Below are 61,385 nucleotides of genomic sequence, written 5' to 3'. Positions count from 1 at the left end.
AAAACACACTTTCCTCCCGAAATCATGACTCTTTCTCCTGTTTTAGAGTGCCGCATTTTTACCCGTGTATCAAGTGTTCGTAATATGAGTCAAAATGGAATTTGATTTATTTGAATTTATTCAAGTTGCGGAAACGAAATCTTTACCCACCAATCGAAAATAAAGAGATTTATTTTATATACTCTTTGACAAATTATACTTCACTGCGGCCTTAATGGTCCGTAATATACATAAAAACCTCCCTAACTCGATGGTCCCTTCAATATAGAGTTATGGAGAGTTGACTGTTAACCGTTAAATTGATTGTAAATGTTTTTAAGGAAGTACATTTTTACCCACAATTCTTAGAATTGGTGTTTGTTCTTTGTTGTGTCTTGATTACCTATAATGCAGCTTGTTTTATTCCATTCGCATGGAATTTCTCCAAAAACTTTGCAACCAATACCAGCTTATGTTTAATTCCATAGTGAAATTCCGTCACGTTTGTACCTGTTTTGCAATATAGCCACGTGGCCCGGTCGATGAACTGTTCTGATTGACTTTCGTTCAACGAATTTTGAATCACAAGTAATTTCTGATTGTTTTTCTTGGGAAATGTGTTTCACCTGGGATGAATGTAGTAAGATTCCAATATAGTTCATATATGATTTTTTAAATGCTATTGGAATTTCAATCATATCTTATTTGATTCTGCTTTCACAGGAGCCACCCTCACCCGCTTCCAACACATGCGCACGAAATTTGCAAACCGAGGCTGTTGGTAGTGTCCAATACCAAATAAACAAAGCGACAACAGCAAAATCACGACTACCAACGGGTGTAGCGTGATATGCTACTCAACATGCAATAACTGCTGAGCTGTGTGTTGTAGCTGGACAAAAAAATTCGCCACACGGCGCAAAAAGTAAACAACACACCTACCACGAAGCATGTGATGATAGTCGAGGAGCCCCAATCGCTACCGTAGTCATCGCATCCACCACCAGTTGGTATCACGCCAGCGATCGGCTTAGACGTTCAGTTCCATTCATCCCCCCGAGTTCGCAACGCAACCATATGCCCCGAGTAGAGCGTGTGAGAAAACCAGATTTCGCTCCCCGAACAAGGAAAGTTTTGCCCGCGAATTTCGTTTCTACCGTCCAGCGGACCAGTTCTGGATTATTAAGGGTTGTGCACACCTACCTGTAGATCCGTCCCGTCCGTCGTCAGTTCTTGGAGGTCAGTAAGTCGCCAAGTATCGCTACCGTATTGTGTGACCTGTTCGACGACGACAAAAACGGGTCGAGTGTGTCGTGATATGCTAATTAGGTAGGTCGTCTACGCAGTTGATGAATGAACCTGCAGCAATCAATGTGGGAGTATTGCATTGGCTAGTGCTAAGTAGTGTCCGGATTGCACAGTTTTGTCCCGCCGACGGGACCGTAGAAGAGAAACGAAGAAGAAGTGCATCGACGACGACGACGACCGAAGTGCAGTTATTGTGTCTTTGTGTGCCTTCGAGTGCTCGTTTTTGCGAAGAAATTGTGTGTCGTGTTGGCTCCAGTTAACCTGCAATCCACGCAATCAGCTGCTATGCTGCAGTGATGCATGTGCTGTAATGATCGGTTTTATGTGAGAGTTGGAAAAGAAAAAAAAACAGAAATCTACGCAGCGACGACCCGATGCATGCAGCGGTCAGTGGATTTTTAGAGGCCAAACAGTCAATCAGCAGCAGTGTGAACTAACAGCGATTTCCAAATTGTGTAAGACGAATAGCTTCTTGCGTTTCTGTGAGCGACCTGAGCCGCCAATTTGGAGGTGTGTACCTACTCAAGCGAAGGGGCTTGAGATAACTCAGTCAATTGCGTCGCCAACGCACGGATATCAACTGAGCAGTTCTGTTGCTCAGCGTCGAGGGATTATCGGATAGCGCGAGAAAAAGGTAACTTTTGGAACTCGGTGCGTGAGGGTGATGACGACAACGGTAGATATCACTTAAGGTGATGTGATGGGATTTTTTATTATGTCGATACGAAACGAAACGAAAATATCGTATTTTTTTTTTTCAAACGAAACCAATTTTTGAGTGCTGGATTCCGCACCACTTGCTAAGAAGGAGATTGTCCACATCATGACGGCTTACAAACAGTCGGACTCAATCGATATCTAAGGGCGCAAGTCCTGATGGCATTCCCACCATAGAAGGGCAAGCCACCTCAAAAGTTTGTTCGAGAATTTAGTTCATAACTAGCTGAGCTACGGGTCTATTTAACGCCTTGGTAAATTTCAGATTAGATAAAGCATGAAGGTTTCTATTGTCCAATAATTTCAGCCTAGCCAGTTGCTCTAATGGGATACAGTAATGTCCCGATTTTGTCAGCCCCATGCTGCATTTAGGGTTGACAAAATCGGGAAAGAGCTAAAATCGGGATAAACAATGTTCGACTATGTTTAATTTCTATTTTAACTTGTGGAATTCGTTTCATGGTTTTGTTAATGTTTGTAGTGTTTTTTTTTAATTTACCTAAATTTTCTTTGTAACTTGAATAGTTAAACTTACACTTCCAGCTTTCAAAACGCACTGTTTTTTTTATTTCAAAACCATGGCATTCAGCCGAGTGTTATCTGATTTCAATGCGGTTTTCATCGATCAATCACAAAATTTCTACAGTATCAGAGATCATGAAAATGAGTCACGTTGGCACCATAGATATTGCTCTGCGAAATGGCACGATCGCATGTTCCTGGTCAAGCTTCGTGGCTTCAAAATACAAGTTTATAAGAATACTTTCGCTTGCACTCCAATGAACTTGTGCTTCAAAGCCATGAAAAGTTCTTGATTTCAATGCACAAAATTGGGATTTTCTGGACCAACACCATGTGTGTAATTTTAACACATCCTGAAAAAAAACATGTTGAGCTTTTTTCTACACCTCCTGCTGTTTTTTTTAATTGCTCGACACATAAGGATGTTTGAGATTATGAAGCTTCTTTATGTGTAACATTCTTAAAAAGAATAAATCATCCCAAGAGCCGTTTTATATAATATTTTAAAATTACACACCAGGTATAATTTTGTGTAACTTCATTAAATACATGGTTCTAAATTTTTTCGTCGTACCTGTGTCACGAAGATAATCATTTTATGAGCAACATATTATAGTGATAATTGAGAGAAACATAAATTATCATCTCATTGAATCAGAATACTATCCTGGTGAACTCGGAATTTTTTATCATAACCATAAACTGGCGTAAGAATTTTTAGACTAAATGAAAATTTTCATAAAAGTCACGTTATAATATATGCTGATTCCCATAAAGGATCTGGTATCAGCTGGATGTTCTACTTTCCAATAACGTCTATGAGAGGCTCAACAACTTCCACCTCTCACGAGCCACGTGGTTCAACGGGAAAATCAGCGACATCGACGAAGTACAAATGTTGGACCAAATCGTGAACTGGGCTTTATTGAAAGATTTATTGAATCTTCTGTTCGATGACGTTATTTTATTTCGTCATTTTAGGGAAATCGCTAAGAAAATGGAATGGGAAATAGTGCTGGAAAACATCGCATAAATCCTCCTCTTTTAATTAATTGTTCTTTTTTTCGGTTTCATTGATCATCATTAAATATAAGAATGAATTACTCCAATTATACGTTCTAAAAGTGTTTATATCTTATCACAATCATCACAGACTATCAAATAAGGATTATTTGATTTCTCCAATGAATCTCATTAGGATATTTTTATTTGGTCACTACACATTTGCATTTGCATCAATTAAACTGAAGCTTGAAGATCAAGACGCATTTCATGCCTAACAGCAGAGTGGTTTATTGTCTATACTTAGTCGCAAAGTTTTATCTAAATAAGGTATCGAATTGTCGTCGAAATAACATACATATTGTACACCATGAACATGTTAACATGATACCGTTCCGTGACGACTAATACGATACTAAGGAAATCTCACTATTTAAATGATCGTATAGACGAGGCCAAGGTCATAACTGACTTTGTTTATTACGTTCGTACTCATTTCCAATATAAATCTGATTAAAATAATATAATGCTTAGGTTGACAAAATAAGGTCAAAAAGGGTGCTAAAATCGGGGGTAGATAAAATCAGAGGTGGACAAAATCGGGTCATTACTGTATAAAGATTTCACATAGTTTGTTGAATAATAATTAGCCGTAGTGGGACGCCATCATCAAAATCTGTATACAGCATGTCGGACAAGACACACACATACACAACAACAAAACGCAACCTCTAAATCCCAGAAGAAGGTGAAATATACACCGAAACGTAGGAAAGTAGATGAAAAAGGCGTTTTAGCTGCTTATCTAGACTGAAAGAGCCGAAAACCGTTAAAATACTAATTCCTTAAGATAGAGTCCTTTTCTTCCAGAAATAACTCCAGAATTTCCCCAGGCATTTAAAAAAAATTCCCTCATTCGCAACATAAAATCCCCTATGAAAACGTCTATGGAATCCCTCCGGGTAATTGCTCCTCAATGTATTCTATCAAACGAATTGCGTAAAGCCACAATGCATAGGATCATGATTTCTATACTAACATTTGTTTCAGATATGCCTTCAAATATTTCCTTCTGAATTCTTAGGCATTACACTCGGAATTTCCGTAAGGATTGATTCAGGGAGATTTTTCATAATTTTCATCAAAGATTGTTCCATTAATCTCTTCCGACGACGACGGACGAGTTTTATATAGATTTTTGATGAAATTCAAACAAGAATATTATCAAAAGTTATTTGAGAAATATCTCTGAGAAAAAATCTATAAATTCTTTTACCAATTCGTACAAAAGTTTTTCATGACGTACCTTCTAGGATTCATTTTAATTGAAGTAAAAATTATTACAAAGATTATTATAGAATTATTTTTTTCGAATATCCCTTGAGCAACTTGTGGAATCCAAGAAGCAGTTTGTCGAGATATTTTATACTTTTAAGGTGCCATTTTTCAAAAAAAAAAAAAAATGTATAAGAATTTCAGAAGGTGTCATCTGAAATGAATACTTGGAGAAATCCCTATAAACTTCTCGGTAAGTTCTTTGCTAGATTTTCCATACAAAATCATGGAGTAGTTCCTTGTACTTTTCTAATTTTTATTTTGAACACCCATATCCTTTTTTTATTCTCTAAGTCTCTGGCTATTTTTGACAATCATAAAAATTTCAGGTGTTACGATACTTTAGAAAATCCAATTGCTACAACACTGATGTGTAGGATTCAGAAGAATGGCACAATTTCTGTGATAGGATGGGACGCCATGTTTGTTGAGAATGAAAAAATCGGATTGTTAATTCAGGACAAAGTTGTGAACTTCACTGCGTTTCAAGACTCTAAGCTGATGATTGATTCGTTTCTGGGTTCCCGAGGAAGAAAGAATAACTAGCAATAACTTATGCATACCATATTTTGATATCATACCACATTCATATTGTTCAGTTATCAATACCTTATTTTGGTATTCAAATGGTATTTGAAAAAAAAATGTTTAAAACAATTAAAAATACTTCATTTTGGTATTCGATAGCTATTGAGGACTGCTGGAGGTATTGAGCTATTATAAAAAAAAACTCTTATATGATAATCCATCAAGTATTATTAAGATATTACAATACCTGATCTGATTATCTGCTTGATATTTGTCGAATATGCAGAAGGTATTGTTTGAGGTATTTTACCTCTTATGCAGGGCTCATTCATACCTCATTCAGGTTGTAAGTATTGGAAATTATCAGGTATGAAATACCTCAATTTGGTATTCAGTAGTTATTTTCTTCTGCTCGGGAACCGATCCTGCAGAAGTACGTTTCAGTCACTGTCAAAAGTTGATTACGAACGCAATGAGAAAACCCTCTATTGGCAGCTGTTGCCGCTAGTAGTCAATACAGTTAACTCTCCCTTACTCGATATTCCGTATCTCGATATCGAGTTAGAGAACTGTAGTAAAAATTGGTTTTCATGGCTAACTCTATGGTCCCTTGGATTGCATTTGCACTGGTTTCGTTTTCTATAACTCGATGGTCCCTTGGATATCGAGTTATGGAGAGTTGACTGTAGTTACTTACATTTAGAATGTTCTTCTTTAGCTCTGACTGTTTCTTGAACTGAAGAGCTCATTATGATTATTTATTCTTCTTCAAATTAAGCTGTTCTTCGAAATTCAACTTGTAAATTCATTTCAATTGCATACTAACTGTACTGCCCATATTCGCATTATAGTCCCATGTATATAAGAAATCTCATAGAACACGGGACTGTTATGCTATTATAGGCCGGGTAGCTCCCTATTGTTTTAATTTTGGGCCAAACGGCATTCGGCCAAATAACCCTTTCCGCCAAATGGCGTTCGGCCAAATGACCCGGAACCCTAAGAAAAGCCTCTTAGTCGTCGACTAAGCAGGACGACAGGACTGTAGAATACTTCCATGAATTCTTCTTCCAGCAAAATCTTCTTATAATTCCAGAAAGAATCTTCTTGTGATTCCTCCAGAAATTCTTTCAAGAACTCACAGGGTTTCTTTCAGCGATTCCTTTAGGATTTGTCGAAATATTTATGGAGGAATTCTTAAATAAGTTATTTGTGAGATTCCTGTAGCAAGTCGCACAAAACAAGCTTCGGCAAGAATTTTATTCAAGGATTTCACTTGGATTTTTTCAACTATGCCTTCAAAAATTGCGACAGGGTTTCCTTTAGGAATTGTTAAGGCTGAAGCGGGAATTGCTGCAGGAATTCATTTAATGGAGGAATGTCTTGCAGGGCGCCTCCAGGAATTTATGGGATGCTTTCAATAAACATTTTAGGGGCCTCTGACAAAATGCTTGGGGTACGCTGGAAAGGCTCAGAAAAAATCCAAGAAATTTTCCAAACATTGCAGGTTTTCATGGGAACCTCTAAAAACCCCTTGGATACCACTTAAAACTTTCGGGAATATAATAAATAGTTTCATGGTTTAAGAAATCCCCCGGTAGGTCACTTTATTCGACCTAGTAACTAAAAAGTAACTATTTCTAACGAAAAGTTACTATAGTTTCTTTTTCAGAAAAATGGTCTCTAAAGTCACTATTTTAGTGATCTAATAATAATGAAATTTATGGCTGGGTTAGCTTTTCAAAGGTTTATGAACAAAACGTTGACAGACAAAACATCGAAAGGACAAAAGGTCGAAAGACTAAACGTCGAAAAGATAAACTGCCCATACTTGCTTAACAGTCTCACTTTTATAGGAAATAAATAAAAATATGTAATATGGGACTGTTTTGCGAGTGGGGCAGTAAAATGACGAAAACGATTTGCTTGATTTGAAATTTTTCCTACCTTTCAACGTTTTTTCTTTCGACCTTTCGTCCTTTTGAGTTTTGTCTATCAACCTTTTTGTCCTTAAACCCATAAAACCATCTATTTGATTCCTCAGGAAGTTTCAGTGGTTTTTAAGGAGCCTCTAGAGGTTCCCAGGACAAGCTAAAATACTTGGGGCTTTTCAGCTGGGAGTGTTCCCAGCGTACCCCAAGGGGTTTACATTTTATGCTTTCAACTTTTTGTTATTTGAACATCTGTCTTTCGAACATTGGTCTTTCGACCTTTTGTCATAGATTCCTTCGTGTGTTGCTTATCGCAGTTCAAACGCAAAATTGTATTCAGTGACCTAACACATAAATAAAATGCGTAGAAAATACGAAAAAGGAACTAGGTATATAAACCAACTCATAGAAAATTTCTCTCAACCACCAGTAAAGTGTCTATATTTGCAAAACTATGAGAATGATTCAATTTATTTTAATAAGGCCATAGGTTTTTAATTCAATTTCCAATCAAACATCGATATTTCGCAAAACTCAAGTCTATTACATCAAAACTTTTCGATGAAATTTTCCATTTGAACCAAATGAAACTTAATAAAGGGCTTTTGAGTGACTTGGTCACTTTATTCGACCTAGTAACTAAAAAGTTACTATTTCTAACGAAAAGTCACTATAGTTTCTTTTTCAGAAAAATGGTCTCTAAAGTCACTATTTTAGTGATCTAATAATAATGAAATTTATGACTGAGTTAGCTTTTCAAAACAACAAGAAATAGTCATTTGTTATAATAAAGATAAATATAGTGTGATTTGAAAATCAAAATGGCAAGAAAAATAGCGGCTCCTGGCTTACTTTCTGAAAGAATTCAGGTGAATATTAAGTAAATATTTCCAATTGAAAAAGCATTTTCTGGCTGAAATATTTCAATAAATTTTACGAAAATTAGGACCAATAGCTAACAGACCTGCTGAATAAATTACCAGTGAACTTCCTGCAGTAATCTGCTGCTATAGAAAATATCTTAAACCTCATCGAACCTTTTCCAGAAGATATGCCAGAGACGGTTAGGAACAACAACAACAAAAATTAAAAGAGTTTGTCAGAAACTCATGCAGGAATTCAAAGCCGAGTACGAATTTCAGATCATCAAATCTTTGCCAGTAAGTTCCTCATGAACAGGAATTTCGCTAAAAATTCTATCATGAGTTTGTTTTCCGGAAAACATGTATTTGATAACTAACGAGTTATTTCCGACTGAAATCAGAAATATAAATTATTTACCCATACCAAGCAAGTATTATTCTCGTAAAAAAAAGAAATGATATCTCTAAAGCATTTTTTTTTTGACAACTCATGACACTCAAGTTTTTTTTCCAGATAGATAACTGTTAAGAAATATTTAAAATTACTGCAGTAGTCTACACTCTAAATTCAACCAATGTGTAGATCGGTTAATAAACACATAAAACGTGTTTCCATTTCTCATCATTTTCATGACTAATGCTTGAATTTCTGATGTCACTTTTTGGACACTATTTTGATCATTTTGATCACTAAAGTCATTATTATTTTGCTGTCTGACCACTACCAACCCTGTTGATCTCGCCTCAAGGGATTCCGTGGAATTCCGCGGTATTTCACTTCGAACGATTTATAACGGAATTATCTGAAAAATTCCGAGATGAACCAGCCTCGTTAATAAAGATACGTAGGATAGATGTATCAAAAGTTGAGGTACTAAGAACGATTGAACTTCATTTAACCGCCTTAAGGCGCAAGAAAAAATGGCACAAAAGTCAGAACTGAAAATGCAGTTTTCTGCTTGTAAAACAATAAATTGATGAAAATAAAAACACACAGCCTTTATATATGGCAAATAAAAGAGCTATGTGTTTTTATTTTCTTCGATTGACAAATCGAAAAAGGAGAAAACTGCTTTTTCAGTTTCAACTTTTGCACCATTTTTACTTGGGCCTTAATTCAAGAAGCGCAATCATTGTACATGTTAATGTTGTAACAGGAAGTAACGACCATTGACTTTATGAGAAAAATGATTTCATCGCAGTAATCCATGGCAAGTCAGTGAAAAATAATACCTCCACTATTGGTACACTGTTCCTTTAGTTGCGGTAAATTTTTAAATTATGTTCCTATAGTTGCGGTATCCATGGGTTTCCTATGGGATCCTCCACTATAGGAACACTTTACCGCAACTATTGGTACAAGCAAGAACAGTTTTAGCAATTTTAGTAATACTTCATCAGTTTTAAACCAATTTGAACACTCTTTTCAACTATTCCGTGTATCAACAAGCTAATACGTCGATTAGCATTGTCCGTTCTGTGTCTAATGCAATAAAATCAGTGAAAACGGCACTACCGCAACTATAGGAACACCCACAACTAAGGGAACACTAACCCTAATAATAATTCGGAATGTCGCATACTCTTAATATCGCTTATTCCAAAAATTATGATACGTCTACGTAGTGCGACATCCAATTGCGTAGACGATTAGAAGGCAGTGGCCGTGATAACAGCTGAACAGAGGCAGGTCTGGCCTCTTCGACGCGCGTGCCTACTTATGTATTTGTATTCCGTATATGCGACATGTGATAGTGGTGCGATTTTGAAGGAGTTCAACTATCGTCCGCGGGTTGATCGGCTTGTTCTGGAGGGGCGAGAGGCGGTTGACCTTGAAACGAAAACTGAACCGTGAGCGTGGCGTTCGTTTTGGGCAATTTGGAATCTTTTGCGTCTCCATCGCTTAGGTATGGCGTAAGCTTTCTCGCTGAAAGATGGTTTCGTTCATGAATGAACGCGGCGGAAAGTGAAACGATCAATCAGTAGTTACTCATCGTGCACTTAAACTAGCATTGTTCGGGCAAGTAATTGCCTGAGAGAGCGCCGATTGCTAGGCAAAGGTTACAACAAACGAGTTAATCTAGATCACGCGGACGATCGAGTTGATGGTGATCGATGACTGCCTAGAGCGATCGATGCTTGTTTGATGTGTTATTGAAGCGTGGCCCGATTAGTAGAGCACTGGATTTTTAATTTCTACTGTTCGATAGAGGATGGGTGGAAAATTTATAAAACGGTTTGTAGACTGGATGGAATCATATGATCAGCGGGCTGCACTGTCTGATGGACATTTGATTGAAAATCTGATCAGGAAGAAACATAAAATCAGCAAATTGTAGAAAAAACAGCCCTTATTATTATCTAACCTTGTTGAATAAAAGCATGATTTCTCACATAACTTATAATCTTGCCCTAAAAGCCATTATTCACCAAGATTGGGGGATTGGCGTTTGCAGAATCGACATTCGGGAAACTCACATTAAATTTTGGGAAAAAGTAGCACAACCATGACAGATACTTCCTGTGGATTTTTTTCCAGCAATACTTCAGTCAACCATCACATTAAGATGAAACATGTCGGATATCAAACATGGCTGTCACAATAACCGGATTGTACCCGTACTTATGATTTCAAAAGCACTTATCTGCAGATATAACGAACATAGAAAGGCGATCTTCTTATTTTAAATTTTCTGTTAGGACTACAAAGCTAGAAAAGAAATTGCACAGTCATTCTTAGTTTCATTCACTAGATTTGTGCTTTCATGGTTTTAATACATTTTTTAATGTGGATTCCAAGCTGTTTCACCTTGAACATATTTGCTTAACACTTCAGGACGTACACCAGCAAATCGTACACATATTAAGGGTGAAATTCAATCAAACATAGCACTACAAATTCTTTGAATCATAAGACAAACCTTTCAATGTTTTTTCCAGTTTTAATGCTCGAGGAGCAGAATAGAAAAGTGTATAGAAGTAGTCGTTCAACCTGAATCTAATGATAACAATCCATTCAGTGAAGTATGGATCCATAAATAGCTCAACGACTATTATTAATCTTGCTTGTTGTCTGAACTCTTTCATAGTCCAATGAACAAGAATTATGCTGATCCACTATGTATAGTAAAAGCAGCTTTATCACCACATGAAGTGTGTCCGCTCGTGTACACTTTACCCACAAATACAGGGCAGAACTCTCGTAAAAACACTTGCCGATTGTTGATTACGATGGCAAAACAAACTCCGATGACGCACAAAGGCAACGAATCGAGCGGAGGCAGAGCTCTGTCAAAACAATATTGCGCTGAATAGCGCAGCGACTCCAACTTGGTTGGCATCTCATACCTACTATTATAAGTCCCGTCGTCGCCTTCATGTGCGGTGGTCACATGCCACACATGAACGACGACGTGACGCCGCCGAGACGACAACGGGTATCATCAAAAACGTTCCGCTTCCACATGATGACCATCCGAGTTCCGCTGATAATGGAAAATGGGCCAAAAATAATGCGGAATTCGTCCATCGGCTATCACCGGCGATGACTTAAACCGAAGAACAGAATGACAGCTGACCTATGCGCGAATGCCGGTTGTAAATTATTTTTACTGGTTCCACCCAACTGCACAATTTGCCTTGAGTCATAATTTGCCAACTTGGAATATGCCAATCGGTAATGCGGTTTAACATGCTCACATTCGGTCATCAATCAGAGTTGGAAATGCATTCCGGACTGCTTCAAGACGGTATTGGTTAGGTGTTTTTTGCATCTTCTGTAGCACTTAGGAGTAAAAGAGACAATTTTATGGCCAAAATTTCGAAAAATTAAAGAGCTTAAATTTTATTTCAAACTTGAAATTTGCAATTTTATTGTTTTGATCGAGGTATAACTTAATTAGATTTGAATTTCCATTATATCCAAGGAATGTTATATTTAACTTGGGAAATGTACCTATTATAGATATTCAACGCAAAATTGCTATTTTGACAGTAAGTTCTCTTTCAATAACTGTGGAAGTACTCATTAGAGTGATGCAAATTTTGAAATTTTAGCTCCCCTATGCTTAAATGATTTTAATTATAGTTGATAGCATCCTCTTAAAATTTGAAGTGATTCGGAAGAAATTTGACTGTGCACACGCCATTTGAAGTTTATATGGAGATTACTATGGAAAACGCCAATCTTTTGTGTTCAGCCCTCTATCTCTTCGCCATAATATTTTATGGAAAAGTGAACACACTCATCTCATGTGAAAACTTCCTAGCTACAACTATGCCGAAGACCACTTTTTGATTGGACGTCAGGATAAATTGTTATTCATCATCATACAGTTGGTTTGCATGTAGCATGCTTTACCAACTGTTCGGCAGGCAACAGTGGTGCTCCTGGTGGGAAGAATAGATCAAAGTAATCCAGGCTACTATGTTCTACAGCAAAAAAAGCAGTGTTGCTATTGAAGTAATTGAATGATCATCTCAGCATAATATAGACTTTGTTATCAATAATAACAAATTATCCTTACGTCCCATCAAAATGTGGTCTTCAGCAAAGTTGTAGCTGGGAAGTTTTCACATAAGATGAATGTGTTCACTTTTACATAAAATATTATGACGAAGAGATAGAGGGCTGAAGTAATCTCCATATAAACTTCAAATGGCGTGTGCACAGTCCAATTTCTTCCGAATCACTTCAAATTTAGGGAGGATCATTTTCATCATAATTGACATCGTTTAAGCATAGGGGAGCAAAAACTTCAAAATTTGCATCAGTCTAGTGCTCATAGAACAACAAGTTGCGTAGCACACTCTGTCCCATGAATCTGTAGTGGAACAACTCCAAAAAATCTTCAAGAAATAGATGGTGGAAACTTCGAAGAAGTTGCGCAATTTTGCGCTGGAGGAATTCCTGAAAATTCTTTTTGGAATGTTTGATGAAACCTCTCAAAAAACATAACCAAGAAGAAACTAGAAAATATGTAGCAGGAATATATGCAAAAAATCACAAAAGAGTTCCTGGATAAAATTCTGAAGAGCATCTCAAGAAAGTTAATGTGAATCAGTTCATGAAACTTTGTAGAGCATTGTGGTCAGTTTTGGCCAATTTCTTTGATGGAATCTTTAGTAAGATGTCTAAAGAAATCAGAATTCCTATAAGTAGTTTCTACAACAATTTATAGCATTTCTTTAATCGTTTGCAAATTTCTTGGAACAATTTTAGAATTCACAGAAATCAAAAGAGCACTCTAGAGATTTGAAGTATCCTTGAAAGATTTTCCATTGAAACGTTTTCCATTAAAACGTTTCCGAAGGAATACTTGTTAGTGTTCAGTGGAAATCTTCAGCTGAATACTTGATCAGTTTCAGCGGAATCGCTGAAATTCTTGTGAGAAAAACAAATTCACAAAAAAATTGTGAATATCTTGCAGGAATCACTAGATGAACCCATTTAATTCTTTTTTAATTCCCAATGGATATGGAGAATTGGAGTATTTCCTACCACACAGAATCTTTGAATAAACTCAAGTGATTTGCGTAAGGGTTTGTGGATAAATCCTTACAGCAACACACAATATAGTTGGGTAAATCGGTTCATTTTGGGGAACGAATCCGATCCGAATCATTCATTTCAGTGAACCGGATCTTTTGAATGGTTTAGTGGCTCAGCGGCTCGCAAAAGAAGAGCGAACTGAACTGAGCGAACGGTAAAAACGTACATCGCTCTCTCATTCTTCGAACATTCTTAGCTTAGCTTAGCTTAGCTTAGCTTAGACTGACTACACATATCAATGGTTGCTATTCCGTGATTGACCGAAGTCAGTGAAAATGCACAAAGAATCAACTAGAAGTTCGACTGGGATTGGCCATAATCTTCTTCAATGTGCATAATTCAGTGCCTATATTTGAACAAGGTCAATAACGGCGCCGGCCACGTCCTTGCAGTCAGGTGGGATTGGGGGAAGGAAGGTTAGTGTGTAACCTTTGCTATTTGGAGACCGTGTTTGCCTCTGCATCTCCACAAAGATTACTGGGAGGGATGTTTGTTAATGGGTGTAGCATCTAGTGAACATAGATATTAAGGATATTAATCTAGTAAGCATAGCATTTAAAGATATGAGAAATAAATGACATTCTGTACTCAACCCTCGTCTTATTCACTACATTTGGCGACGACCGGAGAAAACGGAAGGAAGATTCTAAAAATTGAGAAGAGATTTCAATCAACATCAACTTGTTCAAAGAAGAATTGAAGGACCAGAGCAAAAAAGGTGAAATTATCAAGATTTCAAAACCCCAAATGGCTTTTTCCATGGTATGTATCAAACGAGTGAACGAAATGATAAAGTGTGTGGAAATGTCTCCAGCAAAAACGTTCTAGCCGAGAGTTTTTGAAGTCTACAGCCATTAATTCTTGCAAACGGAGACCCGACGTAGTCGGGATGAGCCTCCATGTAGAAAGTGAGACCCGGAACGCCGGGATGCGCCTCACATAAAAATAAACTGAACAGAGGCCCGCTTGACGGGATGATCCTCTAGCGAGACCCGGAAAATCTGGGATGATTCTCAAAGTACCGCGTGTTGAGGCCCGATTATCGGGATGGCCCCCAATATTTTCCAGAGACCCGTGATATCGGGATGGCTCTCTTGGAAAGTGTTCAGAAAAAATGAGGCCCGAGTTCGGGATGGCCCTCAAGTAAATGGAGAAACCTGTAGTAATCAGGATGAATCTCTGGAAAGTTCGAATTAATGGTTCGTAGGAATGTACTAAATTGGTTGAACGAAAATTTAAGTTTGTAATCAATTTTCAATTTGTGTACCAGTTGCCAAGACAACCGTAACTGGGATTGATGGTAGAGTCGATGGAACTAATTTTCTAATGTATTTTGATTCAGATTAACCAAATAGTGCCTCCATTTGTTGAAAGTGATGAAGGCTCACCGGCCATCCGCTGGGAAAAATGGAGAGAGCACTTCGAGGCGTATCTAGAATGGAAAAATGTGGTTGACCATGATGAAAAGTATAAAACGCTGATGTTATTTGGTGGCTCCGATGTACGCCGAGTAATTTCGAAAATAGAAGCAGATGGATCACACCCCATGGACAACCGTTACCGTACCGCTCTTCAGCAGTTGGACGAGTATTTCATTCCACGTGTGTCGAAAACATTCGAAAGGAACGATTCCGGCAAATGGTACCAGCACCAAACGAAAAATTGGATAAGTACGTGATTCATTTGAAGAAGCAAGCAACAGTCTGTGAATTTGAAAATCAAACCGAGAATATGATCGTCGATCAGATCGTATCGACCACCAAAGATGACAAGCTGAAGCGGAAATGGTTAGGAAAGGATTATACGTTGGACGAGGTTCTTGCCATGGCTCGAGCTGAAGAATCTGTGAGATTCCAATTACACGCTTGGGAGGATGGAGCAGCCAGCAACGCAGCCAAGGACTTTGTTAATGTGGTACAAGCTGAAAAATCTAATAATGCTTTTCGTGATAGAAGGAACCGCCGGACAGATAAGACCAATACGTTGCATGCGAATAGATGTTTTCGGTGCGATGGCCGACACACTTCAAGCGATCCAACATGCCCAGCTATATCTCGTAGATGCAAGATTTGCAGCAAACTTGGCCACTTCGCTCGGTGTTGCTTGAAAGGTAAGAAACCATTGAAACAAAACCGTAAAGAAAATCCAATGCAGAAACAAAAGAGGTATGTACGAGAGGTAGCTGAAGAGAACAGTGTTAAGCAAGACGATGACCAAATATTCGATTTGTTTCATCTGGGAGCGGCAAAACGATTTGTGTCTGCTAAAGTAGGTGGTGTTATCTTGAAGATGATTATTGACACAGGTGCGGAAGAAGACATTCTCAGCGAAAACGACTGGAAAATGTTGAAAGCGACAGGTTTTGAGGCATACGGTATCAAGAAGGGAAGCAACAAAGTATTCCATGCATACGGATCCAAGGCTCCGTTGACGGTTTTGGGTGAAGTTAACACAGACATCAGCTTTGAAGGACGAAACGTAGATACTACACTGTATGTGATTCAAGGAGGAAAATGTTCTTTGCTGTCAGCAGACACAGCTGTGAAACTTGGCATCATTAAGTTCCTGGACGTTGTTAAATCGGAACCATTCCCGCGTATAACCGGTAAGCCTTGAAACATATTTATAATTCATAATAAACTTTCCTGTATCATCTGTATAACAGTGTTTATTGTTTCGATAATACAGGAATACAAGCAAACATAAAAATAGATAAGACCATCCCTCCTGTTCGTCAAAGTATCAGACGCATTCCTTTCCCATTGGAAGAGATGACTTTGCTTAAGTTAAGAGAATTAGAAAAGCAGGATATTATAGAACGAGTGACTGAAGCATCTGAATGGGTGTCCCCTATGTTAGTAAAGCGCAAGAGCATTAACGAAGTGAGGATAATTGTAGACCTTCGCGAAGCTAATAGGGCTGTAATTAGAGAGGTTCATCCACTTCCTACCTTAGAACAAATGACAAGGAAAATTGGAGGAAATACTATATTTACAAAGTTAGATATAAAACAAGCTTTTCACCAAGTCGAGTTAATATTTGGTTGGAATATCAGAGACAAACTTCCAAGATCAAATCGTGAAATTGATGTTGAACAAGCAAGGAGAAATGATGAAAAATCTAAAGCGTCAGGGAAGAAGTATACAGATTGTAAGAGGAAGGCTAAACCTTCTAATATAGATGTTGGCGATCATGTTGTCGTAAAGAATTTCGTCAAGAAAAACTAATTAACATGCAACTTTCATCCAGATCCGCACATTGTTGTTCAGCGAGAAGGCACACGTTTAACTTTGCAGAATTTAAAATCAGGAGTAAAATCAAACCGCCACGTGAATCACACTAAACGCGTCCTGAGTAAGAATCCCGTATCTACAGAAGATGAACCTGCTAATAATATTGAAGAAACAAACAACGAAGATGAACCTCGGCCAAAAAGAACTCGAACAAAACCGGCACACTTGAACGATTATGATTTGAACACAGTTAATATTATTAAATGAAAATTCAATAAACTAAAGTTGATAATAAAACAAAGGGAGAGAATGTAGCATCTAGTGAACATAGATATTAAGGATATTAATCTAGTAAGCATAGCATTTAAAGATATGAGAAATAAATGACATTCTGTACTCAACCCTCGTCTTATTCACTACAATGGGAAGGATCGTTGGGTCACAGGATTCACTTTGATAAGCGATTAGACCATGATAAACAATGATTTGTGTGATATATACATGCTTATACGTAAATATAATATTTTCATTTGATATGAACAATTTCTATATAGTGGAAAATTTTGCCGACACTTGAGGTGACGAACCATTCAAAGTTTGTTGAGCAAATACCTAAATGTAACATTCCTACAGCTGTCAGGACGAAAGAATGTGTTATTATATTTTACTCATTTGAAAAGAAACAAAAAACTCGATTGGTTGGGACATCACAGAACACTCTTATTCTTATGCCGACACTTACAGTGGCGAACCATCCAAAGTTTGTTGAATAAAGTGAACCTTTCGCAAGTCTACACTTGTAGTGTCGAACCAAATTCAACCAAAATTCAAAGTTTTTTAATTACAAAAATAAAGGTTTATAAGAGGTGTTCTGAAAAAAAAAAATGTTAAACATAAATAAATCATGAATCAGAGTTTGTGTCGACACTAACAGTGACGAACCATCCATAGTTTGTTGAAAAATCATATTTACATCCCACCATTGTAACGATTAAATGTTCAGTCATACATATTTTATAGATTAGAAATAGTAGCATGAAACGAGCTCACCAATTGATCTGTTATCCTTAACTGAGCAGCCACAATCCACTTTCAGCTTCACTCGTTTGCTCGCCTATAAAAAAGCAATCAGAAAAAAGGCGCGCGACCCGAAAAGGAAAAAAAAAAACGGACGACTGTTCGGGCTTTCTTGACGCACTGCCCAGGAGCAAGTGTCAAGGTCGAAGGATCAAAAAGAACGAACCGATCGCGGCACTTTTTCACTTACTTTAACCGAACTCACCGATCACGCGACTTTTTCACTTACTAGACCGCGCGACATGTTTGATCCTGCCCTCGTCGCTCGCCCCGGCAAAAGCAGCAAGCGTCAAGGTCGAGAGATCAAACAGAACTCTCTCTCATTCTTCGAACATTCTTCCTCAGAAACTAACGGCCCCTACCCGAACGAAAAGGAAGAACCAACATTTTGTCTTTCATGTTGGCACTTTTACTCTCTATTTCATCTGTCTGTATGCAAGTAGACGGGGAAAATTAGTTGTTTGGCTGTGTATGCTGAGAGTGCGAGTCTGTAAAGAACTATGTTTGCATGTGTGCCATGGCGCGCAAAGCAAGGCAAGTGTCCAGCGTTATTTATAATAAAGTCATCTTTTGTCAGATCCGTGCTGATCAAATGAAGCGACTCTCGCCAATAAAGAACCACTGATCACTCGTTCTTTTCACGGATCTTTTGAATGGCTCCGATTCTTTTTCCCATTCCAAACACACAACTATTTTGGGTGATTCTTAAATAGGGTGTCTACTGTCTGGAAAAATCTGGAAAACCTGGAGTTCTCAGGGAATTTCGGCTACACTCAGGGAAATTATTTTGAAGCAGCAATACATGGTAGAATACGAATATCATTTTCGTGTCAAAAAATCTATTCATTCAAAAAAAAATAGGTTCTATCAAAACGCTACTTGAGATATTAAGTCTTCCAATATTTTTCATGATTTTTATTCATTCAGCATAAATATGTTTAGGCAAAGAATCAAAAAAATAGGATTGCCCAATTGGTATAGGCAAGTACAGTTTCTATTCATAGGAGGGTGTCGCTAACGAATAAACATAGTTGAGAACATTCCATTTTTTTACATCACATATTTGTGGAAAAAAAGCATAACTTGAAACATTTACGGAAAATAGCAAGTTTCCAGTTTAGTAGGTCGCTTTAAAGAGTCTTGGTCACTATTTTCATGCAAATCTCTAAAATGTCTTTATTCTTTGTTATGAACTCTAAAAATATTTCAACCAAAATGGTCTTTAAAGTCACTTTTTTGCCTTAATCTGCTTGCAGTGAGTCCTGATGCAATATTCTAGAGACGCTAGAGAAACCTTCAGAGACTAATGATATTTTTCTCAGATTCAAAGGAATGCTTCAGGAATTTTTATAATTTCTCCAGAGATTCCTGCTGGAATTGTTAGGAACTCCTCCAATGCAGACAATCATATTGTACGTGTAACGAAATCACCTGGAGGCTTTGCATGTGCAAAATTTCGCTCATAAGATGTCTTCTACGTACAAAAGTGGAGGTGAAATGCGTGCATATATTATGTGATGAATAATAGCATACAATGTGAGTGCATTAATTTTCTACCGAACTAACCTGTGATCTTATGCGACTTAACGTATGATAACAAATGTTGATTTGACAGCTGCTACGGATTGATTCGACTTACTTTGTACGAGTGTACGGGACGAAAGTACATGTTCAAATGAACTCAGTAAAAAAGCGTTTAATGCGAGGAAACCCTCATGAGCTGCTCAAAAACTTCCTCTGGCATTATTCAATAAAATATTTTAAAAAAATTTCCAAGAATTCCTCGATAAATTCCACTTGGGGTTTGACATTAAGTTCCTCCAGAAATTTCTCTCGGTTTTTCCCCAAGATTTCATTGAAATTATGTTGCTGCCGTTCAAACATTGCTATAAAAAAAACATCTCTTCATAGATTTTTTCAATCATAATTGAAGGGTCTACAACATGTAATACTGCGCTAATTATTACAGTTATTGCCCCAAACATTCATAGATACATTTCTTAAGTGATTCGGTTCGAATTTCTTTAAGAGATTACTTCAAAAAGTTTTTCAGGGATTCGAATGCTTTTTAAATAATCTTTGCAATTCTGGTCAAATATTAGAAAAGGGCACATTGACATTAATAAAAAATCCCGATCAGTGGATTACAACAGAGTTGTAACAGATTTTGTTACTCAGTTAGCGCGATTTTTCTAAAAAAAATATGTTATTATTTTGGCTGGTTAGTAGTAAAAATTACAAAAAATATAACAACATTTCCTCCACACTGAACACAATTGAATCAACATATGTTATAATTTAAACAAAAATGTAACTCATTATGTTTTAAATCAAACAAAAATGTAACTCATTTTGTTATTTTCCATAACTAAATAATAACAAAATTTATTACAAGCAAATACTTTCAAATTTTTTAACAAATTGTGTTATTATCATGTTTTAAATTGAAACAAATTTGGAACAGCCTTTGTTATTATAACTGATTTTGTTTCAATTATGTTATAAATTCCTTCATTAACTCAAAGGGATTTTGACAAAAATTGAATAAAATTTGTTATTTGTAAGAAATGTTGATATAATTGTGCTACAATTTTGTTGTAATCCATTGATCGGGATGCTTTTGCAAGATGCTGTTGGGCCCATCTCAACTCGATCACGCATACCAATACCACTACCAGGAAGAGCTAATTCTAATCTTCCTGATAGTTCTGTTGGTTTGCGAAGGTGGGTTGAAAAGAGCTCACCAGCAACGTTTCTGAAAAAAGGCTCAAGACATCTTGGGCTCAACTATAATGTTTGTCCAAAATGTATCACAAAAATCCTAGGAAGAATTTCATCAAGGATCCAGGAGTTTTTTTCAGAGATCCTCGTAGGAATTCTTCAAGGCATACTTAGAACACACACAGGTGTTATTAGAGGTTACTCTAGGATTTTCATTAAAAAAACATGTGGACTTTTTCATAATTTTCTTAAAAAGCTCTGATAAATTTCCATGACATTTCCTTGAAAATACTGTAACAATTAGGTCCTCAAATGTTTAATGAAATCTTGTTTTTATTGATTGACACGAAAGAGCATGTTACTGCAACTATTTTAGCAATTTTTCCCGCTCAATAACGGCAATATTATATTTAAACTTTATTTCAAAAATTGGGACCATAAATGAACCTTGACACTTGTGATCATATTGACGTTCTCTTAATCGACAAAAACGCCACAGGACTTTCAGTTTTAACACCGGGGTTATTCCTATCTGACATTTTGGAAGGGACACGGAAAGCAAAATACACCCAAAATTTAAGTTTAAGCCAAGGAATGTGACTAAATCTAAAAACATGTTTTTTGGACTCAAACAAACGAAAAACATTAACAAATTGAGTAAACATGTGTTTTTAGCCTAAACTTAAGCGTTTGGCACTAAAATTGGTACAGGGCTTTAGTACCATATTCTTTAAAGAATCCCTTGGAAAATGTTTCAAAAAAAAAAATTGGAGGAATTCCTGTAGCAATTCTCAATTCTTGAAAATGATCGTGAATGTTGGAGGGAATTCTAGGGAAATTAATGGACATATTTCTGGAGAAATTGTAACTTCCTTGAAAAATTTCTGAAAAGATCTTTGGAGGAATTCCTTGTGGAATCTTCGAAACAACTTCTGTTGTTATCCTTAGCTAGAAAGAATTACTTAGTTTATGAAAAATCACAAAACAATCCCTAAAGAGATCTTCGGAGTAATGTGTTAATTAACTATACAGCAAAACGAGCGGTAAGATTTGTCGTATTGTCACGAGGAATTCCAAAATAATAGTCTTAGATATATTCTTTGGAAAAGATCTGTTCTATTGAGAAATCAAGTTCTTATGTCGTAATTATGGTTAGATTTATTTTTTATTCATACTCATGTTTGGTCTCCTTTTGTTTCATGTTTGTTTTATTTTTCTCGGGCAACAGTACTCATTTTCAAGACAATAACTCGATACCGTCAAGCTACCATTCACCGTGCATTTAAGAAAAAAATTCACTTCAAAAAATTATATAACTCTTCCAAATAATTTGAAGCGTACTAGAATACCACTACGTAGCGTGCAATTATATGATAATTCAGGGAAAAATCTAAAACAAGTGATGCAAAACAAAAAAAAATACTCAAAAATTGTGTTTGAAAATGTCATGTAATGGTCGCCTCGTTCCGTTCTATGTCACCGTTTACCGTGCACACTAGTGCACCATTCACCGTGCGTATAGTTTTCGTCATGATTTTATTTTGTATCTTGAAGAAACGTTGTTGATGGAGCAATTATGTTGCTAGTAGTGTGTGCACTCATTTTTAAGAGTATTAAAATCTTCATTTACAATAAAAACCATAAAAAGTTTAAAAATTGGCTAAATAGTTATTTTTTCATTAAAATCGTTATAGGAGGTTTGACTGTATTGTCCAATCCATTCCATGTTCACTCAAAAACTAAATATGAAGTAGTTTAATGACGACATAACAATAAATCCAATATTACCGAATAATTTCATGCCTTTTACACTAATGCACGGTAATAGGAACCATATATATTGAAAAGGATCCATTCACCGTGCATTTGGGTTTCGACTGAAACACAATAAAAAATTCTAATTTGCATAACATCTCATTGCTCATACGATGAAATACATCTTATTAATAGTATCCACAGTGAATACTTGTTGAAATTTTGAAAAATTTCATACTCTAATGTTAAAATGAAAAATGTGAATTTTTGGCGGTTCTTCTAAGAGTATTGAAATATCTCATTATCGAACAGAATTCACATGATTTTGACTACATAAACTTGGTTTTTCAAAATGCTTTGTGACAAAAAAAACTTCATTTCATCAGTTTTATCTTATTTTGCTGACAAAAGAATAATTTGTGAAAATTGTATGAATATTCTGAAGGAATTTGTATATGTGCACGGTGAATGGAGGCCGCACGGTGACTGGTGACTTAACGGTACCAGCCCTGAGTTCCCCAAGATATCATCAGGTTTGTAATACTCCTCAACATCATCAGAGCTCGGTGACATGCTTAAGAGCAGCGTACTGTATTTGCCTCTTTGTGAGGGATCGGGAAAATGCTAATCAGAGAGGCAACAAAAATTGAGCGATAATCCTCGCTTCTTCGCAGCACAAAACACAACAGAGTAAAAATCCAACAAACGTGAAGCGTGAGTAAAGATGAGCATCGCAACAAGAGAGAGAGAGAGAGAGAGAGAGAGAGAGAGAGAGAGAGAGAGAGAGAGAGAGAGAGAGAGAGAGAGAGAGAGAGAGAGAGAGAGAGAGAGAGAGAGAGAGAGAGAGAGAGAGAGAGAGAGAGAGAGAGAGAGAGAGAGAGAGAGAGAGAGAGAGAGAGAGAGAGAGAGAGAGAGAGAGAGAGAGAGAGAGAGAGAGAGAGAGAGAGAGAGAGAGAGAGAGAGAGAGAGAGAGAGAGAGAGAGAGAGAGAGAGAGAGAGAGAGAGAGAGAGAGAGAGAGAGAGAGAGAGAGAGAGAGAGAGAGAGAGAGAGAGAGAGAGAGAGAGAGAGAGAGAGAGAGAGAGAGAGAGAGAGAGAGAGAGAGAGAGAGAGAGAGAGAGAGAAAATCTGAAAAAATCCTCGCATTTCTTTGCACTCTCACTCAAATCGCTTGACAATTTTGAGTTCAGTTTTTACTCCTCAGAAAAACGGCAAAATCGCCTAATCTCTACATCGCAGAAGAGTTTCTATCAAGCATGGATATCATTAAAGAAAAAAATAAAAAGGCCTTCGAGAAATACTCTGGGAACGTTGCTGATGTCCATTAATCTGAATTCAATTTTAAGGGAAAGGCTTTTTTTTCCTTAAGATCGAATATAATACTTTCTATAACTGTTTTTGATCATCAGATGTTTTGATAAGCATTCTTTTTTGAAGTGGAAATTAAATAAAAATCATAATTTTCATTTCTTTTCTTATGTTGTTCACACATTTAGAACAACAATATAATTTTTTTTTTGTATCGAAGTGAAAAATGGTTTGGAATTTATCATTATATTTTTGTTTTTTGTTTGGGTGTCTCGAAGCTAAACTACCTATCTTCGAAAATTGGTTTAAAGTCATCTTAAATTAACTGTTCGACAAACACATATGTATTTTGAAGAATTACTTGAGCCTGTAATTTGTTTTCAAATTTGAAGAAACCATAATATATAAGGGAATTTCAATTCTGCAAATAAGTAGACACCCAGTTCAAAATTTCCACGTTTTTAAGGTTTTATAGGAAGAATTCCTTGAAGAATTTATAGTGATATCAATTTCCAACCCTAAATTCTTGACAATACTTGAAGTAGAATTCTACGATATATCTGTTAAGAAACTTCTGGATAAAATTCAAAATCTTTTAACAAAATTCCTTGCATACTATTCTTGAGCATAACCTGGAAGATTTTTTTCAAACAATCCCTGGTGGAATTCACCGGTTCAATAGTAGTAGCGATTTTCAGGAAACTTTGTTGAAGAGGCCATGACGCTATTCTTTCATTTTCATGAGTTGTGGCATTAATTTAAATTTGTCAAAAAAAATCACTTTAGTCAAATAGCTATTGCTTTTAAACTCGTGATTAGAAACACTCAAAAATATTTGTTGACATCAAAATTATGTCCAAAGTACTATCCAAATTTCTTGCAAATCGGGTCATAAACAATTAAGATTAAACCTTCTATAATTAACCATTTTGGGTGGAAAATGGAAAAAGAATCGTCCAGTACTGTATAGAATTTAAAAAGTTCCATAAGTTCCAGTTTGAGCCAATCTATCTAAAGGTCTGAATCAACAATTTAGCAGTAATTTTTTTCACCGTCAAACATCGTTCATAGAATAAATCGCAAAGCAATCATGTGCCTGTTAAATTTCAAATATTGCATGAAACGGTTATCAATCCTATCAGCTCCATTTTTAACAACAATTTCAATCTGACAGGAATACATATCAAACATACTTATATCGATAGTAGTCATTTTTTTACAAACAAAACTTAATATTGCAAAACCTCAATGTGAAGTAAAATTAGAATTTGTGATTATACACGATGATCCCATACTCTTAATCCGTCTTGAAAACTTGAGGAGAAGACAATTTCATCACACTCGCGATCCTGCTTTAAAAATTATATGGCAGAATCTGCAAAAAGATTTTTCTCCGCAATCAAAAAGCGTACCTTCAAGTATCTTGAAAAATAAAAGGCATGTCAAAATCCCCAAACATTTCGACTTATGACCAGTAAATTCGCCCTGTTACTCCTATGTGCGTCGTTGAATGACACGATGACCGGCTTTTTGCACACCCCCTTGTGCTGGCTGGCCTCCACTCGAAGACGCGTCGCGACGTGTCGATAGCCGGGATTGGATTTATTTTCGGAAAATGCCGAACGAATAAACTGACGGCTACGGGCTTACTGGCGCTGATGGTGAAAAGTGAAATATTTTCACCCTCAAAACTATTCATACGATCGGTATAAACAGGCTCGAGTGTTCTGGATGCCAATTCGTAACAGTTTGAACGACCATCGACTAAAATATAAATTTAAACTAAATAAATCCCCAATTGACAAACACGTGACCATGAAACATTTTAATTAAAATGTAATCTCAGCGGAAAAATCCAAACAAGGCGATCGGAGGCCGACGAGACACTTTTTATCGTGTTCCAATAATTTACGGTCAAACAGTTTGCGTGACAGTTTGCGTGACAGCCGGTCTCTCGTGACGCAAGTGTGGATAATTTATTCCTCTGCACTTGCTAGAACTGAACAAAAAGTGCACTTCTAATGAGCATGAGTTGAGTAAATTTATTATTAGCGATGGTTTGTGCAGTAATACAAAAAAAAATGGTTGCTGGATGATGTCGCAACGGATCGCGATAACTTTTTGTTTCTCAATATCGTTGCCCAATTTTATCAAAAGTTCTCGACTAGCTCTTCTTTTTTTCAGAATCTGTGTCGATATTGACCATCATCTATCTGGTTTTGACGATATTCCAATATTCCGTGGTGACCGACCCTTCCCAATTATAATTACATTGACCGCCATTTTGGTTTTAGCCAATTTATCAAAAAAAAAAAAAATAAATAAATAAAATGTTGACTACGCTATGACAGGTAATAAGGAGCTTCTCTGAAAATAAAAAAAATCATACGAATCGGTTGAGTTGTCTTCAAGAAATCCAAAAATGTCTAATTTTAAATTTTCAAGATCTTTTTCAGCTGGAGTAGTACCAGATGCGTAAATACTCATTTCTCAGATACGGTCGCACCAATTTGTTTTATTTCTTAGCAACAGACTTTCATTAAGGTATTGATTCAAAAAGCAAATAACTTAACAAGAGAAAAAAGCCTGAAATATTTACGTGGGTTATGGCAATGCGTCAGCCGTCCAAGAAATTCTAAGCATCTCAAAAAATCGACACAGATTCTAAAACTTGAAGAGTTTGTCGAGAACTTGTGATAAAATTGTGCAAAAATATCAAAAAAGAAATATTTTTTGTGGTGAAAAGTGATGCTGCTAGTAAAGGGGTTGAGAATATATTTTTTTTAATTTCTTTACAAAATCTCGAAGAATTCAGCATTTTCTCAGCAATAACTTCACAGATTTCTCAAGATTTTCAATCAGACCGTTTTGTTTTCGCCACATATAATAAAATATCAAGAGAGAAAAAATTCAGAAAAATATCATAATGTTCAATTTTTGTCATTACAAGGTGTCCCAGAAAATCACAACCTTGATTCTTGCACGTACCAAGAGTGTATTCTTATTTTGAGTGAGTTGTTTTCATTATAAATTTGTTAGAAGTATCTCGCAACAGCTTTGCACAAATTTCGTCATTTTCAGCGACTTTGTTACACGAAATTTGTGCTAGGTCAGGAAATACGTTAAACAAAATCTGAAACAGAATATCTATTTATGTCTTTATGGTAAAAAGATCAGTCTACCATTTCTTGATATAGAAAATATAAACTTATGTGTATAAAATTTAGTAAAAATTAAATAATAAAATAATAAAATGAAAAAAATCGTGTTCAAGCTTTGGCCGATTCTAATGTGAAGATGAATCGAAACCAAACTCAAAACTTTCAAGAGCACAAATCTGGAGAACCGAACACCCGTTTGAGCTGAAAACTCAATCGATTGACCACCACCAGCTAGTGACCAATCGAACGAGTTTTCGGCTTAAACGGATGTGTGGCTCTCCAGATCTGTGCTCTTGAAAATTTGTGGTTTGGCTTTGATTGATCTTCACCTTAAAATGATCAAAAACAAGTCCATAAATATTTTTGTTTTTTTTTTTTGAAACATGCATTAATTATTAATGTATGTTGCCTTTCTGAAAGTATACAGATTTCTTTTATTAAAATGAGATATTTTTTAATTTCAATTGAAATTACTTGGAAAGTAATAATTCCGTAATGTTGTTTTATATGGAGAGAAACACTAGCGATTCAAAAAAATAAATCACGATTTTGTCAAATGTTCTCTAGCAAAGCTTTGAAGAAAAATTTCCATAAATTATCCTTAAAATAGTGTACTTAAAATAACCACGGTGAAATTTCAATGAAAATATTGCTTACTAATTATACTAAAAGAAAAGATATGTGCTGGCCAGATAATTTATACAAATATTAAGCGCTTTGTGTGAAGTGGACGGATTTAGATTCATTTCTTAGGTGTACGGAATCCCATCCCGCACGGTAATCCAATACAATTTTCAAAGATTGTATTTAAAATACCATGAAGAAAAAATATATACCTCCATAATTTTAGTTGAAAAAAGTAATTTCATAAATGATTCAAAGTGATGTTGAGCTCATGTCAAAACTCAAATTTTTGGAGCACACATTTAGAGAACCAGATAGCGGTTTAAGCTGAAAACTTTATCGATTGATCATCACCAGTTATTAATCAATCGATCGAATTTTCAGCCTGAATGATTGTCTCTCTAGATTTGTGTTCTTGTTAAAGGTCGGTTTTGGTTCATCTTTATCTTATAATAAACTGAAACCGAATCACAACTGGAGTATTCCTTTCCATATGATGACCAGGACATTACATTAAAACATTTTTCGTCGTCGTTAAAGAGTGATTTTAAAAACGTGAAACATAAAGAGATATGCAAAAAACTTCAACGATTTATACATAAGTGATTATAAGTGAAACAAAAAAGGAATTTTTAGAAAAAAAAATGCGTGAATCTACTATTGCTGCGGTTCAGCCCGCAAGCATTACAGTGCATGTAATCGAATTACATGTTATAGTTATGTGCCACTCTTGGAAACATTGTAGGACAAATTAATGACATAAATTTATTTAATTGTGCTTTCAATTTAAACAGCAGTATGATTTTCGTGAATTTTATAGAAATAATTCAGAAACATTTTCACGTGTCCGGATTTTTATTCAGTGTCCGGATTTAAAGACAACATCACTTCAGATGTCCGGATTTAAAGACAAGACGTGTCTCATTATTGAAACGATTTTCATAATAAAATCGTAACTTTTGTAGGAAAATTAATTACTTTCATAAAGATATGGAACTGCTTCTGAAACAATAAAACAACAATTGGTTCGGTATAAGTCATATTTGAAATAGAGTTCAAACATTTGTCGCAGCTTAGGTGTCCGGATATTGATGCAGCACGGTATTTAAAGTAAATTTCAGGCTGAAGTATACTGGTTGGATGCGGATCGCATGATATAATCATTATGTACCTTACGAGATCTTAGTGATCCCTAGCTGGGTTTAGGAGTTCCCTAACTGGATTCTGAAGATTCCTTACATGATCCTATGTTCTTATAGTAGGCTTTTCAGAATTTTCAGCGGGTTTTTAAGGATACTGAGTGAAATCTGAGTATTCTTATCGGACGTTAGAGGTTTCTTCTGAGAAAGTATAATTGGAGATGCTTTGCAAAATCTGGGGAACTCCTATGATTTCTGAAGCGTCCTGTGAATTTCTAGCGGAATACTGTGGATATTTTGTCTTGAGGTGTCCAGCAAAAATTGGAGATTGCTAGTGGTAATCTGGAAAGTCCTTCTTTTGAAATTTTCCTTCGGAGACTTGAGAATTTTCAGCAATATACCAGCGTAACCTTACATTCGAAGCGAAATCATTGGATGAACTTCGACTTAGGTTACGTATTGAAACAGTTTTGGTTAAGCAGTCTCTATGGAATTTCGGACAATCTCCTACCGAGCAAGTGGTCTGGGATTGTGAATCGGTGTCTTATATTTAGATTTTCCACCTCACGACGCCTGACCGATCGGACTCAATCCATACCGTTGATTTCGCTTGCCATTTTAGAGTTTAGCAAAGCCATATGGGCGGTGTTTAGTCAGACTGGACCAAAAGCTTTCTAGTGGTTTCAGGAAACGTGTGGAACATGTCTGTTCGATCAAACATTTTTATCAAAATAACATCGTAAGAACCAGAATTGATGAAGTTGTTGACTTATCTCTACGAGGTCAAAATTTCATCTTGTCCGGTCTGTCTGAACACCGACCATATTGACTAGCAAACCGTAGTGATTAAAATCCTCAAAAGGAACACAAGCGGACCGAAACATCGGAAAAACAAAAACTAGTGTTGTGAATTCCTCAAAGACTGCTTAATCAACATTGTTTCACTAAGCGATATCCTCGAAATTCCTAGCAAGTTCTTGGGTAGATGTCAATTCCCATCTGATTGCTACACAAGATGCTCTGAATTCTTAGCGAACTTCTTCAGAATTCTAGTGAGTTTCTGTGGATTCTTTGCGGACACCTGAAGATTCTTATCGGGCTCTTGGCCTTGGGTTTTCAATGTATATGTAATTTAAGAATAATTGGTGTCCATCATTTTAGTAACAATCGACTTTTCAAAAATAACCGACAAGCATTAAGGTGTAGGTGAATCGAAGCCAAACCTCAAATTTTCTAGAGCACAAATCTAGAGAATCGAACACCCGTTTCAGCCGAAAACTTAATCGATTGATCACTAGCTGGTTCTCCAGATTTGTGCTCTTGGAAATTTGAGGTTAAGCTTCGATTCATCTTCACCTTGAATCCTAAAAAAAAAATGAAAAGAGCTCTCACTTATCGCTCTATGTAACAAAAGGCTGCATCGATTTTGACAAATTTTCGAAATCGAAAAACCGCAAAGTCACAAATGGTAGCAAATGGGCCCCCAAATAAAACCCTGCAAAATTTAAAAATTCTAAAAAATGTTTTAGTTACTCGGCAAGCGAATTGGAGTTTAGTATGGGAAAATTATTTATTCAGTATGGGGAAACAGTAGAAGCATTAACCTAAGAATGCTAATGTCGCTGCTGTTCGTGTTACCAACATCTAGTTTGCCACGAACTGACAGCGTGAGTACCGGGCCTCAAACTGTCAGATTAATTTTCAAAACCAAAACAACAACATGGTATTGAACAAACAATGAAAACCCATAATTTAAGGTAATAATTATTAAAATCAATTTTGTGAGAACAACGATTCTAGCGTTCTACTACTAATATTTCTATTGGGGAAACAGACCCTTTCAGAAATAAATAGAAAAAGGTACAAAACATAAAGGCATAGAGGCATAAAACAGTGAACATTTCGTTACAACACAACTTTCTGGTAGCTCTTCAAATAAACGAGTTATAAAATTTTGAAGTACCAAAAATTTTCAACGTATAATTTTTTGTAGGAAAGTGGGTGACAAAACCGTCTTCTGCATCATCGCCCGCTGGATGGAGGTGCCAAGTAGTTGTTGAAACTAGTTTTACTTCAATGTTAAATATTCTGGAAGTCGCCACCTTGTTTTATAGGCCGCCATCTTGGATTAAGCATAAGCATAAGCATTGATGACCGTACAATTCGTAGTTGCTACTCCGTGATTGACCAGAATAATCGAAGTTGCACAAGGAACCAACAGATGTAGCTTGGGAATAGCTTTCCATCTTCAATGTACACTTTCGAGAACTCCAAACATTATAAAGTCAATAACGGCGACGGCCACGTCCTTACAGTCATCGGGGAAAGGTGGGATTATGATTGTGACATCCATTGTTACTAGAGACCGCGATCACCTCTGCATCTCCATGGTTGTCACAGGGAGGAATTTGTTAGTTGGAAGGGTTCAAAAGCTACATAATCAGGATTCACCTTGGTAAGTGATGCGATCCATGCAGCCTTAGTTCAAACAGTCACCTATTAGTCACTACAGACAACGTGTTCCTAAAGTAAGTCTACACTTTCAGTGTCGAACCATTCAAAACGATTTTTGTAATGAAAAATGTTGGATAAAAGGTAAGGTATGTGTATTTGAATACTTTTTAAACAATTACAAGAGTCTTTTCCGACACTTATTGTGAAAAAACATTCATGTTTCGTTAAAAAAAATATACATTAAAGTGACTTTTCTATCGTTGTCATGATTAAAAAGTGTTTCACAATAAAATATACATTAAAAATGGAAGCATGAAACGAGCTCACCAAATTGACCAAACTGCCCAGCAAACGAAACGCGTGACAGAAAAATAGACGTCACTCCGGCGACGCAAAAACCGAACAGCTTGCTTGGGCCTTCAAATGCACTGCCCAGCAAACAATACGCGTGGCAGAAAAATAGACGTCTCACCATCGACGCGAAAACCGAACTCTTTATAGGCCGCCATCTTGGATTAAGAAAAAAATTAATTGACTGAAATTTTCAACCTGAACAAACTTGTCGAAGAAATCATCCCTCTAAATGATCATGATCTTGAGATACAATGATTTTCATGGACAGGAAGTCGCCATCTTGTTTTCTAGGCTGCCATCTTGGATTCCAAAATGTTCAATTTAGAGCAATTTTCAACCTGAAAAAAGCTTGTCGTAGAATTCGTCCTTCTAAATTATCAGAATCTTGAGATACAATGTTTTTCATGAATCGGAGGTCGCCTACTTAATTTCTAGGCCGCCATCTTGGATTCCAAAATGTTAAATTGAAAGCTATTTTCAACCTGGACAAACTTGTAGGAAAAATTATACTTCCTCAATGATCAGGATCTTGAGATAAAATAATTGTCATGAACCGGAAGTCGCCATCTGGTTTTTTTACAATAGTTTTCATGGACCGGAAATGGCCATCTTTTTTTCTAGGCCGCCATCTTTGAATCCAAAATGTTATATTGAAAGCTATTTTCAACTTGAACAAACTTGGCGAAGAAATCCTCCTTCTGAATGATCAGGATCTTGAGATACCAGCATATATCTGTAGTGCCAAGGGGTAGTCCTTGAACTAGGTAACAACTTTGCTGAAGACACCCTTCTTCTATCTAGTGAAAATCACAAGAATATTTAACATTGAAGTTAAACTAGTTTCAACAACTACTTGGCACCTCCATCCAGCGGGCGGTTATGCGGAAGACGGTTTTGCCACCTACTTTTATACATAAAATGTACCGTGATACTAAATAAAAAAATGGCAAATCATGCGTACAAAACTTTCGGTACTTCCAAATTTTATAACTCGTTTATTTGATGAGCTACTAGAAAGTTGTGTCATAACGAAATGTTCACTGTTTCATGCCTAAATTTTCAGCTAGGGAGAGAATTCTTAGTGCGTCCTTAAAGTACCTTTTTCTATTTATTTTTGAAAGGGTCCGTTTCAAGCATTTATTTAAAATTTTCAGAAACTGAAATACAGTATAAAATCCTGCAATGGATGCCGGTACTTGCTTCAAACATTGATCGCTAGTTTTCGATAAAACTTAAGGGTGGTCCTTTTAGTTTTCTCAAATTGGTGAACCCCTCGTAGGCCAGCTAGCTAAACAGTTTGCGAAAAAGCTCATTTTTTGATAAATCTTTGGTATTTCTTCACGTGATATGTCTCATATTTCCCTTGGAACACATAGCAAACTTAGTGGCATCGTATAAAGAAAAGATATAGCTTTCATTTAAAGTCAAAAAAAAAAAATGGCGGCCATTTTGAATTCGGCCGCCATCTTGAATTTTGTTAGAAAAATCGATTTTTCGCCATTAGCGCACCACTAGTTTTGAGTTCTGAGATCACCATCAGAAAGCTGGGGAAAAATTGCGTAAGATGGGCTACAAAAACTAGGTGAGCAATGGTATTTACCCTATGAAATGAACGATTTTCTAAATCATGTTCTTCGATTTTGATGTATTGCGGCGCTCATTTTAAATCCACAGCCAGCGGCGGCGGTAACGCGCAGAAGATATGCGCGCAATTCAAACGCAACGTCAAAAATCAAGTAGGCTTGGATTTTTCGTTCTTCATGGACGCAAATGTTTGAAATTTGCTAAATCTGAAACATTTGGTGATTTTTATTATCACTGCGACGGTATATCGACATTTTCAAATAATCACATTACGTGGATTTAGCTTGCAGAGCACAATATATGGCGAGTGCAATCAATGCAAACATAATTTTTTGTACAACAAAGAAACAAGTTTTTAATCGTTGGTGTTTTATTCGATTCAGATGAAGAATAGGAGTATTATTCTAGGTGAAAAAATCTGGCGGCCATCATGGATTTTGACGCCATATTGGTTTTAAGTAGTAGAATGAGTTTTCACCTTATTAGCACTCAACATGTTGAATTTTAATGCTACCGTTACACTTACTCTTCTTCTTGTTCTTCTGTTTCTTGACCTTACGTCCCTACTTAAACAGAGCCAGCCCCACAGCTCAACTGGCTTCAAAAACAAAATATCCAATATGATTTTTAAACTTATTTGCTACCTAAACGATTCTTCTGCATATATTCGAGTTGAAAAATAGCATTATTTGTTTCATTTATTTGGTCTAAAACTATTGAAAGAAATGAACAATCAGTTGAAAAGCTGAGATAAGATAAGAAAGAAAGAATCTGATTGGTTTTTAACGGAGGCCTCATAATTCAACATGATGAGCGCTGAGATGGTAAAAAATCATTCAACTGCTAAAAATCAAGATGGCGTCGAAATCCAAGATGGTTGCCGGATTATTCAACCTCAAAATTATACACCTGCGTTTCGTCCACATTAGAACAAAGCCTGCTTCACATTTTTTTCGCATGTATGTAGTAAAAACAATACTTTATGGCTCAGAAAATTAAGGATTTTTTTTTTCTCAAAAACTTAAGAATCCCATTCTAAATTAATGCACTTTTTCAATGTTTTACATTAAAACTACAGATATTACCACAGGACTAACTAAAGCCCCAATGTGCAATCTATAAACTTCATTCAATGAACAACAATGCATATGGTGAAGAAAAGTTTGTTTATATCAATCAATGTTCAACCGTTAAAGTTCTCATTTATTAAATTTGTTTAATCATTATTCCTGAATTCAAACATATGTAGAAGAATTATTCTGATATCAAAATTGCATTATGAAAGAAAATTCTTATTTAATAACCTGTATTTATAATTAATAAAGCTAATATCAGGCTTGGTTCCGGTAGGGACGTAACGTCAGGAAAATTTAGAATAATAATAAGAAGAGTATACGTAACCTTGTTTTTCTTGGTAGCCTCTAAATTCGACATGTTGAATGCTATCAAGGTGAAAAATTAATTCTACTACTTAAAATCGAGATGGCGTCAAAATCCAAGATGGCCGCCAGATTTTTTCACTAAAAATAATACTCCTTTTCTTCACTCGGCTCGAATAAAACAAAAACGATTGAAAACTTGTTTCTTTGTTGTACAAAAAATAATGTTTGCATTGATTGCACGTCAAAATCGTATAACATGATTTAGAAAATCGTTCACATCATAGGGTAAATACCATTGCTCACCTAGTTTTTATAGCCCATCTTACGCAATTTTTCCTCAGCTTTCTGATGGTGATCTCAGAATTCAAAGCGAGCGGTGCGCTAACGGTGAAAAATCGATTTTTCTAACAAAATTCAAGATGGTGGCTGAATTTGAAATGGCCGCCAATTTTTATTTAATTTCAAATGAAAGCTATATCCTTTCTCTATACGATGCCACTAAGTTTGCTATGTGTTCGAAGGGAAATATGAGACATATCACGTGAAGAAATACCCAAGATTTATCAAAAAATGGGCTTTTTCGCAAACTGTTTAGCTAGCTGGCGTACGAGGGGTCCACCAATTTGAGAAAACCGAAAGGACCATCCTTAAGTGTTATCGAAAACTAGCGATCAGTGACATAAAATTGGAATTCTAACGATTGGTGCCGATGGCGGCCTGGTTTCAGCGAGAATTGCTCCATATGAAACTTGCAACATTTGCATCTTCAAATGATATTTTTTATAAGAAATAACCAAAAAAAACTGTTCAATATTTTCCCTGATTACGGTACCCTCAAAACAAATGCCATTCTGCAACCCGAAAAAAAATAAATCTGTGCATACATTCTGTTCCGACCTCCATCGCTCACTCACATATGTTCGGTACCAATTGATAAACATTTGACCCGAGTATGTCTGTGGCCATCAAATGCCATCGAACCACACTTCCAAGCCAAATTTGATGTTCGATGTTTAGTCTATTTTAATACCTCTATCAGTGCCAACAATTGTGGAGCGAGGCTAGCCAAATTTACTGTACCCACCGGTGGTGGTGAGTTATCAATGCACCAGCAGACGTGATAAGAGTTGAAATGGTGCGAGGTTCGGGGGAAGAGTCCGAACAAATTCTCTCACAGGGTGATTGTACTCACGACTCGATTGATAGGGTAAGGTGGGGAAAAAGTTTCTTTTCAAGATTTCAAGCTAAATTCAAAACAAAGGTTATAAATGGCATGGTGGTTCTAAGACTATTCAAGTAAGAGACTTTCATTCCAAATATTAAATAAAAATGCTCCACACTAGTTTCGAACTCTTGTTTCATCGGTGGAGCAAAAATTCGTCTAACACCATCAACTTTAAAACAGTTATAACTAAGAATGAGTAAATATTCTGGCACAAGTCTGCTCTGCAGAATTGTAGAGGATATATTAAAGATCCAATGTGAATAATTTATTTCCCTTCAACTGTTATCGTTTTTCTAGGAATATTTATAATTTCACATGGATCGAACTTTTGCCCCACCTTACTCTAACCGTCACGATTCGATTCGCCCACTCCTCAACAAAGGCTGTAATCCTAAGAAGGCAATTCGATTGAGATAAGGATTTTCGAGTGGAAATTTTAATCGAACAAAGGATTGGTTTCGCGTTTCAATTCATTCCGATAAGGCCCGATTTGGATTTTGAACTTTTGAGCGTGACTATGCAGAGAAAGGGGCCAAAGTTCACAATGGATTCAATTTGAGGGGGGCGAATGAACCGCAATTGAACTGGCACCCCGGTCGGTGGCCCACATTTGCGCGTTCTAACCCAATTCAGTCAAACTTGTTGAAATTCCGACTTAATAGCGAACAAACGAGTATTTTTTTTTTGTGCTCCACCGCGTGGAATATAAAGCAAATTGCGACGTATTTTGGACAGACATCGATGGGTTTTACGCTGTTTCGATTCGAGGCCAAACAACTCAGCGGAGCGATCGAATTCGATTTGCATTAAGGGAAGGCTGAATCCACTTAGCATCTATTTGTTAATTTTGAATAAAATCGTAACACCAAATCAACCAATTGACTCAACGATCAACGGTCGAAAATTGATCTTAATATTTTGTCGTTTTTTCTGATTTCCCTTTTTCAGATTGCAGCTATCATCAGCACTAACCCCACCGACTCAGTCATCCTCCCAATTTAGGGTAGTACAGGAGGACACTCGAACCATCATCAACCCCCACGTCGTCATCGTTGTCTGTCTGACAAACAACGAACCGAGGCAGCAGCCATCCTCTGGATTGTTCCGTTTTTTTTTCCTGGCGAAAACGAGTTCACAGTCTGGTGAAAGGAGCAGTCATAGAATCATCAATAACAACCATTTCCAAAACGGTTGATTAGAACCACGGAAGTGACAAACGACAAACGAAACTGAGCGACAACCCCCCCAAAAAAAAAAGAACAGTGCAGAAACCGGTGCAAATTGCGAGTTTCTTTTTGGGGAAAACCCACGAATCGGAAGACACCTCGGAAGACAGGCGAGGAGGATTTGCTTTCGATTATCGCGACTGCAACGTTGCATGGACACAATGACGATTTCAGGTGAGATAAGAAAGCGTGGCAGTTTTGTTTGGCGTTGAGCTAAGAATAGGATTTTTTTTCGTGGATGGATTGTTCGATCGTTTGGTTTATGGGGCTAAGTTGATTATTGGATTAAAACGGAATAATTTTTAGCTAAATCTAATCAACTTTTAAAACCCACAATTCAGATCAATCATTAGTAATATAAAACAAGAATCTACGATTTAGGTGAATTTTTCACATTTGTTATTTTCCAGTATTTTTCAACGGTTGTCGGCTCTTTCAGTCTAGCAAAGCAGCTGAAACGCATTTTTCTCCTACTCTTCTACGTTTTGGTGTATATTTCTCAGAACAATATAAAATATAGATACACCAAAACGAAGGAAAGTAGGAGAAAATGGCATTTTAGCTGATTCACTAGACTGAACGAGCTGACAAACATTGAAAAATACAAATTTACAAATAAAATCCACTACAGAAATAATCAAATTCAATTTTATTACATTATTCAATGCAAATTCACAATTCCTCTGTTAAACTTCGAAATGTAAGTCTATATTTTCAATCCATAATTGAAAAATATATGTTGAATTGGAATTATTATCTAAATTCAAAGTACATCTACTACTCAAATCCTGAGACGAGACTCGCGAAGACGGTCTTCTTTTTCTAAGATTGCTGAGTTTTTTTCTTATTCCACTTAGTGTTTATACCAATTATGCGCATGCTGTTCAAAACCTCACATGAACATCTCAGCAAAAAATGATTGAGTTTGCATCACATCGAATCATAAATATCCGTTTGAGTGAGATTTCATGCCAGCAAACGTAGCAGACATTAGAAATAATTAATATTTTGCTTAGATTTATTAGCAACTTTGGAAAAAACTGCTCCGCCGATTGAGGTTTTTAATAATATTCTACTTTGAACACAATACTTTTCACTTTTTCAGCCATAAAAACGGTGGGCTGCATTTGACGTTTCGTGAGAGGGGAATCTGGGCTGCATATGACGTTGATATTTTTCCTCTTCGCGAGTCTCTCTCAGCTCAAATCTATACTTTAGCTTAGCTTAGAATGACTACACATACATATCAACGCACTATGGGCCAGGGACGCAATCTGGCGGGACAAAATCAATAACTCGGTAACGAAGCGATTCCGGTATTTGGTGTCTTCGGAAAAGTTTTTTGTAACAACGAGGACCATCTACTGACATAAATGGATAGTTCGTAAATCGTTCGCATAGTTGGCGCCACAATCCAACTTTTTACTGTGACGTTCTAGAGACTTGGCATGTTCTGCAAAGTTGTTCATTTTGATAAAATAAACAACTCTTTCTAAGACGTCAAAATTCCACAGCCTACTGTTTTTGAGTTATTGGCAAAATTAGAGAAAATCAATAAAAAAAACGATTTTTTTCATTGAATTTGATATTTTTCCTAAGAACCATGTCATATAATATTTTTTGCTGATAAATTTATAATAAACACAAGCTCTGGTGGAAAATTTTTAATAATACAATGCATAAAAATTAAGAAATAATGAAAAAACTAGAAAAATAGAGCAATTTTTGAACCTTAATATCTTCAAAAGCGCAAAAAATCGCAAGCTCAAATTTTCAGGCAATATTGAACAATATTCAATAAAACAAATGACAAAATTTCAGAGAGGTATATTTTGGTGTTTTTGAGATTTGTCATTTTTTTACGGTTTTTTTTTCTCACTACGCGATTAATATTTTCGTGGTAAATATTTAAGTGTATTTAAAATTTAGCAGAAAAATATATTTCATTATTTCATAAAATAACAGTTTTCCGGAAGCTCAAAATTTAAGCAAATCCGGTGATCAACTCGTATTTAAGGTTGAACAACATAATAGTTTTCAAAATCGAAGGAATCTCCAAATTGATACCTTTGATCTGTATCCTCTGTTTCTAAACATCCAAGGATCAACGCTCTTCCCGCTTTAAAACCAAACTCTAAGCACCGGACAAGAGATCGTGCGCTCTTATATTTTAGTGAATAAATATGCTTTAAAATTTGATTTTCCGTATCAAAAGTAACACACTCACATAATAAATTGACGGAGACGGACCTGGTATAGTGGTTAGAACACATGCATCTCCCGCCGAGGACCTGGGATCGAATCCCAGTCCCCGAGATAGTCACTAAACAAATCAGGGACGACTTCCTTCGGAGGGGAGAAAGGCCGTTGGTCCCGATTTGAACTAGCCCAGAGCTAAAAATCTCGTTAATAAAGATAGAAAAAAAAACTTAATGAATTTCTCACCTCGAGCCATGATGACAACAATTAACTGACACATGATCAAGTTTTTCATGGCATACTATATCATTTGCATGAATGAAGAAAAACAAATATGTACCTAGTTTTAATCTACACTTACATCTACATTACTCGATATCAACTCAAGGAAAAGCTCTTAAACTGAATTTCATGACTACTACGATGGCTTTTTTAAACAGTTTTCTGGAAGTTTTTGTTTCATGACTCGTTATTTCCAAAAGTCCCTTCAGATTGACTCATGGAAATTTAAATGTATTGGAGTAATATAATCATTGCAAAACATTTAAATATCTCAAAAACACCAAAATATACCTCTCTAATCCGTTTCATCAAGTCTTGTTCTATGTTGCCTGAAAATTTGAGCTTGCGATCTTTTGCGCTTTTGGAGATATTAAGGTTCAAAAATTGCTCTATTTTTCAAGTTTTTTCATTATTTCTTAATGTGTATGTTTCGTATTATTAAAAATTTTCCACCAGAGCTTGTGTTTGTTATATATTTATCAGCAAAAAATATTATATGACATGGTTCTTGGGAAAAATGTCAAATCCAATGAAAAAAATCGTTTTTTTATTGATTTTCTTTAATTTTGCCAATAACTCGAAAACAGTAGGCTGTGGAATTTTGACGTCTTAGAGACGTTTATTTTATCAAAATGAACAACTTTGCTGAACATGCCAAGTCTCTAGAACGTCACAGTAAAAAGTTAGATTGTGGCGCCACCTATGCGAACGATTTACGAACTATCCATTTATGTCAGTAGATGGTCCTCGTTGTTATAAAAAAATTTGCCGAAGACACCAAATACCGGAAACGCTTCGTTACCGAGTTATTAATTTTGTCCCGCCAGATTGCGTCCCTGGTCCATAGTGCAACGGTTGCTGTTCCATGATTGACCGAGGTCAGTGAAAATGCACAAATAATCAACTAAAAGCTCGGCTGGGATTGGCCATAAACTTTTTCAGTGTGCATAATTCAGTGCCTCTATTTATACAGGGTCAATAACGGCGCCGGTCACATCCTTGCAGTCAGGTGGCATTAGGGGAAGGAATGTTAGTGCGTAACCTTCGCTATTGTGAGACCGTGTTTTCCTCTGCATCTCCACAAAGGTTACTGCGAGGGATGTTTGTTATTTGGGAAGATCGTTGGGTCACAGGCTTCACTTTGATAAGCGATTAGACCATGATAAACAATTATTTGAGATATATAAACATGCCTTTGAATATAATGTTTTCAATTTAAATGAACAATTTCCAAGTAGAAGAAAATAAAATCGACACTTGAAGTGACGAACCATTCGAAGTTTATTGAACAAATATCTAAACTCATCATTCCTACAGCGGTAATGACGAAAGCATGTGTTATCATATTGAAAAGTAAAAAAAAACTCGATTGGCTGGACCATCACAGAACACTTTTATGAGGACACTTTCCGTAGCAAACCATTCAAAGTTTGTTGAATAATGTGTATCTTTTGCAAATCTACACTCATAATGTCGAATCGCACAAATTATTTCTTCAATTACAAAAGTAAAGGTAAAAAAAAGGGGATTTTTGGAAAAAAATGTAAAACATCAATAGTTTGTAAATAAGAGTTTATGCCAACACTCATAGTGACGTACCATTCATAGTTTGTTGAAAAATCAATTGCCATTTCAACGCTGAACGATTAAATGTGGTCATACAAATTTTACAGATTTGAAATAAAAGCATGAAACGAGCTCACCAACTTCACGTAGCGTAACAATCCGACGACACAATGAAAAAACTCTTGCTTGCTCGGGCTCTTCAACTCGCACTGCCCGGCAAACGTGAAAACCGAAAAAAAAAGAACCAAATCCGGCGACGCAACGAAAATAACTCATGCTTGCCTGGGCTCTTTAACTTGCACTCTACATCTACTACTCAACAAAAAATTGAGTGGTGTTTGTATGTCACGAAATGGCTTAAATCGGACAAATGTACTTACATGATTCCTTCACTGTTGCACTGCGTCAAGTGTTCCGACGCTTTTATGTGAAGGAAAAGTTTAGAATAATTTTCCGGAATAGTCGGAAACGACTCAAAACTAATCTGTAGTTTTGTATGAGAGATTGCATGCCATTTTTTAACAGCCTACTTGATGGCAAAACAAAGTTTGCTGGGACCTAGTCTATCTTCTTATATAAATAAAAATAAAAAGGTGTTTGTATGTGACGAAATAACTTGATAACGAGTCAACGAATTTATCTGATTCTATCACAGTAAGGTTCTTGAAGTGTTCCAACGTGTTAGTGCGTACAAGTTGAAGAACTTCACGAAACAATCAAGAAAAACATGGGTAGGAAACTGACACTTTTTAGTAGAATTTTGTTTCACATTATCAAACAGCCTACTTCGGGACAAAACAAGGTTTGTCGGATCAACTAGTTCATAATAAATATTCAAAAATCATTAAGTTTATAATAAATAATTCTTAATTCAGTCCAGATTTAAATTCATATCAAAAATGCAAATTAACCAACAGTTCTTGTCCACATGTCAAATCCACAACTCAAATCAATTTCACAATTTAGATCAGTGGTCCATTAATCGCGTGCGGCCCTCGAACTGGTTCAAAATTTTGGCGTGATGTGCCCGCATGTTGTAATTCCATAATGACAAGGGTTATATTCTTTTGTTCTTGTATATATGTTTTGCAAAGTCAGTTAGTCAATTCATTGCATCAACTTTATCTGCTCAAATGTCTCGAACCTTCAAGTTTTCCTGAAAACGAAAGCCAAAAAAATCCTTAGACTTGCGAAGACCTACGTTCGACCTTTAAATTCTTTTAAATAAGTGTGTGTTCTATAGACTTTAGAATAAAACAAAAATGTGTCTGTTTTGACAACATGTCGAAAATTTCATGTTGTCAAAATGTCAAAATCAAACCGTGCCAGAATCAAACAGGTTCTTTAAAGCTTCATGAGTTGAGAAACACATTTTTATAATGATTTATAGTATTACAGCTAACCAGCCGAGTGGAAGTTTGAACAAATATCGTAAAACTAAACATTACATATACTTTGCAATGGGATTAATTGGACAAATTTCAAATTCGCGAAAAAGTTCCACGTCTTCTCGGTGAGAATCGAACTTCCAATTCACTACATAGCGCAGTGGTTCCCCCATAGGTAATAAATCCAAAAATTTGACTTCAAGGAAATCGTGATATTTTTTCAATGATATCATGTCAAATACGCATAGAGGAAGGTTTCATAATTGTTTTTGCTGATTTTTTGAACCATCATCATAAGAATATTCAGAATAATCATATTTTCCCCATTGATAAACAATCGTTATCAATTAAGTATAAAGATCGAAGAATGATCAGGGGCCCAGATAGCCGTAGCGGTAAACGCGCAGCTATTCAGCAAGACCAAGCTGAGGGTCGTGGGTTCGAATCCCACCGGTCGAGGATCTTTTCGGGTTGAAAATTTTCTCGACTTCCCAGGGCATAGAGTATCTTCGTACCTGCCACACGATATACACATGCAAAAATGGTCATTGGCATAGTAAGTTCTCAGTTAATAACTGTGGAAGTGCTCATAAGAACACTAAGCTGAGAAGCAGGCTCTGTCCCAGTGGGGACGTAACACCAGAAAGAAGAAGAAGAAGATCGAAGAATGGTCACAAACATTTGACATCTTTTATCCGTCGATGGAGTCCTCGATCTGACAGCTCCGAATTAATTTATAACAGGAGTCTTCTCATGGATAACAAATTGAAATCATGATAATAAAACTTATTATTACTCTGCTATGCTGTTGATATTCGACTTTTCTCGTGGTGATAATTGAGTTGAAGTCGAATGAATCGAATGAAATTCTGCATTCATGAGTCCTCTCTTGGTGTAGGGTCGTGGTTATGGTGAGTCGTGAGTTCGATTCTCACCCAGAAGACGTGTAACTTTTTCGCAAATTCAACATCAATTTAAACATTTAATCCAATTGCAAAGTATATTTAATGTTTAGTTTTTCGGTAGTTGTTAAAACTTTCACTCGGCTGGTTAGCCGTAAACTACGAATCATAATAAAAAATAAAGTACTAACATGCAAATTATACTCAACATATTCATTTTTCGGAGCAGTAAAAAATATGCTTGATTTAACTGTTTAAAATTACCAGACCACTCTGCATACAAAATTTTAATAGGTTTGCCATTAAAAAGGTTTTGCCTACTAAAAAATATGGCTTAAACCACTGACATGCTAGCTTATACACTGAGCCAGAAATTGCGTACGAATTTCATAAGAGAACGTTTGTGAATTGATTTCTTGACTGGTTTTCTCTCTTTCATAAGACTCTTATGAAACACAAAACGTCCGATATTCACAAGAAATTCTTGTCGTTATCATTAGAGATCTTCTGAATATCTTTATTTTCCTAAATTCAAAGAGCGATTCTCTAAATACATAATGGTCTTAAAGAATTCCATAATTGATATCTATGATCCTTCATAAGAGTATCTTATGATATTACACCTATTTGTATTATGAACGCACTGATCGATGGAAGTTCACAAGTTTTTCTTATGAGTCTCATTAGATGCTTCTTATGTCTTTATTCCAAAAGAATTTCATATGAAATTCTTACGTGGTTTTTGATAGGAAGTCGACTGTTTTTCAAAAGTGTTACTAATCATTGTCATACGCGCGCTTATGAATCTCAATCGTGAATATTTTGTTATTAGCATCTCTCCACGTACTTCATTAGATTTTCGTTTGAAATTGTTAAGCAAATCGTACTCCATTAGATTGTCTTATGAATGCCAATGATCAATGCGTTTGATATCCAAAAAGAGTTTCTTATGGAATTATATCTGTCTATGTAATGAGTGTTATTTCATAAGTCTGTTGTGGAATGTTATAAGATTCTCGAATGAAGAACAAAATACTTCTTATGTCGTTATTCCATAAGAAATTCTTATGTACCTCATACGTTCCGTTTCCTCAGTGTAAGGAAGGAAGAGCGAATTTAATCAAGCGAACGAAAAAAGAGCGGTTCACTCTCTGTTGAGCGACATACACCGTACCCGTTTTATCTTTTGTTCTCTCATTCTTCGTGCATTCGTCGACAGAAACTCACAATATACACGATTTCCCCTACCCGAACCAAAAGGAAGAAGCAAAATGTGTTTGATCGTTTTTGGCTGCCCGTATGCAAGTTGGTGGGGCAAATTTGTTGTTTGGCTGTGTATGCTGAGAGTGCGCAGCTGCAGCGAAGTGCCGTGGCGCGCAAGGCAAGGCACGTGTCAAGCGTTCTAGTAAAGCCTAGAAATGAACGTAGGAGAATGGACCGATGCACGAGTTCACGAATTTGACGTTTGAGCGGTGCCGAATTCACTAGTTTCCATGGTCACGTAAATAACACGGCACCGCTCAAATGTCAAATAGTGAACTCATGCATTGGTTCATAGCGGAAATGAATCGGTATACCTACCTACATTCTTTTCCCGTTTCACTTTTTGTCTGATCCGTGCTGATCAAATGAACCGACTCTCGCCAAAAGAGAGCCACAGATCACTCCGATTATTTTTGCCAATCTCTACTCACCAATGAATTGGTACTGAAAATTTATGAAATTGATGGGCCACATGCAAAGCTGCCGAATGATTTGATAGAAAATCTGTATCCAACAGGCTAGAAAATCTGTGTCCCGTACAAAAAAATCTGTGTCCATATAAAAATTGGGTAAAAGGAAATCTGTGTTCCATACAAATTGAATCTGTTTCAGAACAAAAAATCTGTGTAACAAAGATAAAACAGATCTGAAAATGTGGCAGCCCTGGCCACTTGCTAGGTTTTTCCAGATCTACGAGTGGAAGTAGAGTGGGGGCTTCGAAATCTTGACATGGCCAAGTAATCCCAAGTATGAACAGATGTAGTTGCTTTGATCACCAATGAATTGGAGCTGAAAATTCATGAATTTTTTATAGGTCACATGCTAGGTCAGAGTAGCCTATGATATTCTAACATCCCAGACAACCAGAATGTACGCATAACCTGGGAGGGAGAAACCAATACAAAATTTCTGTACGTCATAGTGAGCCGAGATTCTGCTGTCACGAACTATCACTGTGAGCCCAGATCTCAAACATTGGACTAACATGAAAAAAGCGCATAACTGATTAAAACACATTTTCGTATTTCTTCAAAAGTGATAAAAATCGAATGAAAATCAATTCATGCAATAACGCAAGTAATGTCACGTGAGCACCATTTAATCTGATTGAACATAAAGCATTGAAAAACGCATCGTTCTATTTTTTCCAATGAAAATGAATATTTAGTGCATAGAAAACTATGGCCCTTTTTTCATGTTTGTCAGGAAATATCGAAGGTGCACAACAAAAGGAAACTACCGATTTTCTCGAAGCCTGCCTTGATTGTTGTTGGCAAGCTGGAGTTATCTTGCAGTTCAAAATAACGTTGTCGTATATTTCATGTGTAGTATCGGTGCCTCCCTCCCAGCGCATAACCTTATCACCTTTTGCGTCACGCGACGCTTATATATGCAAAGTTTTACGTATAAGACGTCGCGAAAAGGCCTTATACGTACAAAAGTGGAGGCAATATACGTGCATATTTTGTTCATTTTAAATTTTTTCTTCTACAAATATTTTAAACATTTTCGGTTTAGGTGTAGGTTTGATAAGTAGGAGGAGATTGTTCCAATGGTAAGTGATATACAATTTAAAACTATAATGTCAAGCCGAAATTCAAATTTTTAAAACTGCTATTTTTTCGAACAATTTCACCTAGTATCTCACTTTCCGGCAGGGGCTTAGAAAATTTTGAAATTTTGTGTTTACAAAATTGGGCATATTTGCAGTTCTGTGGAGAAAATTTCAACTCGATTGCTTGAAAGGGAACAAAACTACAGCATGTCAAAGTTGAGCATTTTGTATGAAAATCGACATGCGCTGCTATTATTCAGAACAGCACTGTATATTCTATCTTTTTACACGTTTTTTTTTTTCGAACAATGAACAAATTCAAAGCAGTGTACATAATGGGATTGCAAAGTTTAACATAATCTTGTGGATGAAGATTTGTTCAGTTTTTCACCGCATTTGGCCCTTGATATATTGAACAACTTTGTGTTACGGGGATGAACCAACCTCGGGCTGAATTTCCCCATTATAAAGAGTCAACCAATCATGTACAACTTTGCCGAAGACACCACCAGTCTCATGAGACTTTTGAATAAGTTTGCCGTAGAGTAGCATATGAGGATCTTGAGATACAGAAGAAGATTGGATAGAAGCTACTAACGCTACCTAATAAATAATCCTTTACAAGCTTACCATCTTTGCCAAAGACACCCACATTCCAGCTCACAGAGACTCTAGATACAGGCAAATGAAGACATTTTTTCTAGCACGACGAATTTCAGTTAGGCGTTTGACTGCCAGACAGCTCTTGATCTGCTTAACAACTTTGTCGAATACACCAACCTTTTGAATTAGCAAGGTATCATGGAAAAAACATGTTTCTAGCATCACCTAGCGGAATTATACCAAATAAGATATATTACTGCCAGACAGCCCTTGATCTGCTTCAAATCTAAAAAGGATTTTTTCCGATAGGTGGCGCAAGTTATAAATGTTCTTCAATCTTCTCTATCTCTAAACTCTGATATGCTAGAAGGTTGATGTCTTTGGCAAAACTGTGCCAAAGCTAGCTTATCAGAATCTAGTGATAAAGAAGATTGAAGAACATTTATTACTTACGCCACCTAGCGGAAAAATTCCTTATTAGATTTGTAACTATCAACTGAACAATTTTGCCGAAGTTAATAACTTTCTAACTTATCTATCATGATCTCGAGATATTGAAAATTGAATTGAATTTGTTGCTAGTGCCACCTAGCCCACAAATTTTCTATTGTATGTGTTACTGCCAAAATACCCTTAATTTGCTCAACAACTTTTCCGAAAACACCCACCTTCTAGCTCATCAGGGTTTTTAGATATCTGTTTAAGGATGAAGTGGCCATTTTCGGTACCTCAAGACAATACGCAATAACACCGGAACCCAATGGATTTGGATCCGAATAAGCCAATCGAACCATATTCGGAGAGTGTAACAGTTCTTGGCACATCGCAATCGGAGAGCCCCATGAATGTAAACATTCACTCTCTTTTTTGGTACGTGGCGCGAGAGCGTTCAAGAGCAGCCACTCTCACATAGTATAACGGTATCGAGCCATTCGGGTGATTTATGTTTTGCATAAAATTGGTAATAACTTTCATATTTTCTGGAAATGCAACCTCAACGCCCAAGTAAAAATGGACAAAAATGTCAATACTGACAAAGCAGTTTTCTGCTTCAAAATCGATAAATTGTAAAAACAAATTAAACATAGGGAGCCGGGTCCTATTCTATTCTTTTGACCCACTTCGGCAGTGGAGTTTTTTGAAAGCTACAGAGCTGATATTTGGTCACAATATGAGTAGTACTAAAGTGCTTCTTATTGCAAAGTGTCACACAATTCGGTCGAGAAAAAACCCCTGCCAAAGTGAACCATGGAAGAGCCCAAGTAGCTATGCACCCTACATCCCCTTTATTTTAGAAATAAAACAGCTGTGTGTTCTATTTTTTCCAATTTGGCGATTTTAACGCCGAAAATAGCTTTTTCAGTTTTGACATGTGCTCCATTTTACTTTGGGCCATAAACATCTTGATTCTTATCTATTGGATCACCGAACACTACTTTGGTTACAAGTGTTGACACACGGTGATCGACGCCAAACAGTGGTTTATGTGTCTTCTTTCCTTTCGTGGCTCGTTTCTTTCCACGAACGATAAATATCAACCGTGTTGTGTGAATGCAGGCGGATAAATGGGATAAAATAATTACTCGTAAATCATTAAGTTTTCAAAAAAAAGCAGCAACCAAACTTTAAATCGTGCTCACAATCAAACTTAACCCGTTGCTGAGACTAGTGTGACATGTGTGCGAGTGTGATCACATTTAAAAACTGTGTTGAATTACATTTGGTTTTCCTCATAAATTTTACAAACTAGCAAAACATATACAACGTCGGTCATATTCTTCGAAATTCTCTGAAAAAAAAACACAATTTTCACCTAACCTTCATGAAATTATGAAGAAATACTATCAAATTATCCCATGAAATACAAAAATATGCTGGGAAAAAATAGTGTTAGTTTTTCGACTATTTTCCGCTCTCCCATCACTGTGCACTATTTCAGAGGGTCAGATCAGGTTAAAATTACCCTAACTTCCTGTGTCGTCAACTTTAACCTTCTTCTTCTTTGTGGCGTTACGTCCCAGCTGGGACAAACCCTGCTTCTCAGATTAGTTTTCTTATGAGCACTTTTACAGTTATTAACTGAGAGCAACTTTCACCTAACTAATTGAAATAAATTTGACTCTAATTCAATTTAACTACGGATGGCATGAAAGATCCAAATAAGACAATGCACTAAGGGCCAGGGACGCAATCTGGCGGGACAAAATTAATAACTCGGTAACGAAGCGTTTCCGGTATTTGGTGTCTTCGGTAAAGTTTTTTGTAACAACGAGGACCATCTACTGACATAAACGGATAGTTCGTTAATCGTTCGCATAGGTGGCGCCACAATCTAACTTTTTACTTTGACGTTCTAGCGACTTGGCATGTTCGGCAAAGTTGTTCTTTTTGATAAAATAAACAACTCTCTCGAAGACGTCAAAATTCCACAGCCTACTGTTTTCGAGTTATTGGCAAAATTAGAGAAAATTAGTGAAAAACGATTTTTTTCACCGAATTTGACATTTTTCCTAAGAACCATGTCATATAATATTTTTTGCTGATAAATATATAATAAACGCAAGCTTTGGTGGAAAAAAATTTAATGATACGACGCATAAAACTTGAGAAATCATGAAAAAACTTGAAAAATAGAGCAATTTTTGAACCTTAATATCTCCAAAAGCGCAAATTAACGCAAGCTCAAATTTTCAGGCAACATAGAGCAATACTTGATGAAACGGATGTCAAAATTCCAGTGAGGTATATTTTGGTGTTTTTGAGATTTTTTTTAAATTTTTTTTTACGGTTTCCTTTCTATTACGCAATTAATATTGTCATGGCAAATATTTAAGTGTATTTTAAAATTATCGGAAAAATATATTTTATTATGATGGAGATGAACCAGCCGCGGGCTGAAAATCTTCCTAATAAAGCTAATAATAGTAAAATTTTATTATTTCATGAAATTATTATATCTGCTCACAGTACAAGCTGGCGTTGGATTTCATCACGAATTCGTTGTCACAGTTTTCCGTAAGCTCAAAATTTAAGCAAATCCGGTGATTCAACACATATTTAAGGTTAAACAACCTAACAGTTCTCAAAATCGAAGGAATCTCCAAATTGACACCTTTGATATGTATCCTCTGTTTCGAAACATCCAAGAATCAACGCTTTTTCCGGATTCGAACTCGAAACCTTCCAATCGTCAGCGGTATGCCTTGCCATCTGCGCCATGCTAGAATTGATGAATAAATCGTCCAGTGCAAAATATAAACCTCTCATAGCTGAATATTGATCTTGTTTGAGCTTCTATTCGACATCGTCTAATCAACCCATGGTACGCTAATCAACAACTGAACAAGCATATTATTCAGCTGCTGTTTAGTGCTGATCCAAGCTGAGTTCAGTCGACTATTTTTAGCGCACAGTGAGAAAATTTATGTCAATGATGGTCAAAAATAATGTTTATTTGCACAAAGTGAAATCAGTCTGAAATGATTAAGGTGAATATGCATCGAAGCCAAACCTCAAATTTTCAAGAGCACAAATCTAGAGAACCAGGCTACGCAGCGGTTCGAGCTGAAAACCTAATCGATTGGTCACACGCTAGTGGTGACCAATCGATTAAGTTTTCAGCTTGAACGGATGTTTAGTTCTCTAGATTTATGTTCTTTAAAATTTGAGGTTGGGCTTCGATGCATCTTCGCCTTAATCTAATTTCATAATAATTTTTAGTTTGTTCAAAACTTCAATTTTAATGATTCATTAACTTAAATTGAAATTCGTTTATTTTATAAATTATATTTGTATTAATTAACTAGTGGTCCCGGCAAACTTCGTCTTGCCATCAAGTAGGCTGTTGCAAAACGTCATACAAAAAGACACCTGAGTCTTCTCCCGTTTTCCCGATTATTCCGGAGACTTTCCCAAACTTTTTCCTTGTACGAACACGTCGCATCCCTTGTCGAGTGTAACAGTGAAAAACTTACCTCAATCCGTTGATCCGTTCTCAAGTTATTTCGTGGCATACAAACATCACTCCATTTTTATTTATATAGATTATATTATTGATTTGTATTTTTCATAAACCTTTTATGAATATATTTAAATCGTTTGAAGTGTTCTAAAGACTATGCGCCTGAATAGAAAAATTTTCGAATATCTTGACGCGTGGGATTTTTTTCAGAAATGGCCAAGTAAATCATTTTTCTTAGATCGCACTATTCAGTTGGGAAGAAATGTCATTTTATATGTAGCTCGCTATAGATATTTAAAAAAATGAAAAGACAATTTACACCGTCTTCAGCACATAGGCTGCACAGACTGAACGATCACTAACATTAGGCAACGGACAACACGAAACACCCAGCAGCCCAGAGATGAATTTTTCGTTAGACGAAAAGTTTTCATCGACTGGAGCGTGAATCGAACCCACACCTAGACGACTGACGCCGCTAACCGCAAGGCCACGATGCCCACGTTTAATCGATTTTATCAAAGAAATGTCAACTTTTCTTGCACGGAACAACATCCCGAGCAGGCGAAAAAAGCTTAGCAATAGCTAATTATAATATGGATAGCAGAAAGTGATAATAACCTGAGAGATGCAATATGTAAAAGATCTGGAAACGATATCTAAAATTAACTACATTCAAAAATCAAACAAAATTTTGATGTTGTCTTCAGATCATTTATGTCAATCAAGTCAACGCTTTGTTTGTCAGTACTTCGCTCCTACTAGGAATACTTAGCTCAAATGTTTGTTTTTCAAAATAATCCTACATTTCTGGAGGCTGACCATGTTTATTTTCTGAACGACTATTCAAAAAGTTTTGAGAAAGCATAAGTTATAAGCTTTGAAATGCATTCGGAACTCAACACGCATTTCGGATATTTTGTCCATTTTATGAAATTTAGCTATAGTGTGATCGCTTTTACAAGGCTTATTTATTGCTGAACAATGTGTTCGTTAATCGTCATTTTGGCCTCTATTGGATCAACTGTTCTTATAATATACCGAAGCTGAATTAGGATTTTATAAGATACTTATTCAGCTCTTATTCATGCTTATGTTAAACATGTGGAAATAGCTGAAGTGCGATACAATTAAAACGTTAGTTCGTCTTCTGAAAATCCTTTTATACATATACATTTGTTTAGTGGAATATTGGCTTTTTAATTGGGGGAAACATGTCTTGTTTAGCTCATTAGTAAAACAATATTGACTAGTCGAATGAGAATCTTTGGAAATGTTTAATAAGTGGCGATTCAACTTTTGTTCATTCCAATGCATAACGTTGAACATTGACCTAAGTTTGTGTTAAAAAATCACCTTCTCAGCTCTTTATAGAGCAAAATTTTTATTCAGCTGTCATTACCATTATTGAACAATAATTAAACATGCATGCTTGTTTGTGGCTCTGATTTGTTAGTTGGGTATGCTTTAAAATTTGATTTTCCGTGTTAAAAGTAACACATTCAAAAAATAAATTGCTCACCTCGAACCATGATTACAGCAATTAACTGACACATGATCAAGTCTTTCATGGCATACTATATCATTTGAATTATTGAAGAAAAACAATTATGTACCCAGTTTTAATCTACACTTTCATCTGCATTACTCGATATCAGCTCAAGAAACTGCTCTTAAACTGAATTTCATGGCTACTATGATGGTTTTTTTAAACAGTTTTCTGAAAGTTTTTGTTCCACGACTCGTTATTTCTTGAAGTCGATCGTCCCTTCAGATTCCTCATGGAAATTAACTGTATTAGAGATATATAATCATTGTAAAAAAATGATAGATCTCAAAAACACCAAAATATACCTCTCTGGAATTTTGACATCCGTTTCATCAAGTATTGCTCTATGTTGCCTGAAAATTTGAGCTTGCGATTTTTTTGCGCTTTTAGAGATATTAAGGTTAAAAAATGCTCTATTTTTCAGGTTTTTTTTCATAATTTCTTAATTTTTTTGCGTCGTATTATTAAAGTTTTTCCACCAAAGCTTGCGTTTATTATATATTTATCAGCAAAAAATATTATATGACATAATTCTTAGGAAAAATGTCAAATTCGGTGAAAAAAATCGTTTTTCACTAATTTTCTCTAATTTAAGCATAAGCATAAGCATAAGCATAGATGACCGTACAATTCGTAGTTGCTACTCCGTGATTGACCAGAACAATCGACGTTGCACAGGGAATTAATGAATGGGGCTTGGGATTAGCTTACCATTCTTCAATGTGCACAAATCGAGAGCTCAAATTTTAAAGTCAATAACGGCGCCGGCCACGTCCTTACGGTCATCGGGGAAGGGAAGGAATGTTAGTGTGACTACCGTTGTTACTAGAGACCGAGATCACCTCTGCATCTCCACGGTTGTCATGGAAAGGATATTGGGTTAGTGGGATAGGGTAGAGATCTGGGAGTCACCAATGTTTGGTGATGCGATCCATGATATAATCACGCCTAACCGGATTCGCGAAATAATTCGATAATCGTATTGTACGCCGAACAAGTGCTCGTCACTCGCCCACGCAGGAGCAAGCGACGCGATCAATAGATCAAACACTACTAACGATCCGCGGCGCTTTTTCATTTCTCTGAGCGAACGACGCGCGACATGTTTGATCCTGCCCTCATCGCTCGCCCCCGCAGGAGCAAGCATCAAGGTCGAAGGATCAAACACTACTCTTTTTCACTAATTTTCTCTAATTTCGCCAATAACTCGAAAACAGTAGGCTGTGGAATTTTGACGTCTTCGAGAACATGCCAAGTCTCTAGAACGTCACAGTTAAAAGTTAGATTGTGGCGCCACCTATGCGGACGATTTACGAACTATCCGTTTATGTCAGTAGATGGTCCTCGTTGTAACAAAAAACTTTGCCGATGACACCAAATACCGGAAACGCTTCGTTACCGAGTTATTAATTTTGTCCCGCCAGAATGCGTCCCTGTCCCATAAGGCAATGTAACCGGCATCGGCCTTGGGTAGTTTTTCGGTTCTTGTAAAGTTTGACACATAAATTTGCCAGTTTAGAAGAAAGAATTGTCCTATCTGAGACCGATTCCACGCAGTTCCCATTAGGATTAAAAAAATACCTAAGGCCGAAGCTGGTTCCATTGTCAAATTTAGTTCTCACATGGCACCCGTAGTCAAAACCATGAAAACAAGTTTAATTGGAGTCAGTTTGATATCAATGAGTTGGGTTAAAGTTTACGAAAAAGGAAGTTGGGGTCATTTTTACCCAATCTGATGAAGTGACCCACCGTCTAATTATTCCGAACCAACCAGTGGACATTTTCGAAAATTTCAATGGTCTTCAAAAAACTAGACATCCAGACGATTTCAAATTTCAAAGCTGAAACGTAGGCGATCCGTCAAGAATTGCTGAAATAGCAGCAATTTGAACTTTTTGTTTCTATTTGTTGGGCGGATACAAGATAAAATCAAATAAAAATCAATCGGCAAATTGAAAAACAAAATTTATTGCTCCATAAAATCATATTCAGACTCTACTGTAGACTAAATCAAAATTGCACACCGAACCCATTCCATATCCCCCAAATTGGAATTGCGAAGTATCTGCCAAACAAACAAACTTCAGGAATGGTGGTCATTATCGTTATCCAAAAACCAATCCATTTCGCGACATCGGTCATGACTTTGAAATTCCACCCCATCTAATTACCCATTGTTTCCGAAAGACAAGTACGCACTAACCCACGCCATTCTCTGTCTTCTCCCCATTTTGCAGCCATCCCCCCGGAGGAGCCCATCTGGTGCCTGGAGCGCCGCCCATCCGGCCACCTCTGCTGGCGGCGGGAGTCCTCCAAGGTCAAGTTCCGCTTCGACGTCGAAGTGCTCGAGTTCACCAAGGATCCCTGCGAAGACCAACTGCTGATCACCGACAGCGAGCTGAAGGACAAAAGCGGCCACCATCAGCTGGCCAACATGTTCGTGGTGTGTGCGACCTGTGTGGCGGCCATTGCCGTGACGGTTATTGTGCCCTGGTTCGTGCTGACGTCGGCGTAGGCAGGATCAGGACCATGGTGCGGTCTGCTCAGCGGTTATCCGAGAGATATTCATGTTAGGTGATCAGAAGTGATCGATCGTGCACACGTACACTCACTCATACTCCCACACGTGTTAGCTTAGGGATGCAACGATTTCCACTGTTTTATTTTTGTAAAAAGAATATGTGAATATCCATGAACGGCACACGTGTCTCTTCGGTAAAAGTGAGGTTAGAATTCATCTCCAGAAGATGGAAAGCGATTGTTTCTAGTTTTAACATTTGATAAGAGACCTATTTTAGGGAAAGTGATTTTCAGAGAAGGTTTTATACGAATGATAAGGATGTACATATATATTTGTTAGGGAACTTTTAGTGTTATTGTATTAAGGAGTCACCAGTTGCCTTTTACTACGAAATGCATGAACCGATCTTGAACGATCGTTTTGGAATGTTTAGAAAACTCACAACTTATTAATCGATACCAAGAACCAAGATAAATAAGCAAACCCCCGTACTCGTGCTTGTATATTTTTAGAAGAATTTTTCGCATCTTTTAAACACAAAACGAAACGAAAACAAGACGCGTCGATGAAAGGTCTTCTTTCAGAACGAATATCTACTGTGGGAAAAGTGCAGCAAAGGCGAAGTAATTGGTCGGGGTCCACCGTTTGCGGAAACGATTGGGAAAACAAGTCGCTCCATTTGTTGGGGGCTTGTGTGTTTGGCGTACGAAAATAACCTCCCACCGATAGCGCCTTCAACTCAACTTTACCCCCAAAGTTGACGCACTAGGGTGGCCCATAATGGTCAAAGTTCAAACATCTTAAGTTACACCACCATTTCTTTTAAAATTTGAATATACCTATAGCACGGGCAGGGCTTGCTCGATTTCCTCCATACAAATTTAAAGCTCATCTAACCTCAATTTCAACTCAAACATTCACATCAGCATCTGAGGACCTATGTAAACAAATTTGGCGCTGTAACTTAGGATTTCAAAAGTTTGATTTTTCTCATACAAAAATGAGCCACTCTAATACCCACACAAGATGGGGTAAAGAAATTAAGCGCGTAGTACGTATCTGTCTGGACGGTCGGTGATGGTCGGTCATTGTGGCGAAAATGTTTATGTGCATTATTTCAGAAAATTGGATATTCGGTAGAGTGTTGCGCTAATCTTGTTGTTGCAAGTGCCAGACACAGACTGATTGTTGATTTTCCACCGTAAACAAAATGTGATCATTTGGCTTCGAGCACGCACCTGGTAGATCAGTCGGAGTGAATTTGCTGAATGAGAAATGTGGAAGGTAGAACGGATCTGGTTTTGTGTTTCTAAGGAGGATGTTATTTGTATATAGTGAGTAGTCTGTCTGTTTCAGAATGTACTTTTATAATCGTGATAGGAAATGATGAAGTTCTGAAGTACCTAACTCAATATTATGCTTTGAAGGGTCTTGAGTGTGTTTCACTGTCTTTCTTCCACAAAAGGGAACGGTAAAAGGTGATATTGAACGAAATAGTTCGCAAATAACTTTATACATATTGTATGTTATCAAGTGATAATAGCGTTTAGAAGAAGAAGCATGAGAAAAATAAGGAGAAATAAAACGAATATTTAATGAGAGAAACTATTGCCTACATATTTATCCGAAAATCCTAGAAGCTGCCTTATATTGTATAATACAACATAATTACGAATCAGTTAAAGCTTTGCGCAACTTTGGATTTTTTGAAAGCAAATAAGGGAACTTACGTATTCTCGGCATTCTAAGCCGACGCCGCACTTCCTTTCTAACTTTATCGATCATCATTCGACAAATTGCGTGTTTGTCTGCTTACATGTATCCTCTGCTCAATTCTCTATCGATTCACACGGCCAGGATTGTCAAAAGCTTGTTGGAAACGATTTTACAACGCTTCGAAAGTTGTACAGGTCTTGTCAGTGTGACTATTGTCGGCAGCATCATTCTCTTCGGCAGCTTTTCCATAAGAGCTGAGACGAATCTCTTCGGCAGCTCCAAATCAGTCGCATTTTGAGGCGTTTTCATTTCAATTGGCGAAATTGTTTGTTCAATCTTGGAAATCTCATCAGTGGGAAGTTGACAGAACAAAGAATCATCTGCATGTTTTCATTGATGTGTTTTGATAAAAAAAATACTGTGTATTTGGCGTTTGAAATTTGGTTGCCGATAATAGTCGAAAGGTGCCGAAGCCGTAGTAGAGTAGTAATTGTCTCCCATTTGCATATTGCCCAAAAACAACATAATTTTATCAATCGTTACAAATATGACTAATAGTCTTTCAATTAAAATTTCAAATACTAAATAATGATTACGAGAATACTCCCTCGGACAACATGAGTACCGTAAACTAACTTGCTAGTTTTTTCGAAGAAAACTTGAATATTTATGCATGCTGTTTCAAATAATTATAATTTATACTTTTAAAACAAGTACTGGTATCCTAACTATCAATTGCAGTTGATACATTGCCAAAAGATTTATATTGAATGGATATATAATCGAAAATCGGTTTTCTGTTTTGATGTAACTTTGATAATGGAGTGTCAGAAGTTTGTGAAAATGGTTTTCGCTAAGAGATTTGATTCCGAATTTATGTTCTTCTACAATTTGGCTGTCAAGGATAAGCGACGAACTCATTATGACTTCATGAAATAGTGATCGTAGAAAAGATTGTTTCTAAGCGTTTCAAAAATGCTAAAATCATATAATTTTTTAATATATGCATAAATATCTTCAAATGTACTTGTTTCCAATGAAAATAGCTTTGACATGAAGTGTCATACTAATATTCTTTACTTTTGCATTCGTTTTGCTTAACTGATTAACAGAAACTTTGTTATTTCGTTTAATATGTTATTGGTCTCCCACTATCAAAGTTACCCGCATTATCAAAGTTATCCCGTTTTACGGTATATCCGCTGGTATTGTATTGAAAGATTGTATGATATTGAAAAGTACCGAATTAAAGTGTAACTACGAATATCTTAATTTATGAATAATTACATTGAAGCTTTATAATAACGGTAGTAAATGGCATGATTGGTTGATTCATATTATAAAACAAAAAAATATGAGTTCGGTTTAATGCTATTTGTACGACAAAAGTGGTGTAAAGTAAGTCAAAAAGAATTGATATTACATATGATGTGTTTAGCATATTTTTATTTCTCCTGTTGAGAATTCAATGTTTAGAAACATAAGTAATGAGGTGCTTCAATAAACCATTTTTCATACTTGATTATTTCATACTTGGTAACTACTTCATAACTGGAAAATGAACACCTTCCTGATTACAGAGACAAAACAAATTTAAGTATATTTTTATCACGCTTAGGCATCCCAGATATTGTTCATATTTATGGCGGAGGTCAATTGTGCTGAAAAAATCGGCGACAGGGATTTAATTCTGAGAGATTTGAGAACATCTCTCACTTACAGCTCTTAGTAACAATCATGACACAGCGTAACAAAATTCACATTTTTGCGTGTCTCAAGGACCAAAGCATGTATCTCTAGTAGATTTGGGGTCGCTTAATGTGATGCCGTTCTCAGAAATGTTCGAGCACGTCACAATTTTCAGCTACAGGTCGCCAAAGTCGTACAAAACACTGGTTTCATTGAAGTTTACATGAAATTTAAAGCATAATTTATCGCACTTTTTTGTGATTTAATTTACCAATCATGCAAACTAGAACTTCAACTTTCAATTTACATAGAATTTAGTCGAAATTACTAAATAAAATTACGATTAAATCGATGTTTTCAATATGCTTGCAGTCTCCATTCAAAACTCTTCGTTTCTCTTATATGGAAAAATATAATTCTGTACTGAACCAACAAAAAAAAAATAATCTTTTGATCATCGAAAGTATTATGAATTTTGGTGATAAGTATTGTTAAACACATGAAGATCGAATTATGTGGCAAAAAATCCTTGCACTTTGCAATGATGATTTTCTCCATTTTTAACAAGAAATCCTAATTATCCTTAGCGAGCTGATGCTGAAAACTGTAAATTATTAATTTTATGTATATGTTAATTGCCACGGTGTTGTAGTGTTTTGCAATACCCAATTTATTTGTGGAATTATTTAAATTAGTAGTTTCCAGTCTGTACTGTAAGTTTGATTGACTTTTACCAACAACTGTAAAACGAACTACAGAAGTAGTTCAGATTAATTTGTTTCCTCACATAAAACAAGCACACGCTATGTCTGAACCAGACGATTATAAAAATCGAATGTACATCGGGTTTTTCCTCGCAAGAGTTTAGTATTTGGGTTATATTTTCATAATCGGAAGGTTTTAAAATATTCCATCGGTGAAATTTTGTTTTTTTTTTCATTTTTAAGCTATTTTTCATACTAAAATCGATGAAAATCCAATTTTCACTGCATTACAGCCCATACGAAATGTATGGAAAAAATTTCACCGATAGAATATTTCTAAACCTTCCGATTATGAAAATATAAACCAAATACTGATCCCTTGCGAGAAAAAAACTGATGCACATTCGATTTTTATAATCGTCTGGTTCAGACATAGCGTGAAGCACTGCCAACACAAATAATGTATTGGAAAAATCACGAATTCATCACCACAATAGCACATTTGTCCAATGCTACAATACTACATTTGCATTCTCACAAATTATTCCGTTTTTATCAACACAAAAGTATTGAAATTTTTATTCTTTAGAATGCTTACGATATGAACTGAGAACTTATTTTGAAGCAAGCCAAATGTTATTCAAAACCCTTAGGGTAATATTTCAACATTATGATGGTTCTGAGCACATGTAACGTAGTTGTCTAGTCCTATACCATTCAATGAGCGTTGTCTCCTTCTCGAACGCTATCCAAACAGAGTTTAACGGCTGGACTAGAGCTGCTAGACAAGATTGACACAACCTTCAACAGTCGAGAATTGTCCTGGCCACGTCCTAGCGACAGCTAGAGATTGTTATTAGTATAAATAAGTACGTATTCAAAATAAATTAGGTACGTATAGAGTTGCAGATATCCTACTCTTGACATCATAGAATGTTAGATGTAAGTGTTATAAACATATTCGATCAGACAATATTCAATTCTTTGTTCTAGTACTAAATTCGTTACTCAAGTTTGACAGATTACAGTACACTTTTGTCAGCACATTGCCTTTGCCAAAGTACTTTCAGTGCCATAAATGTTTGGACAGCGGCGCAAGATCGAGTTCGTTTTTAAAAAGACTATCGACCCGTTATATTTTGGACAAAAACTTTCATTATTTTTTATCTCTTTTGACTGAATAATGATAGAATTTAAGGTGAAGCGGCGTGTAACTCAAAGAATCATTAGAACCATCATTGATGTAACAGTAGTAGTGTCGCCTTTCCATGTTCATTTTCAAAAAAAAAAAAAAAAAAAAAAAAACAAAAATATAACATTTGTGTTAAGCATATTTTTATGTAAACACATGGGAAATTAGATTGACGAGTATTGGAAATCAAAATCAACTGTTCAATCGTACATATCAAAAGAAAACATTACAATTTAATGAAGGGCAACGGAATTTCTCTGTTTTTTATTGGATTTATCGCATATTTTTGTTATGCATCGGTACGGTTAATGTTTGCAAGGGATGGCGGTGTTGCCAGGTGATTGGTGGCAGATTTTTCTAGCAATTGTTATATGCTTGTTTTCGAAACATTTGCTGCATATTATAAAAACTTATCATTTTGCAAATAGTTTTCCATCATAAGATCACTGATTTAATAAAATTTTAATGATTTCTGTGATCAATCCACATTAAATGCTATGATTTAACAGATAGCAACTCTGACATCACTGCGCTCAACGACCGCGATGATTGTGCACACACGATAGACGCGTCCCGACGCATCGCACTGTGAAGCTTTTCAATTATTTTGGGTGGTCCAAATTGATAAACACTTGGTATGATTTTATGCTTCGTAGAGATTGTTTCTGTAATTTGAGAGAATCGAAAAGCAAACAACGTATGAGTTTCAAGTTTCTATGCTTTGCCCAACCTTTCCGCACTGAAAATTAATACAACAGAAAAAAAGTTGGATATTTTAGACTATAAACACAGGCATGTCTCAGTGTGCGGTGGCGGCGTCGATTCGCAATGCAAGGCAATGAAATGCGGCATGAAAACGGAGATTTTTTTTTTGAGAATATAGATCTCATGTATATTGCCGCTAAATTGATAATGCTGTATCTGAAAGTGTTGATTAAATATTGAAATACCACCTGAAGCATTTTTCTTCGCATAAATTATCCATTAAATCAGGTGATAAGCAGTTATATATCATCGATGTTGCAAATACCAATACTATCATAACAATATGGTAATGATTTTGGAAGAAGCCATTTTGTGATGACGCACCAAAAGGCCTTAACAGATTAAAGCAAAAGTTCTTCTTCATGGGGAGAGGATGAGTATCAATAAAACTTATCAATCTTTTGAAAATGTCGGAAACTCTAATAAGTTTACATCGAGGAAGAGGAAATAAGGCTGACATTATTGAAAATTTAAGAAACTGTTACTTTGATGCACTTCCATGATTCACTTTGGTTAATTTGGGCACTTCCATGATTCACTTTGGCATTCTCGG

The 61,385-nt window shown here is 36.3% G+C and overlaps 1 protein-coding gene across 1 annotated transcript; it reads left to right on the top strand.

The window, feature by feature from the left end:
* The first annotated feature begins 937 nt into the window (after positions 1-937).
* LOC5566341 lies at positions 938-56,371 on the top strand. Its single transcript, XM_021841053.1, has 3 exons — positions 938-1,921; positions 36,700-37,151; positions 54,483-56,371. The coding sequence occupies exons 2-3, from the start codon at positions 37,130-37,132 to the stop codon at positions 54,758-54,760; spliced, it is 300 nt and encodes a 99-aa protein (XP_021696745.1). The 5' UTR covers positions 938-1,921; positions 36,700-37,129; the 3' UTR covers positions 54,761-56,371.
* The last annotated feature ends 5,014 nt before the right edge of the window (positions 56,372-61,385 follow it).

This window comes from Aedes aegypti, chromosome 2 (genome assembly GCF_002204515.2).
Source record: "Aedes aegypti strain LVP_AGWG chromosome 2, AaegL5.0 Primary Assembly, whole genome shotgun sequence".
Classification (NCBI taxonomy): Eukaryota; Metazoa; Arthropoda; class Insecta; order Diptera; family Culicidae; genus Aedes; species Aedes aegypti.
The sequence above is the reverse complement of the archived record's forward strand: the minus strand, read 5'-3'. Positions and strand labels throughout refer to the sequence as shown.

Excerpts from the sequence above, each read along its gene's own strand:
- LOC5566341 (XM_021841053.1), top strand. The coding sequence starts at position 37,130 with ATGGACACAATGACGATTTCAG. Across the intron at positions 37,152-54,482 it reads GGACACAATGACGATTTCAG|CCATCCCCCCGGAGGAGCCC; the intron begins GTGAGATAAGAA and ends CCCATTTTGCAG.